Source organism: Diadema antillarum, unplaced genomic scaffold (assembly GCF_040938485.1).
Source record: "Diadema antillarum isolate AM-2024a unplaced genomic scaffold, OU_Dant_1.0 seq00000485_RagTag, whole genome shotgun sequence".
NCBI lineage: Eukaryota > Metazoa > Echinodermata > Echinoidea > Diadematoida > Diadematidae > Diadema > Diadema antillarum.
The window spans coordinates 883-72971 of NW_027271448.1; the positions used below are offsets into that span (position 1 = coordinate 883).

Below are 72089 nucleotides of genomic sequence, written 5' to 3' on the forward strand. Positions count from 1 at the left end.
CATGATCTAAAAATAGAGTTCAGGCTACACTCCCTCAAAGACGCTTGATAAACAACAACACCTTCAAAGACAGCGCGTCTCAGGCAAAGATGCACATCACCTGAGACGCGCTGTCTTTGAGTGGTCTCAGGTGATGTGCGTAATACACTTCAGGACTGCGTGCTGTCCATTTGTTTTGTACAGGATTAGCGCACACTTTCCTGTCTTATCAGTTAAGCGTCTTAGCTATTCATTATCACACATTCAGCAATGTTCACGTGTTTGATTAGACATACATCACAGCACATTCAAAGTACACACAATAACAGGGAGAGTATTATATGAATGTGGAAAGAGATCTGTTTTCAACAATAGTTAAAATTAGTGAAATGTGGTATGCACTCGTTCTGACCCTTCTCCCTTCTACCCCTCCTCTAGGTATGCTCCTGAGTGGCTACGTCACAACAAATACCAGAAGGAGAGCGATGTCTGGAGCTTTGGAGTCGTCCTCTGGGAGATGTTCTCATATGGCCAGGACCCAGTGTAAGTTGGCTGGTTGACCTTGATTGGCGAAGCTGTTTGAATCTGTTATAATCTAAAACCAGAAAGTTTTGCGACTTGAAACTTTTGTGAATATGGCGAGGAGTTAAGATTCGTAATATTAAAATAAACACAAATCTTATTGTCTGCACAGTGAAACGAATGCCAGCACAATGCTGTGCACTGTGTAAATACTTTTCTTCTACCAAGCATACTAGTGGTTCACATTCAGTCTAGATTGTTGAGTGTGTTCAACAAATGAGGAGTATGTACACTGTATCATGTATGCTTGTACATAGTACAACCATATTGTAAATACTTTTTTAATTCGATGTGTAGAGACATATGCAGAGGTATTTGGACGTCTTGTTCCTTTTAGTTTGATCTGTTTTGAGAGGATAGCTACACCAATTATTTAATAGAAATAATCTTCACAGTGTCTTTATTTAAGCATTGTTTTATTGAAGTGTTTGAATTGTTTATTCATAACCATGTTTTTCTCTTGTTCTGGATTCGCCACAGGTGCATTGGCTACGATGGCAGGGCCATTGAGCCCAACAATCTGCTGGACTTCTTTGAGGCGGGGAACCGTCTGACTCCGCCCGGCTCGTGCCCGCGCGAGATCGCCGACATGATGGCGGAGTGCTGGCGCATGGTCCCCTCCGACAGACCAAAGTTCGCCGACCTCATCCCCAAAATGGGCCGGCTCATTCAGAAGGAGGAGTCCTAGCAGGATGCCTTGACCTCTTCAGATGTTTATGGCTCCCCCGCCCTGCCCCCCATCTCCACCACTCCTCCCCATTGTCCCTTGGTTCCACCCTTTCCTACCACCTGTTCACCACAGCACCCCCCCCCCCCCCCCCATCCCACACTCCCTTCTAAAGAGCCACGCCCTTTTTTGGCCATTTGCCCAGCCGGTATTCCTATCTCTTGTCTGTGAATAGTTAATCTGTGTCACGCAGTGTTGAAAACAATGTGTAATGTCAATTGCTCGGCTGCATACGCCGTGTGCAAAGCTCGAAAAGGGAGATGATAATATTCTGCCAGTAATTTACTGAGTGATGCCAGCTTTCGTGACTCAGAGTCTGATGTTATTCGTGTCTTAGATGTGAATGCTGCAAAAAAAAAAGAAAAGAGAAAAAAAATGTGACCCCACCGGGTTTTGACTCATGTTCCCCTGCCACAATCTACACGCAAAGAGAAAGAGGTACCCGTGTTGTTTGAGGCATTGGGGACATTTCGGCTGGCAGTTGGTGTGCCAAGCGATGACATCACTCACATCCTGAATCTAGGGGGACGTGAAATCCTTGGAAGAGGCATTCGCGATTCTAGCGTTGGACGTGCTGGAGAACCTCGGGCATGCGTAGTTCCTTTAAGTGAAGTCATTACCTCGACGTCCACGTCCAGGAGGTGAAATCGAAAAGTCCCTATTATTGTCTGTGCCTTGCTATGCACCGTAGCTGTAGGAGGAACACAGAGGATGATGGGGTCAACCTTAGAAGCCGGTCCTGAAGTCCTCACCAGCGAGGAAACAAGCAGACTTCAAATTACCACACAATGGCAGAAGTGAGCTTAAACCATCCAGATCACAAAAGTGCACCAACAGCTGGATAAAACTCGATCGCAAGACATCGTGCGGAGCATGACTGGCCAAATATTATTTCAGAAACATATTTAAGTAAAAGTATGAGCCTCCTAGCCTGTTTAAGTGTGGTTCAGATGTACACAAAGAAAAAGAAGATAATGATAACAAAGTCATTTGATTAGCCAGAATCAGGTTATTAAAACACTCTCACAAGAGAGAGCTTTGTCAGCATGCAGGATGCTTTTGTTGCTCCCAGTTGCTAATGTTGGGGAAGGCATGACATAATGCCCGTAAAGTAAGATTCCCTGTGAAAATCTGTAGAAAGTTTTTTATGTCATCATGTGATGTAGCGTTTATTAATATCGACAGTTTATGAGTGATTGTGTCAGTCAAAGAACAGTGAGAATTTACTCCGTAAAAGCAGAGAAAAATACCAGAATTAAAATCGTATTAGCGAGGACACGTGAGTACTGCCTAGATGTTATAATCCCATGTGTGCAGTTCCGTGCTTGGCTGCTGCTCTCATAATAGCAGGACGAGGTACAACTGTACTTGTGCCAGGCTTCACACAAACCTTTACAAATCCAATCCGTGATTTCACAGTATCATGTGAGGAGCAAATTATGCTAACTTTCTCTCCCTTTCTAAAGAAAAAGAAAACATAGACAAAAACAAGAACAAAAACATGCGATCATAAAAGATTAACCTAGGGGGTGTTTCATCAACGTTTGTCAGCGCTGACAACTTGAATCACCATAGTAACAGTCAGTGACGAGAGCATCTCAGCCAATCCAAACCAAGGATTTTGCTGAAATTGTCAGTGCTGACAACTGTCAGCGCTGACAAACGTTGATGAAACACCCCCCAGATGTAATGCTCCAAACCTGATCTCTAACCCTCTGTGTGACACATTGATTACCTGTCCATAGGTTTTCATGTGGAATTTGTGCACATTTGACTCATTGGCGCAGAATGGGTTGATGTTATCTCTGGAATCAGTTGTGCAACATATCAGTCAAAAGTCAATCTATCTGCTTTAACCCTGAATAATATGCAGGGGCGGATCCAGGAATTCCGTAAAGAGGGGGCGCGTTTACAAAATTAAAGGGGGGGGGCGCACGCATCCCTCCCCCCATTTTTTTTTCTTTTTATTTCTTTTGTTTCAACAAAAAAATAAAAGGGGGGGGGGGGCGTGCGCCGGTTGCGGTCCTCCCTGGATCCGCCACTGATATGTCCTCTGAATTCTCAGCTTGTGTTAGATTGGTTTGAAATTTGGGGATAAGTGTCACTAGTTGTCTCCAGCAAAACACTCTAAATCGTTGTGGGATTTACTATAAACAACACAATGAAATCGGTCAACTTAAGTTGCCAAGAGCAGTGGGTATAGGCAGTTCTACACAATAAGATGTCTGTATGTGAAAGCGATAAAGGGGATGGCTAGTAACTGATCAGTGGGAATCAGTGGGAATGCTGGGGGATGATTGTTCCAATTCTTGTGGGATTCATATAAGAGTACATTATATATCTATTCTAGTGTGAAAATTATTTGCTTCAGAACGGTCTCATATTCAAGTAATGTGCAGTTTCATGTTTCTAGGTTAGCATTCCTTTACAGTGATTGGGCATTAAACTGCACATTACTTGAATACGAGACCGTTCTGAAGCAAATAATTTTACACAACGATAGATATAATAATGTAACCTTACATGAATCCCACAAGAATTGGAACAATCATCCCCCAGCATTCCCACTGATTGCCACTGATCAGTTATACTAGCCATCCCCTTTAAACATGGCATTTTGCTGGTACGTTGCACATTACTGTATAGGCTGTTATTTTTCGCGATGGTTTTATTTTTGCAAATTTTGTGAATCACTTTTGAACCAGGAATTTTACAGCACACAGAAATGTCGCCATGCGCTCGGGTAATAGTGCACTTAAGATATGTTTTGGTGTCAATTCACGAAAATAAATGACATCTTGTGAAAATGTCTGTGACCTCCTCATTCAGGAAAATATCTATACGTGAAAATAACAGCTTATACAGTAACCATACTGGCAATCGCTTAGTTTTTGTGGGAATCACCATAATGGGTGTAAATATCAAATTTGATCCATGCATTCGCAATGTCATCAGCTTTGGTAATGAATTCTTGACTGCGTATTAAAGCATGTTGGCTTTGGTCAACGTGTAGCAGTCACAATGTGTGCGGTCCTCAGCTGATAACACCAAGCTGAGGGGGAAACTCGTCATCGACCTGCTTGATCGTGAGCACCAAAGGCATGATGCCATTGCGATTGATTTGATTGTCCGTTCCGATATCGCCAGACCATTAACCTGTATACAGTTGCAAGATTTCAAAGGGAAATTTATGTTGGATGTCTGCTCAACTTGTCTACGGGGTAGTTTGAAATTCTATAGTATTCCTTGGATTTGATAATGAAAATGCAGTTTCCGTTTTTCTTCTCAGTTCTTGGAATGTGCAAGCAGCTCCCTGCAGCGTAGGAAAGAAAGAAAGAAACTAGAAATGATTACTGTACCTGCATATAACGTAGAAGTGTTGTGCTATAGGATCATGTCCTGATACATATCCTGTGTTTTTTGTCCTGATTGGCGTATGTTCTGACACACCTCAAAACTAGACTGTCACCTGCAAACCTGACATCCCTCTGTAGACTTCTGCGACTTGAGTTCATGGACATATTCTTTAATGTTTTAAGTCATTGAATGATTTAATGGCTTAATTAAGAATGCATGTATGTCCATGCACTATTAAGTAACAGAAAAGCAAACATATATAATTATGTGCTTGATAATAAGGCAATGGGAAACCAGCACATTTGATAGGTGATTGTAGCTTTGTATTGTGAGTAGATATTTCACAGTAAGGGATGAGGACTATGGTGGAATGTTTTGACAATGAAGGTCAATACTTCTGAAAAGTATTGCAAATTATTTCACTTTCCTCACACAATTATGTGATTCCCTCACTATTGTATTTAAAGTGTACATTGACAAAGTCGCAAGCATTCTAAGGTAAAACATAGTTCCCATGTGTCTGCAAATACTGCTGATTTTTACAGTAAGATTGAAACGTATGCATATCAAGAAATGTGTAAAATAATGTTGTCATAACATGATTTGGGTTGGATAATAGCAAAATGCAAAATATTACCCCCCAAAATACACCTTAAGTATTGCAATTATGGGAGCATACCAAATTGTGGTTGCTATGTGGTAATTTGTAATTGATTACATTGATGACATAGTATTGGGCCATAGCAGTATCCATTGGGCGAAAATGAATCACATGCAGCTTGTTTTGCTGTATGCAGTTTAACACTACTGCTAGCAAACAAACTACACATTCTACACTTGTCGACTAATGAACTATGAGAATGCTTCAAAGGGATAAAGGTGTTATACACTACAATCAACATTATTTTTCACTTTGGATCTCAAAATACTCCAGAACAACTCATTCGGCCTATCCCACAAATCACATCAGCCAGACAGGTTTTTTGGTAGATCCATTCCATATGATTCAAGCAAATTCCCAATGGTGGAAGCATTATTTTGAGCCCTTCTGAGAACTATGTTTTGCCTTTAAGCCTTGACCACTGTCAACTTTGGTGCTTTGACTGACGTTTTGATGTTTATTTGAAAATGAAAATTTGAAATCTTCGAACTACCTCCTGTCAGCAGTTCAAGGCCTATAAAGATTGTTTTGATAATTTGGAAACGTTTTGCTTTGTTTCTATGATGCCTGTTACGACAGCGTTTTGAATTGATATGTTGTGTTTAAACCTGATCCCAGACATACTTGACTGCACCTTCACTCTAAAGGTCATATCTTCATGCTGTATTTATCTGGTTTCCGACTTGCCTATCATTTCTGCATACAGTTTTCGTAATAGAGTACCGGTAGTGCAAGTCATGGACATGTATCTCTAAAAAGCTTGGAGTCTGGGAAAAAGTTGACGATACCAAACTCTGAAATGAATGTTTGGAGAATTTATCAGGCATAAGGAGTGATTTAATATGTGGGTGTCCTGCTTGATCACCCGGACATGTAGCTCACGTCTAGCATGCATTCATGGATGCCTGTATTTTGTGTCTTGTGTTGTTTAGTGTCTTTGTGTTACTGTAAATACCAAATAAATGTTGTAAAAGAAATACATTGTATGTGTCTGATAGATTATAGATATTGGTTCACTAATTGTGTGATTGTTACTGTGCATGAATCTTGATATTGGAAGAAAAGAAGACTGATATTAAGCAAAGAGAGAGAGAGAGAGAGAGAGAGAGAGAGTGAGTGAGAGATATATCTTGAGTAAAAAAAAAAAAAAAAAAAGAAAATGTGTTCTTGAAGTCAGAACAGGTTTTGTATCAGGGAGAAAATCTACATCATTGTATACATGTATGTCAGCTGATTGTGAATGTTTTTGAAAAAATGCAGTCGAGTCTATGGAGGCTCTACGGGAGAGATAAGGTGTTGCCTATAAACCTGTTCTGGGCCAGAGACTTTGGACAGTGTGCACAGTGCTATGGGGTTTTCTGTGCCAATCAGCAGGCAAAGCGCACAAAGGGTTAATACCGTGAAGTAAATTGGCCAGGTCAGAGAAAATGTTGAAGACTTCAGAAGCCAACTGTGTCATCAGCGTTTGGTAGCTTGTATTTTCTCCCTGCGTGTTGCTGGTTTATTTGTCGTAGTGAAAAAGGTGTCTGCACGTTGTATGTGTTGTTGGATTAATTATCGTGTAGCCGTTTTTCGACAGACACTAGTACGCAAGGCTCTTGGTTACTCAATTTCGGCGATCGATCAACCGCGGAACTATAAATCTTCAGTCATTTGACCCAGTCCCATCTGTTGATTAAAGGCACAAAGCTAGTGCATTTGACCGTTATGACGATGCACATTCAGATTTTATCAGTATTATGATCCCAGTGTGGGTTGACAGATATTTTTTCATGTTTTATGTTGCATCCATTTATTCGTTTTGGTTGTGTCCAATGTGTCAATGCTACATGAAAATGTCATTGGTAATGACGGAGTAGAGATGTTTCCGCTGCTGAATGTGTTTAAAAAAAAGTTGCTGAGTACATACATAGTTTTGATGCTGCATTATGCTCACTAGGCTTTATGATCATGTGTGATAACAAGTTCACGTGAATTACATTTTTCTTGTGCAGTAGGAGACTGGCTTAACCCTGATTGCGCTAGCAATTTTGAAAAGTGTGTTCGATACTGGGGTTTGTGTGCCAATCCTCGCACAGAGCACACAATGGGTTATTTGAGCCTGCCCTCGATGGCACTTCATTGTTAGAAGGAACAACTGATTTTGCAAGTTTGGAAGTGCTGTAATGTGTTTCAGGTTACACAAATTAAAAATTATGTAAAGTTTGTCTTTGTTGTGTACACTACCATTCATTCCCCCCCCCCCCTTTATTTCAGCCACTGACTCTAGCAAGCAAGCAATAGCAAACGAGCAAGAAAAATCACCTTCAATGTCAATGTATGGTATGCGAAGTATAAACTCCGCGTGGTTCATCCGCAGCTGATGAATTTAGGATGACCCCAATCTGATAAAAGCAAAATGAACAGGTCCACGTTCGTTTATTCGACAAGACAAAGTAGCAGGGATTGTTGAAAACAATATTGACTCCTGATGACCAGCTCCTCGTGTATAGACTAGCTCCTCAATTATGTTTGGCTAACCACTGGGAAAGTTTACCCATATCTTGTAAGGTTTATACGTCATCCAAGAAAATGTGATTTTGTGTTGAAATTATTTTTCTCCCCCCCCCCCCAAAAAAAGAAGCTTGATATAGCATCTTCAATTTGCGCAAGTTGCTCATTCGATACTCTACGGCCCGTGGGGATATTGCCTTCTGAATCAGAGAGGACTCGGCAGGGGAGAAAAATGTACAGCGGGAAAATACCGTACCCATTTCCTGTCTGGACAGGTGTAATATTTTTTTGTCAGAATTTTGGAGACAAAAGTATCATTCTCATTGCATTCAAAATAACATGCTATTTTGGGTCACAACCAAGATCACGACCCAAATTTTGACATTTTTTACTGTTAGAACAGAAATTTGTTTATTTGGGAGATTTGCATTGGGATCCAAATCACAATATTTTGTTTGTTGTTGTTTTTGCCAAAAGGAGCAAAGTTGTGCAGTGAGAATGGTGACCACAAGAACTTTTGATATTTTATATCCCACAGTGCAAAGCATTTGTCGCTCTTGGATATTTTTACTTTACACCACGGTATACCAGGTATGGAATTGGCTGTGTGACATAGACTAGTAACCATACCATTCATAACATGCAAAGATCAACTATTTGCAAATAATCGCAACCCCAAAGTTTTTATGTTTTGTTAAAAGTGAGAACACTGAATCAAAAAACAAAAGCGACCCTGATCGTGACCCAAATTTCAAATTTGCAATGAGAATGACACTGAACTGTCCGAAAACATATTACATTGTACAAATTCATTCATGTGTGCTAGAAAGAAGTGGAAGATATCTAGTATTTTCATTGTTGCTATCTTTATTGTGATCTCTCTTTTTTTAAGATGAAAAAGAATGTGTAGTAGATTTGGTAATATTGGCTGGTGTTTCTGAGGAGTTGGGGCTGAACATGCCTTGTAGAGTTAAGATGAGGCATGTAGATGATGCCGATGATTTGATGGCCCCCAAGGTTGACTGACCAACATTGTATGTGATCCTTTTTGGGGGGAGGGTTGGGGGTGGCTTGAACGGGGGGCATGGACTGGCTAGGTGATGCTGCCTGGTGAATATGTGTTCCTCGTTTGTGGGCAATTTGCATTGTGTTGTTTTGAAAAGAATTGACCATCCCTCTTCACATGTTGAATCTAATCCTCTCACACTTGTCTTCTTTTTCTCTCACTCCTTATCATATACATGATGCGTCTTTTGAGATATTTTGATACTCTTGCTACAAGCCTATTATGTCTTATTTATTACATCTTTGCTCTTGATGCATGCTAAAAGCATTTTGTCCCGTATCCTATTATGACCCTAACGACCCAATCAGTTCATGAACATTGTTCAAATGTTTTTTGTTTTTGCTCAGCCAAAGCTTTTTAGATTTGTGTTTCATCTGTACATGCAAAAAGGATTATGTGTGATACACATCTACTGATATTGAATATATATCATATCATACATCCTACGGAAGGATTATTGATTTTTGTATTCTTTTGTATATGTGTTCCATTTCATTTGTTTTGTTTTGATTTGTTGTTGTTTTTTGTTTGTTTGTTTGTTTGTTTGAGGTTTTCATACCCTTTTTGTTGTAGCCACAAGGACTTGTGGCGTTAGCATCATGTTGGGTTCATTTACTGATGATTTGCTTCCTGTTATGTTGTTGCCACCATTTGTTTGTGCCTGTGCAGCCACTCGGCTTTGAAGAACCAAAAACTTCAAAGGCCAAGTTCTTATTATGTTCTTCAAAAAACAGTAATTATTCTATTTTAGTTGTGTTTTTACATTGTGCATATATGATGTATGAAGCAGAACAAGAAACAAAGAAAATGATGCAGAGGCTATTATGTTGATCATCATAATATGCGCAAAGAACATGACCTTATCGCTGTGTGGCAAATGTGTATCTTTCATTCATGAATTTGTAATGATGTGATGTTTTTTTGATGAAAGAGATATTTAGCAAATTTATACAGTGGATTCTAAGTGAGTTGAAGTAAATATGTATGTTATATCATGAATAAGAAAATTATATGTTTGTATGTTAACAACTGTAAGGCACATGATACAATTCCGCTTCTATGATCAAAAATAAAATATATATATAACATATTATCACGTTGCAGTAGTTCTTTGCCATGGTGACATCAGAGTGCTTATTGTGATGTGTTGGGATTATCCTTTATGTGTGTTTATGTATATTTGTATTTTTGTGTTTCATTGTGTGTGTCTATACATAATATATATATATATATATATATATATATATATATATATATATATATATATATATATATGTATATATATATATATGTATATATATATATATATATACACACAATACATATATATTATTTATATGAATTGGTGTGTTGATATGGGTGTGTTGTGTATGTGTGTATGCTCATACATTGTACTTCTCTTTAAAATTGATTTTTTATGAGTATGTTCTAGTGCAAGTATGTGACGTGTGTGTGTGTGTGTGTGTGTGTGTGTGTGTTGGGAGGGGGGTAGGAAGAGAGTGGAATTATGTGTTACTAGAGTAGTTGATTAAAAAGAAAATGAGAACAGGCTTACCAGGTATTATTAAAAGAATCTGACAAACCTAAAAAAGTATTGTTTAAATTTCTCCCAATGCCCTGTATGTTCCATTGCTCTAAAAGTGGAAATTTTTGCGGTGTTGAAATTTTTGCACTTTTCACGCAACCACAAACAAGTGCGAAAAATAAAAAGCATGCTAATATTTTTGCTTGCCGTATGTTCCAGTAGTTTTTTATCTTGATTCTGCGGAATTAAACATATGCGAAATTTTTCTTACCCGGCTGAGCACAAAAAATTAGTTGCGTGAAAATATCCACTTTTACACTAAGTGAGTGTCCCTTTCTTTTTGTCTTTGAATAAATTGGCATATTTTATTGGCAATTGGCAATTTTATTTGATGGAAATAATGAAAGGTGAATCAGGGTTTTTTTTTTTTTCCTTTCTTTTTTTTAAAATCACAATGAAATCCGACTATAAACTGAGGGAGGGATAAGGGGTATGTGTGTGTGTCTGTGAAAAGAGGCTGTATGGGGGGGGGGGGGAGGCTTTAGCTTGTGAATGTTGCATGAAGTGTCAAACTTGTATTCACTTTGAGGGTGAAAAAGGTACAGCATAAGATCCACTATGCAGTTGTGATTCAAAAAGAAGAAGGAAAAAAAGGAGTGTGTTGCAGTCTGCAAATGGATATTGGATAAGTGAATAGTTTTACACCTTGTGGGACTATCATGAATGTTGTTGATGACAGTGGATACATTATTTTTATCAATGAAGTCAGGGGTAAGAAAGGTAGATAAATGAATGTTTGAATTAATTGGTAGATAAACACTTAAATTTAAAAAATAAAGACTTACGAATGAAGCATACTTATTCTTGGGCGTGTTATGATTGACTGTACATGAATGTGAGCCGTTCATTATTCATGCACAGATCTAGGGATTAATCCATATGGGAAAAGCCCAAAGAACAAGAACCTTGTCATAATATAACACTTCTCTAGGTAAAAAAGGAAAGTTTATTCCAATGAATCTTCTTTTTCTTTCTCTGTCTAACTGTAACATTTGCAACATATCTAAAAGAAGAGTTTTATTTGCAGAGTGAGTTACAGTAAATCCATGCATTCTTGATAATATTCTTGCTCGGATATAAATTTGTTATTTAAGCTGCTATAAAGAATCTATAAAAAAAAAGAAATAAGAAAAAAATATGGTAGGGGCTATAATATGAATTTACTTTGAATTTACCTTGAAGTGCCACACCTCCATCTTCACGTAGATAGATTGCAAGTGTGGCAGGGTTTAGGGAGCTTTTTAGCCCATTAATAACCCAATTTAGACAATTTCAGCAGGCATGGGCGTGTTATGATAATAACTTTCAAAGAATATTCCTTGAAGGCCTATATGTTATAAGTCCATTTTGCGATCAATCTCTTCAAATCCAACTTTGCGTTTGTATGTGTCTGTATTAAAAACGAAACCAACAACATCAAGAAGAACAGCAAGAACAGCAATGTCAACAACAACAACAACAGGCAGCAGGTGGTAAGAAGTGGTGTGTGTGCAGTCACTGTGTGCGCGCGAGTGCTCGCATGCTCGTATGCAGTGAAAATGGGCCGTCCCCGCTCGCGCAAGCTGTTGGCTTGGGGTAGCTATGGTAACGCAGCTATTGTTGCCCTTTCCACTGTACGGCTTCAAGAGCCATGTGTGTGTGTGTCCGTGTATGTACGTAGTTTCTGTGTGTTTACTTGTATTGGTAATGCGTGCGCCCGCTATAGTAATCTACCGTATATACCGTACACATAATCTCTCACAGCACAGGGCAGGCAGTACAGTGTCTAATCAGGAAGAGAGAAAATCGAGTAAACGTCGTGTTGTACTAATAAACCGGTAAATTTTCGATCGAGTGAGTTCTTTACTGCTGGTGCTAGTTACTTCTGAAAAATGTCCTCCCACTTCAGTGCAAATCAGGTGAGTAAACCAAGTAAGCGCCTTCATCGTCGTTCTACGTTTGAGCGGTTGTGACAGCACAGCCTCCCCCCTCCCTAACGGGGTGGGAACCGCAGGCATGGGCGTGTTATTATATGGTGGTAGCTCAACGTACGTCGTCGTAACGAATGGTGTTGTAGACCTAATGTCTGGATCTGGATCTGGATGTTTACGATGCAGGGCCCTACTGGGCATAACGCATCGGATGAGAGAGGGCGCAGAGGTGATTAGAAAGTTCTATCAATGGCCTTTTTGAATGAGGCGATTGATGGCGAGTTAATAGTGGCGTCACTCAGGTGGTTCCACTCGATGACAGTAGACGGGAAGAATGAGTTTCTGAATTGTTCTGTTTGTGCTCTTATTTGATTAAAGCACTTACTGTTATTTGTCACTTGTCTGTCCAAGATATTTACAGTATCGCAGTTTGTGAATTGCTTAACACGGATACGTCGTCTAAGTTTTTTAGGTTGAGCAAAGGTTTGAATTGGGAGAGCTGGCACCAGCCCCCCGACCACTTTGAAGAAGAGGGTGAGCTTGAGATTCCTTCTTCTTTCCTTCAGGCTTGGGAGACAAAGTTCAGCCAGCTTGTTTGTGATAAAGCCGTCATCTCTGGACACGTAATCCCCTGTTATGAATCGGACAGCTCTTCGTTGGACACTTTCAAGTCTGTTTATGTCCTTTTGTAGATATGGGTCCCAGGCAGTGGCACCGTACTCAAGGAGTGATCTAACGAGTGAAGTATAGGCAGTTCGCTTAACGTTGGCAGGGCAGAAGTAGAGGTTTCTCCGAAGGAGGGATAGAACCCAATTTGCCTTTTGCGTGGTCTTTGCGACATGCTTCTCCCACTTCAGGTCGTCAGAGATAGTGACTCCTAGGTAACGGATGTCGTGAACGTGCTGCAGGATATGGCTGTTGAGTTGATAGAAGTAGGATGATTTACTGCAGACACTCATAGTATAGCACTTCTCTGCGTTGAAGCACATACCCCATTTATGTGCCCAAGAGACCAGGGCTGTCAGGTCGTTTTGAAGGATGAGGTGGTCTTCCTGGTTCCTGATCTGACGGTAAAGGAGACAGTCGTCTGCGAACAGCCTTATTTGCGACCTCACTGTGTCTGGTAGGTCGTTGATGTAGCAAAGGAACAATAAGGGCCCGAGTACTGTTCCCTGGGGTACACCTGAATCAACATGTGCATCGTGGGAGCTCTCTCCGTCTATGACGACTCTCATACAGCGTTTTGTTAAGAAATTTCTAAGCCATGAGTGGGTGGGGCCAGTTATTCCAATGGATGTAAGTTTATGTAGGAGATTTTCGTGGGGGACCTTATCGAAAGCCTTCGAAAGGTCCAGCACTATGATGTCTGATTGCTTCCTTTGGTCGTTTGCATGCAACAGGTCATGGAGGGCAGTGATCAACTGGGTTTCGGTGGAGTATCCAGATCTAAAACCGTGATTCAGGTGAGTTAGGATGTTGTTTTCTTCTAAATAATCAAGGAGGTGTTTACATATGATATGTTCCAGGAGTTTACATGTGACTGATGTTTTAGAGATGGGACGGTAGTTTGCCGACTGGTGGACATCCCCGGTCTTGAAAACTGGTGTCACGTTGGCCTGCAACCAGTCAGTAGGTAGTACCCCAGTGTCCAGGGAGAGCTGGAATATCTCACTCAAAGCTGGCGCAAGTTCGGTGGCACACTGCTTCAGGATAATGTTAGGGATGTTATCCGGTCCACAAGCTTTATGGATGTTGATGTTCTGTAATAGCTTGAGAACTCCATCAGCTGTGATCTGCAGAGGAGGGAGGGAGCAATTGTAGCTTTTTTCAATGCTGGGCATACGATTGGTCTGGTCCCTTGTGAACACAGATGTAAACTGCTGCAGGAGGGTGGTTGCTTTGGTCCTGCTGTCCTTCACAAGGTTTCCTTCCAGCATGAGGGGAGGAACTCCATTCCTGTCTTTCCTCTTGGCCTTGATGTAGCTCCAGAAGGGTTTGGAGTTCTTGTTGATTTCCAGTTCATCGACGATGGTGGAGGTGAGATGGTCCCTCTCAGCTCGACGGAACTCTTGTCTACACTGGCGTTGAAAGGCCTTGTAGTCGGCCCATGAGTTAGTCTTCTTGGCTCTCCTGTACAGTCGTGCCTTCCTCTTCACCATTCTTTTCAGCTTGTGGTTAAACCAGGGAAGTGACTGTCTGCTGCTGCTCGACTTGGAGGGGATCCTTTGTTCTATGATGTCTAACAGGGAGTCTCGCAGCATAGTCCATAGGTCTTGGACGTTTGTCCCTTGCCTCTTTCTTTCAATGACCATCTCAGATATGTTGGCTACATCCTTTTTCACCTCTTCCCAGTCAGCTTGAGAGTACTTGTAGATCTTTCTCCGTGGTATCTTTGCAATGGCTGGTTTCATGTCGAAGTCCGTGACCACCATGGCATGATCACTTATACCTGGGATGCTGTACGACGATTTCACTTGTGTTGGGTTGTTAGTGAGCACGATATCTAGGATGTTATCATATCTCGTAGCTTGGTTGTGAATCTGGACCAGTCCGTGTTCCAATGAAAGGTCGATTAAAGCTTGTTGGACTTCTCTGTCTTGAGCATTGTGACGCAGGGTGAGAGTTTGCCAGTCTATATCAGGACAGTTGAAATCACCTGCAATCACAATGGTTTTGTTTTCCTTCCCTTGAAATTTCTTGAGGGACTCGTCAAGTCGCTTGACATCTAGGAGACTGCGGTGAGGCATATAGAAGACTCCAAAATATGCCTCAGCTGATCTCGGCAGTTGGATCTTTGTCCAATTGATCTCACATTCCGTGACTGCGTTTGGGAGTTCACTGCACATAACTTCCTGTTGTACTCCTATGAAAACACCGCCTCCACAGCCATCTCTATCATTTCTGTAGATTTGGTATGAAGATGGGAACACCTCGCTATTCTTGATGGCATCTTTTCCTGGGTCCAGGCCAGGTTTGATTCCTTGGAGCCAGGATTCTGTGCCACAGATTATATCGGGTTTAACATACTGGAGCGCCGCCTTAAACTCTGCCGTCTTTCCTCTCAGGCTGCAGCAGTTCACAGTCAGGAGTCTAAGGTTACCAGTGTTTCTCAGGAAGGTTCTGCTGTTTTCTCCTTCCAGGCTAGAGCCAGAGGTAGTACTTGGTCTTTCGCTGTCAGGTAATGACTCTGAAGGGGTACTCCGACGGGCCGTGGTCTCCCGGCTTGGGGCAGTCACACCACTAGTCGGACTTGGTGTAGATGTTCGCTGGCTTCTCTTTCTAAAGTTACGTTGTTTACGTGGGCTACTGGCAAAGGTGGGGCTAAAGGGCTCATTGGAGCTTAATGTATCCAGCGAATCCTTGAGGTTGGTGAGTGGGAAATAGATGTTTGACTCTTCCAATTCATAGCTATGGAAGGTGAAGCTGTCGATGTTAGCGCTATTACACTTGTGGCAGTGCCATACAACTTCTGACTTCTCTAGGTGAGACATGTCTTGCGAAGCAATGCTCTCACACGACTTGTGGTGCCAGATTGAGCAATTTGAGCAGCACACTGCAATTTGTGACCATGTTACCGGTCGTTCACAGACTCCACACGGAAAAACATTTTTCACTCTAGGACCAGGATTTGATTGGATGTCTCCGCTCAGTATCAGTAGTAGGACTACAGATCTCAGTTTACTTTGGTGTGAGTGGGTTATTTTCCATGCTGTTGACACTCTAGCACAATGGTGGAACTGCATGATGCTGAATGTAGATCTATTCCCACGGGCATGGCATTGTAGTACATGACCATTCACGACTGACATGCAGGTGTTAGACAGAGCAGTGTTTTTCTCAAACCCACAACTACAACATGTTACATAAAAACAAACAATAAGGACTAGGGTATGAAGGAGGATGTCTGAACGCACAATGGTGTCTCTACGTGAACCCATTCTGCTTATAACCCGGTCTGGGTTCTACTCACGTTGTACCGCTACCGACGACTAACGCAGGCCGCCATGTTGGATCTTCCAGTGACAGTGTGGTCGGGGGGTGGCAAACAGCTCAACCCAAGGAAGACTTAAAATTCCATTTTATTGCTCAACTTACGTTCCATAAAAAAAAAGTAATCATTACAGTGATAAATTTCTCTTCAGATATTAACAAACAGTTGAATATAATCCGAGATTTCATGGAAAACTGGGGTGTAAATCAGGAGCTCTCAAAAACACGTCTGTTCCCCGGCGAGCGCGCCCTCTCTCTTGAGCCCCTACTATTACATTTTCCTATTGAATTCCATGGAATGCCCTGGCCTTTGCCAATTTGGCTAATATGGGACGATTGTGTACATATACCTCTTGCATTATCACTGCAATTTAGACGTCTATAGCGTACTGTGTACAAACAACAGTTGTACGTAATATTATAAGGATATTATTGCAGATATCGTCTAACTAATGCACTTGTCAATGTAATGACTCACCCCACTACCCCCGGACATGGGTGCGTCATTTCCTCGTTTGGTCCGTCAAATTTGTGACCCAGGTGTGCGTCATTTTACCAGCTATGTCCGTCAAATTTTTGACCGAGAGGTGCGTCAAAATCCCATCATTGTCGTCAAATTTTTGACCGAGGGGTGCGTCATGGTACGTCACTTGGCTATGGAAAATAACACGCATTATTCTGAACCGAGGGGTGCGTCATGGTATGCACTTGGCTATGGAAAACTGCACGCATTTTTGCACGCTACCAGTACCGGATACACGTACGTACCGCGAGTGAATTTACAGTGAGCGCTTTCCCGCGGCAAGTGAAAATCAAAGTCGGGAAGCGTTTTGGAGTAGGCCTGAGAGGGAAAAATGCTTGCCCGAATCTGGCAAGCAAATGATTTAAAAGCCACCCTTTCCCCTCACATTTTCTTTCCAACAAACTCATGAAATCACGCATACTCAATCTCAAGCCAGACGGACTGTTTAGCGATATAACGATTTCAACCTCACAGTACTAAATAGTAAAATCAAAGATCGTATACGGAATTCCGTATACTAGTACGATCTTTGGTATACCGTTGCGTGGTGCGTACTGCACGTACCTGCAGTATAGTACATGTACTGTAGTAGCAGGCAAGTCGAGTGTCAGTGGTGCGCGACTCGATCGCTAACGCTGTGCAAATCGCAAGTGAACAGCGTGCTCGTTATTCCTCATCGAACGTACATCGTCCATGTGTTGCATTCAACCGGACTAGAAATGGCCGCGCACATACAGCGCATCTGCAGACAAGTCATGGCCAGGTGACTATGGATTGCATGCACTGTATACATTCGGAATATCGTAGCAGCAGAGTGATGTACGGTGAATGACGGTACGGACGGGTGCTTACAGGGCCAGGGTAAGAGAAACTTGCCGAAACTTTGACAAATTGTGTTTACGAACCGAAAGAAAATGAAATTGCGTGAATAAAGCTCATGCAAAAATCCTTTCAGTATTTACGGGGTGCGTCAAATGTACCGAGGATGTCCGTCAAGAAAGTGACCTAGGTGTTCGTCAAAAACCCCGTGTTGTCCGTCAAAAAAGTGACTGTGGTGTTCGTCAAAAACCCCGTGTGGTCCGTCAAAAAGTGACTGTGGGGGTGCGTCAAAAACCCCGTGTGGTCAGTCAAAAAATGACCATGACGCACCCATGTCCGGGGGTAGTGGGGTGCGTCATTACATTGACAAGTGCATAACGTTATATAGACAATCTGCTATCTGATTTTCGAATAGGGTTTTAACTATCTGTTAGATCCCTAACATTAGATCTATTGAATATTGTGCATATGAAAATGATTATGAATTAGAGCTTGTTATGCTTCAGTGTATGCTGTAAAAAAAAAAAAAAAAAAAAAAAAAAAAAATCAAATTAAAACACCTGACACAGGTCATGTCAGATTTTTGTGCAATCAGTGTGAATGATTTTTGAATTTCTTAAAAGAAAGTTTATATTCACTACCCTTTGGGCCTTGTACAGTACATCGAGACCAATGCCTAACTTTTTTCATTTCTGTGGATGAAAGATGTCCTGTCTATATAACTACTGCAAAACGAGGAATGTTTGCATGCATTTTAATTTCACGTTTTTTTGCAAGAGCTAAGATTCCCGAAATTAAAAAGCATGTGAAAGTTCTTGTCTATATAGGGATCTACGCATTGTATGTTAAAGGCAGCTCGCAAAAATGTCATGCCTTGAAAAAGGCCATTGGCTCCAATTCTTGAAAATTTCATGCCGCGAAAATATTGTGTTTTCCAGTCTACTACATGTATTACTAGACTATTTGTCAGCAATATATAGAAGCCTCTAGTCTAATTAACATTAGAGTTTTCAATTTTTGTTTCATTTTTTTTTTCACATTGCATGCAGTACGACCAGGCATTCAACAGCAAACGTGGACAAAACTGGCAGATACCTAAAACCTACAAAGAGGTAAGATGAGATAATTTTATCATATTGCCTATGTAATAAATAACATGGCACAATTTTGTGATTGGTTCAATTTGCATCATTTGACAGTCATTTTACGTGAATAGAGTACACAGGCATGCATATAGATCCTCCAGATAACCATGAATTCTTGGAGAGTCAATATCACAACTTTGCACTCCATATTCCAGCAAATTGTACTTGGAATATTTTGGAATACACTCATGCACATGTGACATTAACAGCAGGGGCGGATCCAGGAATTCCATTAAGAGGGGGCGCGTTTACAAAATTAAAGGGGGGGGGGGGACGCACGCACCCCTCCCCCATTTTTTTCTTTTTATTTCTTTTGTTTCAACAAAAAATAAAGGGGGGCGTGCGCTGGTTGCGGTCCTCCCTGGATCCGCCACTGAACATACATATTGTATTTACAGTGTAGATGATAACTATTCGATGTTTAATTAATTGTATCTAAAGGTGGTAACTGTCATTCTGAACATCTGCATTTTATCAAAATTATAGTCATCACTTGCTGTTTATAATTTTCAGTGTAAGGGCTGTAAAAATATGCACAAATTCCTCTAAAGATAGAGTAAAGTTTTCAATATCATTGGCAGCTATTGACTGTGTTGTCACCTATGCAAATCCTCAAAATTGTGAATTTTTCTCCATGGATTTTACAACGGTTTTTAACACTTATATTGTGTATTGTAAAACAAAACAAATGAGGACTTTAATAGATATTGTCAGAAAATCATCATCAATTCTACATGTGAAGAGTTTGTTTGCAAAAACCGATGAGTCCATATTTGTCAATTGGAGATATTTGCGATTAAAGGTCAAGAAAATAAAGAGAATAGTAAGAAAAATTTTGCTTCTTTTGACCATAACTTCAAAAATATACCTTTATATGTAGTGACCAATATATCATTTAAAAGGTATTATTTTGTACTTTATGACAGAGACCGTACTTCAAAATCTTCAAAATGGACTTATTGGTTTTTGCAAACAAACTCTTCATGTGTACATCCAATATATCCTGTATGACTGAATTATACCATTTGAACACTAGTACTTTTAATACATACATGTACATAATCACAGATCGGAATAAAAGATAGCGTCTGAAATTTGATATTCAAGCCAGTGCTGTGACTTCATAAAGCATGAAGATATGATATGCTGTCATGGCCTCTTGCTTAAAAAAAAAAAAAAAAAAATCAAAGAAAAACAGGAAGATGTTGAGGGTGGGTAGAATTTGTATTATCTCTAGCAACCTCTGTAAGTTTTATAGCCACTATGTTTAACAGTCGCCCATTGTACACATTTTTTTTCTCTTTGCCCGTCAGAGGCCATCGTGCTACGAGGGGTTCACGCAAATCATTGCAAATGACAGGGGCCATCTCAAGCCAGGCGTGCCCCGCTCCAAGGACTCCCCCTGGGGTGGGTTCGTGGGCACCTGGGACATGCCGCTGAAGATCCCCGGCAACACCACCACGTACATGGCCAGGTCGGGCCAAGCCGTCGGCAACATCGAGACGTCAAAGGCTGAGTACACGGAGTACATGAGGCAAGCAGTGTCACCAGAGAAAAGCATGGATCTGGAGCCAAAGGTTGGTTCAGTGCATCGTAGCACAGTGGAAAGCCATTATTAAAAAAATGATAATAAGCACTCAATTGTAACGCCAGTCTGAAGTACCAAACCTCAGGCTTGGTAGCACGATGTGAAACATTTTATGAAGACACAGAATTGTATTGTTAATCATAAGTCCCTCACTGGACTCCCCTGGATCTTAATTGCGACTGAAAATGTTTCACTTCCTAACAAAACAAAACAAAACAAAAAAAATCCTGCAGTGCTTGCCGTGATTGTTTTCATCCTTGAATTGAGAGGCAACTTTACCAATTACATGCAATGTTAATGGAATATGACAAGTATTATGCAGCGATTTATTTTGTTGATTTATCTAATTCATGAAAATCTACTCAAATAAGAAGGCTTGGTCAGCATTTATAAGCTATTTTTAATAGTGAAAGTCCTGAGTTATGTAGACGAAGCAAGAGATTCTTGCAGTCAACTTCATGCAGTGTTTTGGTTTTTTTTATAAGCAAGGATATGAAGTTTGATTGATCAAATTGAGCTTTACAATTCATGTATTTATCATTCCGCTTCCATTGCTTTTCAATTGTGCTTCCAGCCTCAAATGACCACGGTCAATCCAAAGACACCCTCACCCACCCCTGCTGCAGAAGACTCCAGGCCCGCCAACCCTAGTCCAAAGGGAGAAGAAAATCTATGCTCTCCACAGGGAGAATAACTCTAACACTCTTACGAGGAGGAAGGAAAACTCAATATTTATTGACTGCCATCAGCATCGTCATAATCAACGGCTGGATTATAGATAGTACATTTCTTCTGTCATTGTAGATCATAGGACTACAGATGAAAGTTGCACTTTGAGTTGTCAATTATGCTGCCCTGTAGAAATCTGCAGAACATGATTTTTGTGAAGATGACTAGTTATCAGGAGTCAGAAGCACCCTGTCAGACTCCACAGCCAGAGGACCAGTCACTCCATATGTTTTGGATAGAGTAAGATGTTATTTTTCCTTGCAGTACATCATATAAAGAGATGATTGTGCACTTAGCTATCTTACAGGACACACTCAGATGTAATTACATATTACGTAGCAGCAAGAAAGTGCAAAAAAAAATTAAAAATGGAAAACATACTATTGTTGTCATAGACCCTTCATACACACAAGAATCCCAAAGATGTAATTTGCTAAATATGCTGATGATGCTGATGGTGTGGGAAACTGCTTAGTTAATTGGACTTTTACGATTCTTCTGTTCATTACTGTCATCTGTATAGGGTATATGCTAACAGGTACCTGTGGATTTGTTAGTTCCTTTTGGTCAAAATGCAGTATGTATTCATTATCATGTTTTAAAGATAAATATACAATGTACCTTGTTTAGACCTTATAGGTGAACTCACAGTGGTTACTGTTTATGGGCCAAGGTTCTGTGATTACAAAAAACAGGACCCCAGCTCTTGCAGCAAAGTTGAGATCAACCATAAATCAGAAAATTAAACCTAAGTCTCTGAATAATCAATGCTGATTGGCTAATGCCTGGATTTTGTTTGATTTGTGACCTATGCTTGATTGCATGCTTTAATGCAACAGGGTCCAGAGCATGAAATATGAACTAAACTCTGAAATGCTGGTTTACATGAAAAAGAAACCTTGAGCCCGTATGTAGCATTTTCTAAGTCTGTGTAACTGGCCCTGTCTTCTCCTTATTTAATATCTTATTGGATATACTTGTGTAATGTTTGCATTGAAGTCATAAGAATTGATTTGGAAGAGACAGACACAATGGGAAAGGAAATGAAATGTGCAGAAGTACTTTAAAGGACAAGTTCACCTTCATAGACATGTGAGTTGAGTGAATGCAGCAATAATAGTAGAACACATCAGTGAGAGTTTCAGGAAAATCGGACAGTCCGTTCAAAAGTTATGAATTTTTGAAGTTTATGCTCACTCAAGGCTGGATGAAAAGACTACTATAGCTTGTGATGTCACATGAGTACAATGATATAAAGAAAGAATAAAGAGAATTCAACATATTTTCACTTTTCTCGCATAACAAAAGAACACTCGACTTCTCTCATTCAGAAGGTGGGGGGAATGATATTACCCTTAACATATGTCAGTAACAAGTCGAAGAAATGATCACTTTATTCAAAAAGTTAGGTTTTGTGAAATTCTCTTTTTATTTTCTTTATATCGTTGTACGCATATGACATCATACACTGTAGTAGTCTTCTCATCCAGCAGTGACTGTGCAGACACTTTAAAAATTCATAACTTTTGAACGGATTGTCCGATTTTCCCTAAACTTTCACTAATGTGTTCTACTAATATTGTTGCATTCACACAATCCACATGTATATGAAGGTGGACTTGTCCTTTGAAATGAAAATCCTTCAATGTATGTAAATATTTTGTATCTCAGATGCAGCCTTGTAAATAAATGGAAATAAAAACAAGCAAAGTCACTAGAAGATAATTCATAACTGTCTATGTCCATCATTTCATATGCAGATATTGTTCTTAAACTGATAAATATTACATACAGTACATTTATAGATATGTGATGCGTCATCACGAAAGCCATATATTGTCAGGAAAATATGAAGAGTTTGTTTGCAAAAACCGATAGGTAAGTCCATTTTTGAAGATTTTTAATTATGGTCCCTGTCATAGTGTACAAAATAATACCTTTTAAATGATATATTGGTCACTACATATAAGTGTGCATTTTTGAAGTTATGGTCAAAAGAAGCAAAAATTTTCTCTTTATTTTTCTTGACCTTTTATCGCAAATATCTCCAGTTGGCAAATATGGACTGATCGGTTTCTGCGAATACACTCTTCATGTCATGAGTCTGATTCTTCCAAGTCTACTGCACTTGGATGCTCTTGGAAATGCAAATTAATGTGTGAACACTACAGACAGAACTTGGAGGGAAGAGACTTCTGACATGCTCTACAAAATTCTTTATTTCTCTTTGATCACTGAAGCAAATCGAATGGGGTTTTCTGTAAGATGTGGGCAATGAGTTATAGTTTCAAACCCTGAAATGGCATTTGGATTGATTCACCATTTTTAAAGCTACCGTTGCGGAAGGCACCATTGTGATTTTTTGGGACATACGGTACAGCTTTTCATGTAATCTGTCCAGATTCAAGATAATACACTGTAATTCATTAGAGGTTCCAATCTAAATAAATGATGATATTTTCTGCAACAAAATTTCCCGATTAGATTTAATCTATACACTATAAAAATATACATATAGGTTCAGACACCTTTACCATTGTCACACTAGGAGCACGTTTATGGGTGAAACTTTTCAGCATTCAGACTATCCGGTAATCATCACTTTTAGAGGTGCGACTTTGTACCTTTCTGGTCTGACTGTTGCAAATTGCACCCGTAAAGGTGCTTCCAGTGGGACACTGGTGAAGGTACAAAGTTGAACGTATTGTTAGAGTATTATGTTAAACAAAGTCTTGTATTATCTTTCCAGATATGTTTTGTGTGTGTGTGTGTGTGTGTGTGTGTGTCATTTACTTTTTGATTTGTGTAGAAAAAGTTGGGAGATAAGGAAAGAAGAAAATGGAGTTAAATTTGAATAAGGAAAATGAAGTCAAAGTGCAACCTCATCTGAAAAGGAAAACAGGCCGTAAATCATGAAACTAAACAATTATAGGGGGCCCCGGGGGGGGGGGGGGGGGGGGGATTTCCTCATTGACAGACTCGTACTATCGGAATATATGATACAAACAAGTAAACATCAGCATTTGGTTCAGCTTCAACCTAATGGTAGAGCCTACGTGGTTGGATTATTTGTTTTGGTACACTGTGTTTTGTTATATCTTGTATTGCTGTAACATTAATATCATTGGTTGTAAAATATATAGGGAACAATCCTATCATTATGTTCTATTTAATTTTAGGTGTTTTATAAAAGGGAAGGCAATAGACACTGTGGATTAAAGGGATGGTACAGTATTGGTGGAGATGAGAGTTGGGCTTTTAACTTTTTGCGAGATACCGAGAAAACACTTCGAAATCTGATATAGTACAGAGCATAAAGAGGAATGAATTATTCAAAGTTTATTTCATGAAAATCGGGTTTGGAATGACTGAAACATCCAAAAACAAAGTAAACAAAGCGATTGTAATAAAGTGTGGGTCCCACACTTTATTTGAATGATATCGCTTTTTTTTTATATCTCAGCCATTTCAAAACCAATTTTCATAAAATAAACGTTGAATTCCTCATAGAATTACATGTTCTGTTAAGAGGTTTCTCATTATCTCACCAAAACATATTAGAAACCTGAAAATAGGTCTCAACCAAAACTGTACGATCCCTTCAAGGGCGCTCCAGCCTTTGTTCAAATCAATTAACTTCAGTCAAGGTCTTGTTAATTCAAACATGCGACATTTAATTTTTATGTCACAGTTTCAAAAAGAATCGGGAAAATACAAAAGTTGACATATGACATTTTAAATTACTCCAGTAGTATTACATTTTTTTTCTTAACAGAATTTAGCAGAAAGTAAACGTTAGTGAGTACTGCAAGCGACGCCGACCTTGAGAAAATTTCTTAGGCCATGACATTATCATCTTATCTTGTTAGAATGATAAAGTCACTGTAACTAATATTACTGGTCAGGGAAATAACATGCAGATCTGGCTGATTTTAATGAATTTTCAATAATATAATATTTTGCAGTCCCACGCATTTTTCACAAGCTCAAACCTACATAAGTTTCACAGAAAGAGGGCGGTATGCATCAAATTTTGTACAGCATGGTTGCAGTTAGTTTGAGGAAGAATCGGTGATAAGCGGAACGGACAGAGAAAGCGGGGAAAACCGTGGCCAAGGACCTTGTCAAGGTGAATAGGAAACACGTGAGAAAATGGAACCTTTTGAAATGAATTATATTCCCTTCATCGAAGGTAACTATTACCAAGTCGCTGCTGCAAGCTGAGATGCTTTCACTTACTAATAATACCTGCTGCTGCGCAGTGTTTGTCTGCTTGTGGTCCGGTCCCATTCATTTATTATTGCGTTAGTGAAGTAGCGAACACGGGCTAGTAGAACAACAACAGTGTGTAGAAACCCCTGTGTGAAGTCAGTGCAGTGGTACGTGGGCGCTAATTAACATTGAATAATGACGTAGGTTTGCTTTCGTATCCATGTAGATATCTCAAATTCCACAAAACCAGATTGCACCAAAATAACACGATATGCTAAGTTACTTATAAAAATATTAAAGTAGCCGTTTTCCAATTAGTTATAATGTTTTACACCCTGTTTAATCATGTGTGATTGAACCAACATTCAACAAGCAACACAAATCGGTTGGTGGAATTAACGCATCAATCTTGATCCTGTCAATGTATAAATTTAAGTACAATATTGACCGTTTGTTAACGTCAACTTTTGTTTCAAGTCGTCACTCAAAATAAACTCACTCTTTTGCCAAAGACTTTTCATGCTTTTAAAAGCACTTTACGAGAGATCGTGATGTACGCTGCGTGCACAATCTTACGTTAGAAGTAGAACTGAAGTTAACGGAGTAAGAGTACCAGTATTCAGTCACCTACCAGAATTTGGTCACTTATCACTAATCACCAGCCAGTAAGTTTTACTGTCACAACATACGCAAATCACATCAATTCACATACTTGCGCACTCATTCACAACAGGAAAATCCCTTGGCCTTACTTAGTCCCCTCCAAAAATCCATCCCAAATCCCAAATTTCACCGTCAAAAGTGCAGAATCGGCACGACTCTCCAAAAGTGCGCGCAGATTAAGCCCAGTTTTGAGAGTACGGGTCACCGAAAAAGCGCTAAAAATCGAGAAATATATGCCGTTCTCTTGCGGGATTTTTTGCTTATCGCAAGCTCGGAGTGTGATGGTACAGTTGTATCCTCAAAAACGCAAAAGAAAAACGACATTTCCGTACGTGCCGATGCAGTGACTCAATGCACAAGGGTTGAATGCAAGTGCAAGTGCTGATTCCCCAGTATTCGGTTACCAACGGGCGCCGCAACGCCGCCGATGCAATTTTGCACCAACAAGGTAGTGCGCCGCGCATTTTTCAGCTGGCTTGAACATACATTGACTTTGAACGCGTGACCAAATTCTGGTAGCGGTGACCACATTCTGGGGAATTTTCAAGGTGATATACAATTTTGGGATTTTGTGCAATTCTGTGAGATATTTAACAAAATGAAAATTGAGATTTAAGAAATTTGATATATTTCACATACATTGCTGTAGATATGATGTATGTATGTATTATTTTAGTTTAAAAAGTATTGCAGAAAAGCTTAAATGACCGAATACTGGGTGTTTTACCCTACTTTCTGTAGCTGTACAATGTAAAATAATATGCGATAGGGACTCTAATGTTACTCAATGCGGGAGCTAAGAATTAAAGTGCAATGTCCAAGTTTGGAGATCATTCCACTCAGATATTGATCATAGGATCATTGAGCAAAGGCAAACTTCTTTCTTTTTGTTCCTTTTTCAAATGCTTTTATTCCTTAAATAATTTTGAGGATCAAGTCACAGACTGACAGTGTATTTCTTTGAAAATAATTGAATTTTTCTGCAGAGACTAGCTTGATACATAAACCGTCGTCTTAAAATCTGGTGAGCTGACTGCATGCATTCATCTCGTGGTGGGGAATCCCCTGGCCCGGGGGGCCGTAGTTCAGGCGGGGCCAATGGAGGTGCATCAGGAGGGAACAGACGGCGTAAGAAGAAACCCAAAAGTGGAAAACAGGCAAGATCTTTGTAATGTTCTTCTATGTGGATTTGTAATTCTTGATTTTTCTTTGTGATGATTGGACAGTGTGGCAACTGCCAAAGGTAATATTAAGTTTTGGTAGAATCAGCTTGAAAATCTCTAGATTTTGTTTGTTTGTGTGTGTTTGTGCATATATTGAGGATTTTTATATCTCATTTACACTGAAGTCTCAAGTGTATTTATCTTCATTTACTCATGTATTTAGAAGATGCTATTGATACCTGTAATGATATAATTGATCTCAAGCAAGCAACAACCAACCAATACTTGAGCATGCTGTTTATGTGACTCTGTCTTCATTCAAGTGGTTTGCTTGATTTAAGTAATTTCTTTCATAATGATTATGATATTAACGATAATAAGAATGAGAATGAGAATATCACTTGCACCTGAACCTTGCTTAATACCGTAATACATTGAAAAAGAAGACGGTACAGTCAGTATTGATTCATTTGTGATGCTGCAGATTGAAAACATTACTTGTCACGACTGAAATAGATTAATGTGCCTTTTTCATGTTCATTCATTCATGTATCAGTTGGATGTTGCTGTTATATTAATGACACACAGGATGTGTCAGACCACGTTAGTTTGGAACTTACATCCTGGCCAAGGACCAGGGCGGTCGTACGAACCAATAGGTGTATGTCTTTCTAGAGGCGTTCACCAGACTTCTTACGGGCATTTATTGGTTTTACAGGAGGGGATGCCCCGTGAGCGTGGTGGCGCAGAATCACCTGGTATCAAACCACCTCCCATGATTCTCTCCAATAAGGTAAGTGTATCACCTGTTAGTCATAACATATTTACAAATTATTCATAAAGTTTAAACCATCACATATTTTACGAGTTTACAAGCTAAGAATAATGCTCTGAGTTATCCAAAGTACTGTGTGAATGGATCATATTAGATAACATGTCGTGATGATTACACATCCTTTTTACCCCTTATGTCTACCATTCTCAAAAGCTGTGTTCAAAGGTGCAAGCAAATTACCCAATATTTATGACACAATATTTATCTCCATACATATTTCATGCAGGCTGAATTCTCTTTATATTTTGGATATGATGCATCACGCTTTACCCCGGGGTACCGTAGTACCTCGGGGTACTATGTTGTGTAGCGCCACCTCACGTCCACTCGAGGACAGTCGCAGAGAAATGCATGCACTGTGTGTGCGTGTACATGTACATAGTCATTCCCATGCCACTGCATGTTATACTACACATGCATGGCACGCTGTGCTAGCAATAGCATGTGCTTCAGTGCAGTGCAGTGGCTAGTGCACGCTAGCTCCAGCACCAAAATGATTTCCTTTTTTGGGTAACCCAGGGTACAACCTTTTTAAAAAGATAAATAATTCATCAAAATGGCTGATTTTTCTTTAGTACCCCGGGATACCATTTATGTCATCATATGTCCATGCATGACATCATAAAATAGTTCTCATCTAACTGTGGTGGCACCAAAATTTTATAAACTCACAACTTTTGAGCAGATTGTCCAATTTTCCTCGAACTTCACCGATGTGTTCTGCATTCACTCAGTGCACATCTGAATTTTGGTTTCATCCCCTGTTTTAGCAATCCTGTGGTCACTCTTTTGCCCACAAGTACAGCTGTACCAAGGTACATGTAGCGAGACCCTGTTGAAGCATGAGAGACTCTGCCCAAAATTTAGTTATTAGTCTGCATACCCCATAACCTGCCATGCCCCTCAATTCAATACCACGATATGAGCATGTCGTAGTATCCACTAAATATACAAACTTGCACAGACTGAGACAGTAAATAAACATTTACCTAGCAGGGGCAAGACACTGAGCGGACATCATCAGAGCGCCCTCACAGACAGGCGCGCCCCGTGTCCCCCGGCCCGCAGATCAAGATCAAGGTGCGCGACCGGGAAGACAGTGCCAACAGCCAGTCTCCGGCTTCCACCAGCGGTTCCACGAGCAACGCTGCCGGTAACTCGTCCCCTACCCACGGTTCACCCAAGGCTACAACCCAGTCAAAGCAGGGTAGCGATGGAGAACAGAGGGGTAGGAGTACCGGCTCACCCGGTAGGCTGTATTCACCGGGCCAGAGGGTCTCCAGTGGTCCGATACCAGGGATATCCATTGAAGGTACATGTAGTCTTGAAATGGGCGTATAATCTAGTCAGTGAAGATGACGTTATGCATACAATGTAAAGTATTTGCAGATGCGAATGGACTTCTTGCCAACTGTCATTTCATTTTCATTTTCATTTTATTTCCACATGGTAATAAAAGAGAACTTGCTCAGCCATCGGCTGTTATTCTGCAAGTCCATGCATGTATACAATATAACAGAATGAAAACGTAGATTCAGTAAATTTGGCATATAACAATGACTAAAAGCAAGAAAAAACAAAGAACGAAAGAACAAAATCACAGAGAGAGAACAAAAAATATTTCTGTTTACATCAAGTTACCTGTGCTTTCACTTGGGTAGGATAAAGACTGAAGATTATGTATTCATATGAGGAGTTTGATCACAAAACATCTCAAGTGCTATTTTTTAGAATTTTAAAGTTAGTCCATCATCAGATCATGAGATAGAGCAAAAGAAAAAAATATATATATCTTTTTTTTTTCCAGTAATACCTCACTTATACATAACAAGGGATGTTCTTGAAGTTCTGAGTAAACATATCCCATATTTTCTTATCATATTCTCTCTCTTTTTTTTAGCAGCTTTAATGGCAAATGTATGAAATTAGCATGATTTGAGTTATCAGGTTGTGCAATAAAACTCTCCATGTAGTTGTGAATGATTGCCTTTGGAAGTCATATGGCTACAATATAAAGCTGTGACAACTGCAGTGAGATAGCAATGTATTGTATCATTTTTGTTCACACAGTTCCGATCCATAAGAGGCTGGCCGCTCCACCAACCATGTCGCAGGCAGTGCGGCTAGTTGACAACTCTTTCCTGTGGGTGGATGGAGGCACAGAGGTATGATACTTAATTAGGAAATCCACTCAAAAAAAAAAAAAAAAAACTCTTTAAGAAAGAGGCAAAAAAAAACCCTACCGAATGTTGCAAAAACAACAAAAATCGGATAAAAGTAAAGAAAGATATGACATTTTTTAAATTTCACATTCCTGTAAAAAATATTTCTTGACAAGTCCTAATGAATTTTCATATGAACTAGTTGATAATATCATGACCTGTTGTTGTTGTTGTTGCTGCTGCTGTTGTTGCTATTAAATGATTGCTTGATCTCTGGTGCATTTTGGGATTGTGTAAAAATGCAAAATCAGAGGATATAACAATTCAATTCAATTCAAAGGTTTTATTTTCACTTCTTTCAACAGAATGTACAAAAGATATAGATTCGACATACGTTTGAAGGAATGATACATAGATAGCAAAGGATAACATTTGTCAATAATCATTACAAATTTAGGCATTTTTCATACAGACATATTTATACATTCTGCCAAAAAAAAGTGGAGGTACCCACTCAAAAGACTATGCTTGTACAACGTGGGCACCTCGCAGGAAGAAAAAAAAAAGGTGAAAACTTAACTACAAGTGTGCAGGATGAAAAAAGAAGTGGAAAAGGGGAATGGGAAGAAGCATAAATACAAGTAAAGAGACGAGACAACTAAGAACAAAAAGCCTAGATCAGTCGGTACATTCAAGATCAAACCAACAGAGACTATTAGCCATATTAGAAGTGTAGAGCGTTAAAAGCGACGAGAAAGTGATATATACAATTGTATGGAATTGCTGATAGCAGAACACATTATCTGTTCTGTGAAGGCACGTAAGTTTGCAATAGGAAAAACAGGGGATGCGATGCGGAATTCCGCGAAAGACGCGACCTAACAAGCCTATGAAAAATCAATAGCATCCTGGTGCTTACAAAACCTACTTACTGAAAAAGATAAACAAACAAAATTAATTTCTTTCTGTTACATTATAAGACTTAAGAAGGAATGATTTCAATCTTTTTTTGAATGAAAACAAAGAAGGGGCATTTTGTATGTCTGGACTAAGGGAGTTCCAGAATCTTGGGCCTGTATATATAAATGTCTGCTGAGCTAAAACCGTTCTAAGCAGGGGCAAATGAAATTCATTAGACTGTCTTGTTGGGTAACTATGGTATGTCAGGTTACGAGGAAACATAGAATCAAATATAAGCGGAAGACAGTTATTAATATAACTATACATAAATTGTCCTAAATGAAATAAAAACAAATCCTTAATTTTCAGAATCTTATTTTCAGAAAACAAAGATGCTGTATGAGAGCAAGGAGCGGCATTACAAATGATTCAAAGTGCCTTCTTTTGTAACAATAAAACCCTATCTAATAATGTTTAATGCGTGTTTCCCCATGCCAAGATTCCGTAATTTAAATAAGGTAGTATCAAAGACGAATACAGTATGAATAATGAATGTTGGGGAAGAAACAATTTGAACCTGTTAATGACGCCTATATTGCGTGAAATAATTTTACAAACATAATCTACTGTAAACGTGGAAATTTTCGCGGTACATTAATTTTCGCGGATTTCGCGCTACGTTCGGCTAGCGCGAATTCAAAAACGCGCGAATATATCTTCGCAATTTTCTATGCACATTTTGAACGGCCTGGTGCACTTTGTCGATGATACTGCTACATAGTACAGACATGTTTACGCATATAGCAGTATCATCGCACGCACCGCACGCACCGAGCCCACGGCCGATTGGTGTGCTACATCCCCGCGACTACAGTACTAGTCCTACAGAACATGTATCGAGTAAAATACATGTACTACGTAGTTGAGCGCTTGTACTCGCACTCGCGCCACTCGCTACGTCGCTTATCGTACGCTGGCATCGCTGGATGAAGACAGCAACTGTGTATTAACCCGCTGCCGAGCGCGAATTTAAGAACCCGCGAATATGTTTTCGAGCCGCTCAGCGCGAAAAATTAATCGCGCGAAAATATTGACGTTTACAGTATATGAAATTTCCAAGAAAGTTTATCATCTACTGTGATTCCAAGAAATTTTGTATATGAAACACTTTCTAAAACAGTGTCATCAAAATAAATATCCATATTCAAATTATCTAAAGTGTTACTAAAAAACATATACTTGGTTTTATTGATATTCAGGGACAGCTTATTAGCTCGTATCCAATCTCGTAAATTTTGTAACTCCGCATTTACTGTGTGCACAAGAATATTTGGATCTTCATGTGAATAAAACACATTTGAGTCATCGGCGAAAAGTATGAATGATAACACTTGGGAGGAAGCACATAAATCATTAATATAAACAATAAACAACAACGGCCCCAATATACTACCTTGTGGCACGCCACACATTAATTCTCTCATATCAGAGTTATAATTGTTTATTGAAACATATTGTTTACGATCAGTTAGATAACTCCTGAACCACTCCAAGGCCTTCCCACGTATACCATAGTGGGACAACTTATAAAGCAATATATTATGATTAATAGTGTCGAAGGCCTTGGAGAAGTCCAGGAAGATACCGATCAAATGAGAGTGATTATCTAAAGCATGTGCTACTTTATCAATAAAATTCAAAAATGCATGAGAGGTGCTATGCTTTTCTCGAAAACCAAACTGGGAGTTTGTCAGAACACAATGCGTCTTCAAAAAATTCATTGTTCTTTTATATATAATTTTCTCTAAGATTTTTGATATACAAGATAATAAAGAAATAGGTCTATAATTACTAATATCCAGGTTGTCACCATTCTTAAATATAGGAATAACTTTTGCTATTTTCATTTGTTCCGGAAACTGACCGTTTGACATTGACAAATTGAAAATATACACCAAAGGATCCACAATAGAATATATTGCTCCTTTTTAAAATCATATTGCTTATATCATCATAACCTGCACTTTTTTTATTTTTCAAACCAGAAACAAACGGTATAGGAAACTGCATGTAGCCTGCGTTGAAAGTATGAATTTTTATTCATATGTAGGACTAGAATTCATCCTCAAGTAGAGCCTCAATGCTGTTGTTTTAGTTTAGGATGCGGACTCACAGACACTATTCAAACTGTCATCTTTGACCTTGTTGTGCATGTGACCTTTGACCTCATCAGTACCTGCTGGACCAGACAGATTTCCTGGTGGTAGGCGTGCTGGGAATGCAGGGAAGCGGAAAGTCCACTGTCATGTCACTCCTGGCTGGTAGTGAACACACCGATCCATGCAAGTGAGTGTACTGAGAGTCAGTTGCCACAGCACGAATGCGACACTGCAGTGATTTCAACTAGTGGGGTAGAATTCATTTGTCAGCATTTATCAAAGTTAGGAGCCAATTGCCACTTCACATTTGCATACTGTAGAACATGATATATTCGCGGCATGAATTTTTCGCGAATTGGAGCCGATGGCCTTTTTTGCGGCATGAAATATTCGCGAACTGCCACTGGCATTCAGTGCGTATAGTGTACAAAAGAACTTTTGCGTGCATTTTAATTTCGCGAATCTTCACGCTCGCGAAATTCGCGAAATTAAAATGCACGCGAACATTTCTCGTTTTACAGTATTTGATTTGATTCATTGTAAAATAGTACTAGTAGTAGTAAGGTCTTATTCATCCAGGGTAGCCTCTTCAATGTTGCTACTGCTCTACCAGAGGGCCCTGCCATTATTCTTACCCAAAGAGATTTTTCTCCTCCCCACCACTAGAGGGCGGACTCTACAATGGTGTCAGTGATTTCATGGGGGCTGCCATTGACCCACTTAGTTATGGCGAACTTTGCGTACTGAAGTAACATTTTTACAGCGCGTATTACGCGAACTTTTGAACTTTTACACGAGTACACACTTCTTGATTTGACTGCTCCTCGGTTGCTCGTTTGCTGGCGTGTTAGCATGAGGGGTGAGCCTACCACCTCGTTGTCATCCAATGCTCCCCGTGCAATCACAAAACAATAGTACAGGGCGTCTGAAGAGTCCGCACTCTAGCAGTCACTGGGGAAAATCTCTTTGTTCTTACCCTAGCGTTGCCAGATACCCATTTATATACACCTGGGTCGAAAGGGATATGATGGGTAAAACATCTTGTCCGAGGATGTATGCACTGGACTGGTTTTGAACTCAGGGTCCTCCGATTGGGAGTCGGGAGTCTTATCCATTATGCCACAGTGCCCCCACATGAATATTTGAAAATAACACCCTTCGAGTATTGTCTCATTTTCTTCAATAGCAGATTGCTGTAGAATCAAATGTACACGAAGATGTTAAGAAGGTTTTTGCTTTGTTTTATTTTATTGATTTAAACCTGTATAATGGGTATCATTCAGGCATTAGATACACTGTATACTGTCATCAAATTTCTCAAGGAAATATAATTATGAGTCAACAGTATGACCACATGTCTTCCACACGGTTGAAACACTGACCATCCTTCTCTCTCAGTTCCTTCATCTTCGAGACGCAGTCTCAGGCCACGGCAGAGCAGGCTGGCCACCAGACGTCGGGCGTGGACATGTTCATCACGGAGGAGCGCATCATCCTCCTGGACACCCAGCCCGTCCTCAGCTCCTCCATCCTGGACCGGCTGCTGGGGCCAGAGAAGCAGGTGGTGCCCCAGGAGTTCTCCTCCCCAGAGCACTATGCCGAGATGCAGGTCAGCCAGATTCCCTGTTTCTCCCTGGGCCAACAGAGGGGATGATTTTTCTGGTATCTCACAGCAAGTTGCTATGCAATTTGAATACGACTGCTATACGAAATGTCATTTGTGTTGCACATTCATTTCATAGAATTCTACACTTTTTTGGTCCAAAACATTTGCCCACTGACCAAACTCGCTGTCCAATTTTTAGAAGGGAGTTTATTCCCTGCAGCACCTCAATGGTGATACTCCGCTGTTTTAAAGTGAACACTAATTGGTACAGGCAATGGAGTAGGACAGTGTGAGATTACACACATACAAGCCTTCTTATGATTTATTCCTATGCATTTAAGTTGATGTATGATGTCATTCATGTGGAACATGGGTGAGTTTGATTGCTCTCCTAAAGCGCACTGTACCTAAAAACGTACTGCACCGTATTGTACCACACCCACACCAGAGGAGCGCCCGAATGTTCCTAAAGTGTTCCATACCGAGCCAAAAGTGGATCACTTCCCGATGTGCTCCAAAGCGTACTGTGCCATGCCAAAAGTTGTTCATAACAGGCACTACATCATAATACAGTGAGCTGATTCTCTTTGTTTGGGACACCTGTACATACATTGTAAGGAGTGGAAATGTGCCAGGTGCATGACCCTTTTCCTACAAAACATGTGACACCTTCTGACTCGAGTTCAAAAATAACTCATGATGTACACTTTCTCCACAGAGCGCTCAAATGCTCCAAATCTGGCATGATGTGGTACGGTATGGTATGGTTTGGTCATCTAGTCTATGCAAGTTCATTCTTTGTTTGAACAGGATTGATGAATTTTATAAAAGTGTTACATAAAGCTTATGCATTATGTCGCTGTGAAAACAAGTGAAGTGCCCTTAACCGACTGGAAAAAAAAGAAGAGAGGTCATGCGTACCAATGTGCCCATGAGCTAACTCCGAACTGGCTTATTGTGTATTCATTTTTGCTTGACAAATCATCCCCTCTCTTTTTGTTGCCATTGATTACCCCTCCCCTGCCAAATGGGACAGTCCCTGCACGTGGCAGCCTTTCTCCTCACTGTGTGCCATGTGGTGCTGCTGGTAGAGGACTGGTTCAGTGACGTTGGTCTCATGGAGTTCCTCAAGAGAGCCGAGATGCTCAAGCCCTCCACCCCACCCCCATCAAGCAGCCAATCAGAGAGCAGTAGTGCCGAGAACCACGAAGACTTTGTGCCAAATATAGGTATACATGTATTGTAGAAGCAATGGGTATCTGCAATTTGTTACTGGATTAGGAGAAGTTGAAGCATTGCCTGATTCATGATGATCAATTGTTGGGGTACATATTCATTTGAGTGGACAAATATATTGTGAATGCAGACCTTTTTTACGTCCATAAAGATATTTTCACACATAGCCTTAGACCTCAGCTACTTACATATGGTTGTTGTACAGCAAGTTTTGTATACACAGGTATTTCTCAATGCTGTTATTGTTTGCTTTTCACATGGTATTTAATTCTTGCCTGTTAGCTTTGTGCTAGAGGCATAGGAGAACCAGATAATATTTTGTCAGTTATGAACATTCCAACTTTCATCAAATGACCTTGAGCAATAGAGAATAAAGTTGCGAGTAACCACCATGACATTGATCATTTTGATAACTCCAGATATTCTTTTAATACTCATGCGGAATTTGTCTATCTCATACTCATTCCTCCATTCTTTTTTAGTGTTTGTTCAGAACAAGGCCGGCAGAGAGAGCTTTCAGCCCATCGCAGTCAATGCCATGGAGCAGTCCATTTGCTCCCTCATGGCGACATCAAAGCTGAAATACACAGGTACTGTGGCAACGTTTGCTCGGTTTCCACATTTTGCCCTTTAATTTGCAGACTGAGTGATATTACGTGGCATGTCATCAAATCTCTGATGGACTATGGCTGTAGCTATGCAGAAAACTTCTTTAAAAGATAGCATATCAACCTATTTTATCAATGAGTCTTTATGTAGTATGTGTAAATGCTTCAAGTGAGCATAATGGGGTAGAAAGAAGAAAATATGAAAATTTAAATGAAGAAAAGAAAAGTAATCACAATAAAAAGAGAGATCAGGGCCCCGTTTCATATACAGTTGATATGATAGCAACTCTTTGCTGGGATGGCAATTGTCATGGTAACGACAAGAATCCTGCTTCCTGATTGGTTGTTGCTATTGGAAGTTGCCATTCCGGCAGGAGTTGCTATCCAAACACCTGTTATGAAATGGAGCCTTGGTGGCCACCTGTTTATAGCAGCCAACTAACCCATCTGTAGTGGCCACCTGTCTATAACAGTCACTCTTCACCTCTCTTTGGTGGCTGCTATAACAGGTTTGACTGTACTTTGAATGGAAATTCTATTAACACATGGAATGCATTTATGTGTAAACATTATGTTGTATCAAAAACAAAAGAAAATGTTGCTTGATATTTCATTCATAAAAATCTAGTCTTCTGGCACTTGAAGTTTGACATGCTGAATGTGACGTACTTAAGATATATGTAAAGATGATGACAGTGAAAACTAGAAAAGCACTCTGAGAGCGCAGACCTCCGTCAAGTAGCTACTTTCCACTGATGATCTTGCTCTTCCCAAAGAGATTGTTCTCCTCTCCACCACTGGGGAAAAGCTCTTTGGGCTTCCATCAGTGATTTCCACACCCATAGGTATACATGCATGCTGAAAAATCGCCCGATTTCCCAATATAGAAGCCTTTGTTACGTTATAAACCCTCACCTGCGCGGCGCGCCTCGCCCAGCTGCAGAAACTGGAGCACGCACTTTTGTGCGCATTTGAAAACCTCAAAAATGCGCAACTTGAACTCCCAAGTTTATTGACCCTACCTGTCAAAATATAAAAAATCCTTCGTAAATTCCCCCAAAATTCTCGGATCACTACCAAAGTTTGATCGTTTGTTACTTGTGTCATTTTTTACCTCTGCTATAAGTTTCATCCAAATCCGTTCAATACTTTTTGAGTTATTTTGCACAAGGACAAACAAACAAACAAACAAACCAATGGTAACGAAAACATAACCTCCTCCCTTGGCAGAGGTAATAATGATGATGAGTGAGTAGATGCGTGTATTGTATTGTCTTCTGCTGGCAGGCTGTTCCTCACTTGCCAGGAGCGGTGTCATGCCAAGTCTCAACTCAAAGACACTCCCTCTGGATGTCAACCTCTTCCTCCTACCAGCCTTTGACTCTGAGGACAAGGAGAACACTCAACCCAGCAAAGGTACATATGATGCATCACGCGTTGCCCCGGGGTACCACGTTGTGTAGCGCCACCTCACGTCCACTCGAGGACAGCCGCAGAGAAATGCATACACTGTGTGTGCGTGTACAGTCATTCCCATGCCACTGCATGCGGTACTATGCATGCATGGTATACTAAGTACTGTGCTAGCAATATAGCTTGTACTTCAGTGCAGTGCAGTGCAGTGCAGTGCAGTGCAGTGCAGTGGCTAGCGCGCGCCAGCTCCAGCACCAAAATGATTTCCCATTTTTTGGCACCCAGGGTACAACCTGTAAAAAAAAAATAATAATTCAACAAAATGGCTGATTTTTATTTGATACGCCGGGATACCATTTATGCCATCATATGTAATTGAGTGACAAGCCTCTGATAAAAACGAAGGAAAAAGGAGTAAGTTTTTAAGGTGGTATGATTATGATTATAGATGATTGTTCCTTTATTTATTTTTTTATTTTTTTAAAGATGTTCTTAACTGTCCTGTATACTCTGGAAATACAGTGCACTCCCTGTTATAATGAACATGGTTTTAACAAAATTCTGTTTACAACAAAGTAAACATTCAGGTCCTAAATCATAATCTTAATTTATATATGTGACCCGCCACAACAAAAGGATCCTAAAGTCGCTCCTAAACCACTCGACATGCCCTAATAAAATCATTGATATCTCCGCACTGAGTACTTTTATGAGTCATGTTACATATGACATTAAAGTGGAAGATTAAGGGAATAATGTCATGTCACTTTCAGAAAATTGTCCTCCTCAACTTTAGAATCCTTTTGTTGTAGCGGGTCACATGTAAACGTTACTGTTCAGCTGTAACAAAATTTCAATATAAATATCGAAAGAAAAGCACTGGTCCCGAGGACTTCATCATAACGTACCAACTTCTCAGTAGAACAATAGAAGAAGTGTGTGATTATGAACAGTTGTGACGAAATGGATAGTGGGCTTATTTTGCACTTCAAAGAAAACTCCCCCCCCCCCCCCCAAAAAAAAAAGAACAAAAAAAGAACAAAAAGATGAATACACAAACAAACAACAGAACACAACAAACTACATGACCAGCAAATTTCATAAGCCTCTTGATTTGAAGTATACAGGGAGGAATCTTCTGTATGCAATGATGTTTTCTCATTCAAATTCTCTGAACAAGTCCAGTTTCACTTCTGATACATTTAAACACCTGAATGTTAACAGTGTGGAAAGGAAAATGATGAAACTTACCCACGCTGAAAAACATGTTCATTTTACCACAGACACCAAGTCGACACTGCTGCGCCTTGTCCCTGACCTGGTGTACAGGGGCCATCCCAAGACAGAACTCCTTGTGGCAGCCTTCCGCAATCAAATCTATGCTGCCAGCAGGCCGCTGATCACCCACACCTCACTCACAGAGAAGAACTGGTGAGTCTTTTGGATGGATGTCAAATTGGATTTTACCATCATGCTCAATATAGCCCCAGCTCAGTTACAATTAATTCGTGGCAACAGGAGGTCTATGAGACTCAGAAATCTTGTTCAGTACATATGTCAGATATTTATTTTTGTTTTATCATTATATACATGTATATGAAGAGTATGATCCGTACAGGCCTAGAAGGAAAGAGTTTAGTAGAAAAGGAGAATTACAATATACATGTGTAGCTTTAAATAGGTATTTTGTCTAGTTTGTTTGTTATACCTAGTTTCTATTGTACAACTGTATCTGTGTTTTCACCTTGATTTTAAGGTTGCATAGTGAAAAGGGGTAGGGTGGGGCATCAGAAATTTGTGTCGCTAAAAGTCCTTCCATTTCCATATAGGCCTACTACAGATCACAACTGGTTCTTATCTGTTGTGTACAACATGTATGAACATCAATGCTAAATTCAGTATCATGATTCTATGATAATTGTTGCAATCCTGTATGGAACAAAAACCTGTTTTTAGTAATGAAGTTTTGGGCAGGTCTGAAGGGATCAGTCCCCCTAACCTTTTATGTGCCCTTGTACTTTGTCGACCTTACAAAGGTTCATCAGCCCTATTCAGTAATCCATGCAAACTTGACCTAGTTGTAAAGTCAACAAGGAAAAGTAGAAATTACGCGGTGCGTAATATATGTCCCCGCCGGAAGTAGCATTTTGTAACAAAATGTACAATACAGGTCAAAAAATCAAGGTCAAAGGGCAAAGAAGTCAAAGGTCACAATTCTGTGTAGAAGTGTTGAAGCCCTCACCTAGTGCCATCACATAAAGCAAACGGAATCGAAATCGGGTTAGAAATGGCGAAGGAGTAGCATTTTGTAGCAAAATGTACAATTCAGGTCAAAAAATCAAGGTCAAAGGTCAAAGAAGCCAAAGGTCAAAATTCTGTGTAGAAGTTTTGAAGCCCTCACCTAGTGCCATCACATAAAGCAAACGGAATCGAAATCAGGTTAGAAATGGCGAAGGAGTAGCATTTTGTAGCCAAATGTACAATACAGGTCAAAAATCAAGGTCAAAGGTCAAAGAAGTCAAAGGTCAAAATTCTGTGTAGAAGTTTTGAAGCCCTCACCTAGTGCCATCACATAAAGCAAACGGAATCAAAATCGGGTTAGAAATGGCGAAGGAGTAGCATTTTGTAGCAAAATTTACAATATAGGTCAAAGGTCAAGGTCAAAGGTCACGACTGAAATTCTGTGTAGAAGTTTCAAAGCTCCCATGTAGTGCTATCATATAAAGCAAACAGAATCAAAATTGGCTCATAAATGACAGAGAAGTAGCAAATTGAAGATTTTGATCACACACGGACGCACACACGGACGGACACACGGACACACGGACGGACGGACACACGGACACACACACGTACGGAGCCCGTTTCATAGTCCCCTGCTCGAACTCGTTCGGCGGGGACAATTAACCCGTTCCTTACGGGAACCTGGTATACCAGGTTCCCGAGGGAGCAACTGATATATGGGAACCTGGTTTACCAGGTTCCCTAAATGAAGACAAGAGTGCCTGCTTTAGTGGCCTAAATTCATGTTTCTTTGTGTTAAAATGCTCAGAAAAGTGGATTTGACAAAAAGATCAGAGTTTATTTTATCAGCATTTGTTCTCCTTCTGTTTGAAAAATGCATATTTCACAGTATTATGTACCTTTTCCTGATTTAGTTTTTTTGCTTGTTCTGCTGTAAACTTGTACGAACATGTACATAGCGATCAAGGCTGAGACAGTTAGATATGTGGGTTCGCTGACCCCAGTCACCTTATTCAGGTACCTGGTTTTTGAGTAGAACAAAAGATTCTGTGAACTCATCAGCGCACGCTCTATTCATACCGTGCACCAGATGGATATTTCCATTGTTCACTGGCACATGTAGTTGACCCTGGAAAGGGGGATACAATGTACCGCTTGACTGCCTTCACACAGGTGGATTACCAACCTGTCTGCCTCTTTGTCGACGGGCAAAAAGAATCTCGTTTGGGGGCATTAAAGGCTCTCAGATTATTGGGGAAGGAACGGGTTAATAGCAAGCCCACTCAGTGGGTATAACAAAGTGCCTCAGTCCAACAGGAGGGCCATGGTGACGCAATGGGGATTAGGTGGATTAGATGATCTCTATTCATTGACAAGTTGGCTTCCACATGTCTGCGCAAATTGACAGCGAAAGAGCTCCAGTGTGAATGTTACTTGACTGAACAAACCGATTTTAGAGAGACATTTTGAAATAATCTACAAAGCAGTCTCGACAAATCTAGAGTCCTGGGCCCCGTTTCATAAAACTTGTTGTCAATAACAAGTAATGATAGTTGTTATAAGCTACTGAAATCCTTGCATATGATTGGCTGAGAGCAAATTTGTTGTAGAAATGTGGCAGAAGTTTGTTATTAATAACATGTTTTATGAATTGGGACCCAGATCTCCACAAAATTTCTTCCGATTTTTTTTGTCAGGTTCCAGTATGCAGGTCGCACATGGGAAAGCCTGAAGAAATCCAGCCTTCTCTTAGAGTACCAGCGGCTCTTGACTTGAAGGCCACCAAGAGATAACTGAAGAAAAATCACATCATGCTGTATCTCACTGGCTGATTACAACAGAAGCACTTGCCCCCAACCTTCATTGGTTGACGGAAAGCTGGCCAACAGGAGAGTGGGAAGTTGGGGAGTGGCATTCAAATTGAGATGTATGCCATGGTATCAGCATATGGCTGGCTGAGCCGCCAAAAGTATCTCGAGTTTCTTAGAAATCTTACGGCTAACTGCTTTAAGGGAGGTAGAAAGGCTGTGAAAATTGCACCGGTTCATTTGGAGATGATATATTGTGGGGTTAGAAAATAACAAGCCAGAGAGAGCAAGACTATTCATTCTGCCTCTAAAAATTCAGAGACAAGAATATGTCTTTGTTTTGTAGAAAAAGATATGACTTGAAATTGAATATTGGGGAAGTCAGCCAGGAAAGTGTGTGTAGACATCCACTCAGACGAAATGGTGCAACAGTCCCACAAAAAGGCCATTGTGATAAGATAGGGATTAGGGGGATTATGTAATCCCTATTTAATGACAGCTTCACGAGATCTGTGCTGAGAAGCAAACAAAGTCAAGAACAAGTGCACATTATATTATGTGGCACACTATATAGTACAGTGCAGAGGGTGGTTGAGAGATACTGTATGTAGCATACATTTTGTGCTGCAACTGATTGACAAATTACCCTACATTGACGTAAATAAGCACTGAATTGATCAGTGTTTCAGTAGTAGCCATGACAAAAGAAATCATGGGCATACGTACTTGAGCAGGATTCGCACCTACGAGCTCTTGATCTCTGCACAGGCGTCTTACCCACTAGACCACCGAGCTTCCACCCAACAGCCAGTGCTGCTTCTAATTACCTCCACCAAGGAAGGAGGTTATGTTTTCGTTACCGTTGGTTTGTTCGTTAGTTCGTTGGTTCGTTTGTCCGTGTGCAAAATAACTCAAAAAGTGGTGAACGGATTGGGATGAAACTTGCAGGAAAGGTTGAGAATGAGACAAGTACCAATCGATTAACTTTTGGTAGTGATCCGAGAATTTTTGGGGAATTTATGAAGGATTTTTGACATTTTGGCAGGTAGGGTTAATGAACTTGGGAGTTCAGGCTACGCGTATTTGAGGTTTGCCTGCGCGCGCTAAAGTGCGGGCTCTAGTTTTTGCTGGGGTGAGGCGTGCCGTGCAGCTGAGTGTTTATGACGTAACAAAGGCTTCTATATTGGGAAATCTGGCAACTTTCAGCACACAAGTACGTATGGGTGGAAATCACTGATATCTCTACGGAAGAACAAGATCAGTGGTGAAAATGATTTGCATGCTTGGCGGAGGTCTGCGCTCAGTGCTTTTCTAGTTCTTATAGCATGCATTGGGTACTGCATGATTATTCAAATTCATGAAATTTATCCATCAAGTTGTTTTATTGCAACTAATTGACAAGAATTTCCTGGATTTGAATAATTACGCAGTAACTGCTGCATGCTTTAAGGATTAGCACCAGCACTGGCAGTCGAGCGGAAGCTCGGTGGTCTTGTGGATAAGACGCCTGTCCAGAGATCAGGAGGTCGTACGTTTGAATCTTGTTTGAGTACATGTATGTATGCCCATGATTTCTTTTGTTCTGGCCACAACTAAAACGCAGATCAATTCAGTGTTTCCTTACGTCGATGTAGGGCAATTTGTCAATTTTTTGCAATAAAAACAACTCAGAAGAATTTCATGAATTTGAATCGTTTTGTGCTGGTTTTAGTTTAACAGATTTTGTGCTTCAACCGATATTTGTGAAGTTATACAACAGTTTAGAATATTGCATCCTGTTGGAACAAAAGAGTAGTGTTAACCATCTTTAAGGTGGGAATTCGTTAGATATGATCCTTGAATAGGGAAAGAGTGTATCTCCTATTCTGTCATGAAATTGTACAAATTCCAATTTGTGATCTAATTATGCTAAAGAAAAATACAAGGCATACTGTGAATGCAGAAAATTTTGTGGTACTGTACATTAATTCTCGTGTATTTCATGCTACTTGTGGCTAGCGCGAATTCTAAAACTGCAAAAATATCTTCACAATTTCCTCTGCACATTTTGAATGGGTTGACAATTGTGCAGCGCGAATTCAAGAACTTGCGAATGTGTTTTTGAGCTGTTCAGCGCAAAAATATAACATTTACGGTATATAGTAGTCCATGTAAAGGAAAGGTTAAAGTTGAAACACTTCTGATGTTATTAAATATTTAAAGATCCTCGTCTGTTGATGTTTGGGGGGTCTTGAAAGGAAATTGCTCTATTAAATGAAGCTTGAAATGATGTGGCCACGTGCCTCAACGATTGATTCCTTGCTACAGAGTGTAATTTTGTGTGAAAGGCGTTGATTTGAAGTCTCCATGCCAAGGTTATAGGAGAAATTATTATACAAGGGTGTATCATGAAGATGACAAAAAGACAATCCCAGCAATAAACACACCACATCCAACACAGACACGTCACAATTGCATGCAAAATATGAATGCCCTTTTGTATTTTACACATGCACATTATTACACTACACTCATAACGCACTACCGGTAGTCTGGCTTCCAGACCGTCTGCTCGTACTAATTTCCTCCCCAGAATATTAATGCCCTCTAAAGATATAAAAGAAGCAACACCTTCAGCTCAATGGTCCTGCAGATGCTTTTGCCTTAGGCAAAGCCAGCGACTTTGTTGCCATGCGGAGGGCCATTTTGTAAAAGGGAGTAAAGTTGCCTAAGGCAGGGCTCGACACTAACGGTGGCCCGGTGGCCCAGGGCCACCAAAAACGCAAGTCGGGCCACCAAAAAGGGTCGGATGTTTGCCTTTGGGCCACCAAAAATAAAAGTTAGTGTGGAGCCCTGCCTAAGGGTCTGGAAACCAGAGTAATAAACACACATCACACTGCTTGTTTTTTTCTTTTTTTGTGAAGCATTGATTTCATAAACATAAAGGCGCAAATATTCAAATATGAATTCACAACAACAACACCAGTACCTTCTAGACAGCATTAAAATACAGTGTACATACAATGTACATCTGTACCTTCTGCTGTACATACTGTACAAGCATTTCTGCTTTTCATATACCGGTACTCTGTGTATTCTATTAGATATAATAACAGACATGCATCATCCTCAATTGATTTTAAATTTTCTTGGAGAAAAAAAAAATAGTCATTATTTTTTTCTGCTGGATGTGTATCAAGAATACCATGTTCATTGGAAACTTTCACTAATAACCACTGCAAAATTTATTTACTCTAACACACAAAGTCAAATATTACAGAAAAATTCTGCAACCTGTCTTTGTAGAGCCCACACCAGATGACATCGCTATGTGAGATCTCTTTTTTTGTGTGGTTCCCTGACGACGCATCAGTCAGTACCAATGACACAGCCATAACATTCTCATCTTTGTCTCATTAAACAGGGCTCGACACTAATGGTGGCCCGGGGCCACCAAAAACGCATGTCGGGCCACCAAAATTTCAGAAATGAAGAATTTGGTGGCCTTATCGGGCCACCAAAAAAGGTCGGATGTTTGCCTTTGGGCCACCAAAAATAAAAGTTAGTGTGGAGCCCTGCATTAAAGTTTATTTATTGCTTCAAACGATATACATGTAAGTCCAATTCTTAAGACGACCGCATTGGCTGCCAGTAAAGCAATGGATTGACTTCAAGAATTTAATCGCGGTAAATGCAGATGTGTTTGCAAGAACAAGGCTTTACTTACTTAAAGCAGATAACGAAATATCGTCCAGCAAGAGACTTTCGCTCTTAGTTTAAACTTCTTTAGTACATTCCCACAATAGTAACAAATTTTTATGGTGCCAGGTTGTTTTAAGTAGCAGCTGCAGATATCAGAGTTATAGAACAAACTACCCACACATCTTGAGCAGGTTGATACAATATCTATAATTTTCAGTGTCTTTGAAAACACATTTTTTAGACTAGGCTTTAGCTGTAAGTCGCAGTTTTGTCTCTTTTCATCTCGTTTTGTCTCCTCTTCTCTCTCTCTTTCTTTTTCATTTTCATCTACTGTACTTCTTCATTCTCCTTCCTTCTGTGTGCATAGAGACATTTTTTTTTTAAAAATATATGTATGTGCTCTAAAAATATGGTTTATTTTCATTATTATTATTACTGCTTCATGCAACATACAAGTGTACATCTTGCCAAAATCAAAAAGTTTCATTAGTGAAGTTTCATGCCCCCTTCTTCATTCAAATTCTGATTCTAACACCCTATTTCAATACAGGCACTCCCTCCCCTCATCTCATGTATAAAGTACATCGTACCTGTATAACGAAAAGTATACGCACAGATCCAGAACACATGCCATGCATCTTACGCCCTTTCAGAACATAGAGAAAGAGATAACAACACCCCTTTTTAAAAGAAATTTCTGATCAAGAAAGTAAATATACAGTCTACATCTCCCTTTTTACAACTCTTGGGCAGGATTTCGCTGTGCCACATGTATTCCATTACAGTGTACTCCTGTTATAACAAACACAGTTATACCAAAGTAACAATTCAGTCTTCAACATTATCTGCTCTATGTATTTTATTGTTTATTTGTTCGGTTACAACAAAACTTTGATGTAACAAAAGAAAACTGCAGGTCCAGAGGACTTCAAGTCCACTGTACACGTAGGCCTGCTGGGGATTTAGGGAACATCCTTGCAGGTCCCTCAGATGGGAGTGGGAAAGCTGGGGTTTTATGCCAAACGTCAGGAATACCACATTAAGAGATAAACAAACTGCAAGTAGACTATCTCAGCGTGCAAAATTGGAGCTTTCCACTGAACACAATACAGTGGACTTGCGTTACAACAAAGTCCCGAAACCGCAGTTTTCTTTCATTATATCAAAACTTCGTTATAACCAAACAACTGAACAATAAAAAACATAGAGTGGATAATGTTGCGGTTTGAATTCTTACATTTTGTTGCAACCAAAATTCTGTTATAACCGTGTTTGTTTAAACAGGAGTGCACTGTACCCTTGGCATAGCTTATTCTCAGAGGGAAATTGAACACAAGCTGCCAAATGCAGGGCTACATGTATAATGTTCGACAGACAAAGAACAAAAATATAATAACATCTATTTGTCTTTTTTTCTTTTGTGTATGCATACCTGCACGCATATTTAGTGACACACATTTTCTGTGGTTTTTTTAATCAACATTGCCACTTCCAGTCTCATCCTGAATGATACATTCTTTTTTCTTTTGCATAAACTTCAAACAGACAATAGTTTATACCTACCTTCATGTTCTGATCTTTACCCCATTGAGGACTGTTTGATTTTGCTACAACACACATTTCCCATAGACGCTTGCCCGAGTATACTTGGACTCGTCCTCAACGGGTTAAATTATCGACTTCATTCAGTTGCTCTTTAGAACAGTCATGTGATAATTTAGTGCTGTTATGGTGGTATCGAAGGTCTAGAGGCTGCAAAGTGTCACCTTTTCTTAGAATAATCGACCTTGTCAAAGTCAAAGGGTCAGTCTTATCCTGGTCAAATTCAAATCCATCCTCCCACGAATCATCATCATCCTCTTCATCACTGCTTTCGTCATCATCACTCAGCAATTCTCCGTCTCTCTCGTGCTTGACCTCTTCCTGCAAAACTTTCGCAAAAGCTTGCAGCTCCTGGCCACTGACCCCCGCCACCTTGCTGGCGAACCTCCCGTCGGAGCTGTCCATCACGACAGTTAGGGCTGGGTTCTTCTTGGAAAAGCGCCCCCTGTTGTCCGGTGGGACGTAAATGCCCAGTCGCTCGAGGATGAGGTGACGGCAGCGTAGATGGTCCAGGGAGTACTTGAAGATCCTCGCCCTAGCCATTTCAGAGTTATCGGTGATCCCCATTCGGAAGTACACATACTGGAATTTCACTTCTGCATGGAAGTATACATAAAACTTAACATAAATTACAACTGAATTACATAATTATGATGTATGATCCCCATATGCTTGTATTGTGTTTGCCCTTTGCAATAAGTCAATAAACAAAGGGAAAAAATAAAACTAAGTGGGATTTCAGTCAAATATCAATTACACATGACCTCTATATAAATGATAAATGTATGCAATTTGATATTTATGCGGGTAAATGTAACGTCCACTGCACAAAGAAAGCAAGCTCAATAGTATACGATCGCTGGAATTAATCACTTGAAAACAGTTTTAAACTTTAACTAAACTGCTCATGCTTGTTTACCTAAGGTATCTGGGTTCTCAGCAAGGATGGAGGGACATTCAGAGAGGATGGTTACTACATCGACCTTGGTGAAGCCGCACTTGTCCATGAGTGTCCTGACCACTGTCTTTAGCTCGGTGCTGCCAAGGGTCAGGATTTGGGACCAGTCTGCAACCACCTTCTGCAACCTACCCTCCACAAAGCCGAGCTTCCGCAGCAGTGCAACACGAAGCTGCATGTGGTCAATGGATGCCTTCCAGAGATGAGTGTTCCCCCTGAGGGCCTTCAGCAGTCTTAGCCAGCTCAATCCAAGTTCCTCAAGGAAGTCAATGACCCTCAGGATCTGCTCGGACTTGACCACCAGGATGCCATGATTGGTTTCCAGGAATGCCGAGATGTTCCTGCATTCACAACCATACTCTAAGAGCCTACTGACCAGGGGTCTTAGGTTCTTGATTGAAACAGCATGGGTCTTCGAGCCTTGATGATTTTCTTGGAGCTTCTTCTGTAACTGTTCCAGGAACAACTCATGGTCGTCCTCAGAGTCTATGAAAGTTATAGGATCCGCTTCCTTTGATGGAAGTTCATCATGCATAGTACTGCACAGGGCAACAGGAATTAGATCGACCATGAAAGTTCTTCCTACCTTAATTTGTGTCCATGATCTTGGCAGAGATACAGCTGCAGTGAACAAAGGCTTACTTTGAACAGACCTTGAGTGGTTCCATCTGCTGTACGTTGACCCAAACATGCAATCTCGCATTCGAGAAACCAGCACACTCCCAGGCAAGTAGTCATGTGACCCACTAGTTCTGCAGGATACTGGGTTACGATGTATTTGTATTGAAGGACAGCACAAGTTTGTCGACAGTCTTGCACAAGACTGTACATGCTGTGTGGTGTGAATGGAAGCTGAAGTCACAGATATGTGGGAAGTGGACATCCAGGTCTGCTGTGGCTTTATCTCCAACCTCCACGCACATCTCTGAACTCCTGTGCGCAATGCCATTGTGATCCCTGTGCAATGACAATTCTGCAAAAGAAGGAAAGAAAACAGTTATTCATACGGCATGTTTATATTTTCAAGAATGTACTGAAGTGTATTCAAATGTGTGTTTTTTTTTATTCCAAGGTCACTGTAATTAGTGTGAAACAAGGAGTACTAAACACAGACACACACACACACACACACACACACAAACACAACACACAAAAGGACAGTTATGACATTTTATGATATAAGAAGTTCATTCATCATGGTGTCCTGTCCTGTGGGAATCTTCATTAATCAGACTTTTCAGAATTTTGTGTTTTGTTTTGTTGGGTTCTTTGTCAAGTACGGAGTACAGTTGTACAAGTTACATTTATAAGTCAAATGTTATTAGGTGACGTTGCTTGAATTTTTAAGTTACTACCCTCTGCAATACTGCTACTGGTGACTGTCTGCTGTACTACAGTGTAAACCTACATTGCACCATTAGACCTCTAAGTCAGAGGTCTTAGTACCAATGTACCATACCACACACTAAAAAAAAAAAAAAAAAAAAAAAAAAAAAAATGAGTCTCCAAATCCCCGTGTCACGCCTTGCACAGATGTCTTTCTCAAAACAATGAATACAGTGGAAACTCGATACATGTATAACGAGATGGTCGGGACCGAATCATTTTCCTCGTTATAGCCGATATCTCGTTATATCAGTAGGCCTGCATAAAAGAAGGCATAACATAAAGACATCAATTTGCACATGTGGGACTACCCATCATATTTCAATCAATACTGATAACTTGATATTGTGTGTGAGAGAATTACTCGCCTTTATGGGTAAGAAGATGTTTTTCGCCAAGGAAATCCAATGTCAAGAATGTGTTTCTTATTAATTGTAGATGTTTGAATTGGTAAATTTATATAGCTTTCGATTGTATCAAGATCGTCTGTGGATTGGCATGTGGTTATCGTATGGGTGTGTGTTGTGTGGAAAGCTTGAATATGGTCTGCACAATGCTGTGTGTGTGTGTGACACATTCTGTATGTACAGTATGACTGCGTGTGTATGAAGATGGGGAATTCCCTACGTAGGCGGCCAATCACATCATCAGATTGCCTCACACCTGCTAAACGTCATGATGATGTCATGTATGGCTGTGCCACCACATTTTCTGCATGTATCAGTGTGCGCGCACACACACACTTACACGTACAACATGCGGTGCTAGCTGGAGTGCACTGACGAAAATGATTACGTGTGTACAAGACAGTTTTTGGCGCATCAAGCTTTACAATCTCGGAAGATGATAGCACAGGCGAAAAGCTTTACCGGAGGCATTTTGCTTTACCTCGCTATAGCAGGTTTGATTTACTATGTTTTTCTTTGTTTGGAAGTCACAAAATTTACCTCGTTATCGCAGTTATTTCGTTATAGCCGATCTCGCTATAAGAGTAGCATTTTACATAGACTTGTGTGGAAGGAAATTTGGGACAGGGAAAATTTCCTCGTTATAACCGATATCTCGTTATAGCAGTGTTCGTTTCACATACCGAGTTTCATATCCCTGTAATAACTGATTTCCATCAATACAAAACCAGAAAATACAAAAGGTCACAGTTTGACAGTTTTGTTTGTTTGGTTCGTTTGTTTGTTTATTTGTTTTTTTAATCAGACTAACATAATACTAACGTTAGTACTAATATAGTAATATTAACAAGAACACATAGGTCTCGGCTTACATCTTTTTTTTTTTACTAATGTATTTAATGGCTTAATGCAAGCAAAATGTTAATGCCCAAAATGTTTATCCTGATATGATATTCAGTATGTACATAGCTCTAATGCCTATACTCTATATCAGTCCGGGAAACCCGCTCATGAGGCCTGCTCCCGAGTACGAGCACTCCTCCGCCTCATGAGGCCTGCATAGAGCCTCATGACGCCCCCGGGGAGAGAGACTCATGAAGCTCCCTGTTCACTTTTATTCATCTCACATCTGACATATAAATTGTCGCAACTTTGCACAGTGATGTTTTGTTACACACACATATCCACTATCCATGATGAAAAGAAGAAAAAATTCTGTCTGTTTTTTTTTTTTTTAACAACAAGCAAGTTGTAATCAAGTGATGCACAGCGACCCATCGAAACATGGGCGCCAGCGGGTTCGCTCAGTGCAAGGCTGCCGCACCTAGCGGCCTGATCCGACTAAATATATTCGGTGCTTTTTTCTGCGGCTCTCACCTCTCTGCGCAAGAATCAGCCTCGTGAAGCTGAAGTCTGACATCTCTTTACAAAAATTCGTAACGAGAAATATAATCAGTACTACTAACCTGATCTTGTGCATATATTCCAAATTACTATTCCATACTGATAGAGTAGGTGGGTACTCCAGTTTGTTAGCAAACTAATCACTTTGTAGGTATGACGGGTTCACTTTCTTCGTCAATTCCGCCGTCCGCTATACGCACTAACCTTTGGGCGCTTTTTCATCCCGCGACGCGACGTCACCACATCACATCACGCATCCAGCACATTGACATAGACAGACAGCGCACAAGCTGTGAGAAAATCTCACAGCTTGCATGCTGTCTGTATGTGCTGGATGTGTGCTGTGATGTGACGTCGCGTCGCGGGATGATTCCAGAAAAAGCGCCCAAAGTAACGGCTTTTAGAACTTATGCGATATTATGCCATAGTTCAAGACTCTACTTGAAAATACTGATTAGGTAGGACCTACATTAACCATTACCAATGACAGTGCCATGGCCATGCAACATCATCATCATCCCCATGTCATACACTGCACTGTCCTGTAACCGTTAGCTGCAACTGTAGGCCTACCTGTATGTTTACTGTAGACAGTCTACTAGTACCTGTAGATTCGATTCTATCGCAAGTAGGGGATTTTATCTGAACTAACACACTATCTAACGAGTGGGACCGACGGTGTCGCCAATGTCCAGTTTGTTTGCTAACCATGCCAAACAACAAGCTCGATAACGTTGATCGATGTTGCCCAGAAAATTAGTACTTACTTTCATAGTGGAGAAGGTACCAAAACAAAGTTTTGAACTATAAAATCAGGCAACAGCTAGCTCCAAGTAAGTAAATCTGCGCTCTCGGAGCACAGCTAACTTGCTAGCAGCTCGAAGCTCTGACGCAAAGTATGGTCACACTCGGTACCGATTCATTGCGACTGACTGCGTGGACGATTCGTTGCGACTACAGTATATAACTGCGTGAAGTTTGAAGTTTGATTTATTACTCAACGACCCTCATGGGGTATGGGAGTACAATGTCGATTGAAAATACACAAAATAGAAAATTTCAAACAAGAATGAACGTATACACAAATATAATACAAATATATACAAGATATCAACATACTTTTCAAATAAAATTTGCATAGAAGTTCTATATACAAATGTAAATCTATTACATGAATTACGCACAATGCAGGCACTGCCTGATGCAAATAATCACGCAAAGGGTATATAAAATAAACTAAATCCAACGAAATAATAAAGTGCAGTAACTAACTAAAAAAGGACATTATTACCTTACAAAACCTCGAAATGTTTGACAATGTCTTTTTCTTAGTGGAATTAAACAAGGTAAAGGATACTTCCTATAAGTTTTTCGAGAAATCTTTTACGTTCTGTCATAAAGAAGGGACATACAAACAAATAATGAAATTCATCACCAGTATCATTTTAATATCGTTTCGATATCTTAATATCATTTTAACTCTTAATGTGCCAGACCCAAAACCCCTAACGTGCCAGACGTTTTTACCCAACGCCAGAAAGTTTGCGAACTGGATTGACAATGTAATTTAAAACTGCCATATCTTTGAAACTTTTGACTGTTTTGAATTGCGTTCTCCACATCAAATATCAAGAAATAATTGGTCTTTCGTGTCATGTAGTCAGTTTGCTGTAATATCTATCTGAACCTGAAATATTGCAGAAATAATTGATATCATTAAAAAATTAATATAAATGTTTGTGTAGTATGTAAAGAAAGAGTCAGTCGTCATTTTTCTTCAATAGAACCCTCCCTTGACTCTGTGAGAAAGTTTTAGAGCTACATTTCCTCTTTCAAATGATAAAAAATTTGTCTTCTAGAGAACGTTATAATTCCAAAGATATTGGCAGTTCAATTTGTCTTTTCAATTTCTTTTTCTGCCTCGGTAACTCATTCCCAAATCTGAGTCCTTTAGTCCCAGATATTGTATTTGAAACTAAAGTAAATCCCGGGTCCTGGAATAGTGTCTTTTGTCCACTTGAGAAGGAAGCACCTACTAATCCTTCTTTTGTCTATGCAGACTGCGGGCGGGCGCACTCTATTGAAATCGGCAGACCTTTGTTTACAGGTCTACTTTCCGTCCGCGGTACATGTGCATAGACAAGAACAAAAGCGTGTTTTTCCTTTGTATATGCTAGCATGGGGACGATTAGTGAAGTTCACCAAGACAAAAGGATGAAAGACTTGACCGCTGAACGAAAGCTTGAACCTCTTTGAGGGACAAAATGAAAGCCTCTCCCGCAGGAGAGCACCCAAGCAGAACAATGCGAGTGGAAATGCATAGACAACACACGCATATATTCAGTAGCATACACACGCGTGGTTTATCAATGAGAATTTTGATCTATACACAGCTCGCAGAGGGTGCGCTCTCTGCAGATTTTCCCGACGCGAAAAAAATACATCTAGCTGAAAAAAACACGTATTTACTCAAAAATTTCCTATGTAAGTATACTCATATTTTTAGTGGAAACGATGGCTATGCTAATCAGCTACCAGTACATATCAGTGGCAGTTTCTTGGTGTAACATATTATGGTACCACAACAACTTAAATGACCAATGTTTTTCTTGCTCTTCTTAGTCGCCGATCGGCGACCATGGCACGTCAGGACTAAGGTCGCCGTTCGGCGACCATGGCACGTTAAGAGTTAATATCATTTTAATATCGTGGACTTTTGATATCGCATGGACGTACATGCGTGCAGCGCCTCCCCGATAAATCGGATCGGATCGGATCGGAGTTCAGTGATGGGATCATTACCAAACTGCGAGTCCGATCCGAATCCTGTCCTGCAAATGCATGTAATCAGATCGTAAATAATTATCAGAGAATTATGATTTGTAAATTTGTAAATAAAATATAAAACATATCAAAATATTTTTGTACTTTTTAATTCATTATATGGTGAGATTACACTAAACAGTAATTGTTTAAAAAGTCTTTGAAATAAAAAAAAAACCAAAAGAAACAGGACGAGCCTGATCAAATCTCTCTCTCTCTCTTCGCACATTTTCCTCCGCGAACATGGTATGACTGTAAACCTCTCACAAATTTCTTGAAATTTGTACTGCTCTGAGGTGTGATGGACAAAATGACAAAGATCTGATAAATAAGACAATTTGCCTACACTCCCATTATCCTTGTGAAATGCAATCAATATTTATTATTATGTTATCGTGTGATTTACATGTAAACCTACGGCACGTTCGCAGTGGTCACAGGCCAGCCGGCTATGCGCTATGCTGTGCTACGTGAGTTCCTTTGATTGTAGGCTGTTAGTGTTTAGTGTATATGCTATGGCGTCCATTAGTAGGACTGCATTCATGATGTGCACGTGTTGTGCATACGTGTGCGTGAAGGATTTGTGGAGATGCACTCTGGCTTCATTACATTACCACTATTCCAGTCTCCTTTATCATACCAGAAAGTTATTCTTGGGCGCTTTGGGCACTATCAAAATACTCGTACTCGTACGCTGGTCTCCTTACTGCCTTCCTGTCCCGGCCATTCCACATTTATAACTCGTATAAAAAAGATCAAAGACTTTTCTTACTAACGTTACTTATTTAGTTAAGAGTGAAGCCCCCAGTTTTCAGCCGGCCTCCAGAATCTGGACACTTATCCCTTATCGCACGCAAGCCAGGAAATTATATGTCTCAACACACACACATCACATTATTTCACATACTTGCACAATCATTCACAACAGGAATGTGTTGGTCACCTCCAAAAATCCATCTAAAATCTTACTTTTTATTCTCGGTTAGAGTAGACGTCTAAACCACCAGTTTTTAGACACTTGACATAACCATTCAGCTTTTCTGTATGACTAAAATAATACATACAAAATCATATTTACAACAATGTAAAATATATTAAACTATTTTTATCCCAATGTTGATTTTTTTTTAACTACATCATAGAATTCACAAAATCCCGAAATATATCACCTTGATAATCCACTTGCATCCGTCTGGCCCCTCCAGAATCTGGATGTGCGCTATGCGCGTTTAATGTCAGTGCACGTACAAGGCGGCTGAAAAATGTGCCTTGTCATACCTTGTTGGCACAAGGTTGCATCGGGGACGTCGCGGCACCCGTTGGTGTCCGAATTCTGGCGAGTGAGCACTTGCATTCAACCCCTGTTCATTTAGCCACTGCATCGGCACATGCGGAGATTTTGTTTAAATCTTTTGTGATTTTGCGGATACCATCACACTCTTGTGAGTCTTGAGCTTGCGATAAGCAAAATATATTGTAACAGAACGGCGTATTTTTCAATTTTCAGCACTTTTTCGGCGACCCTGATTCTTAACACTGGACTTCATTCGCGCACACTTTGGAAAAGTTGAGTCTGTCGTAATATTATGTGATTTCTAGCCTGCAGTATGTTGTTTAAACATTCTCTTACCTTGGTCCATATTTGGCAGAATGATAGTGTTACAGTTTAGTGTAAATTCTGATTCATCTCATAAAGCTTGTCAATGAAGTGATGGCCTTGGTAGCCAACAGTAGCATTTTCTTTTTTCTCTCTTTCCATGTCCAATCTGCAGCCTCCCAAGAAGGACTCCAAGCAGTCGTCCAAGTCCTCCAAGCCAGCTGCTAAGTCTAGCAGTGGAGGCAAGGCCAAGAAGAAGGTATGAGCATCATCTAGCGTGAAATCTGTGCAATATTGTAGTACCCGGTACTAGAGAAGGTCGCTTTGTCTGTGAGAGCCTTTTGTTTTGTGTTCTGTTTTTGTTTTTGTTTTGTTTTTGTTTTTGTTTGTTTTTTGCTTTCTGCTAGTAAACTCAGAGGGAGATAGTGTTTAGTGTAATATCATAAAAATGTTTCAAACACCCAAACTCTCCACATTTATAAAAAGAAGAAGATTGTAATGATATACTGTATCTTCTTTTGATGGATGAAGTGAATTTGTGTTAATAATGGTCATGTCATCTTTCGTGTAACGCTCGCCTTACTGAGTATTTTGTGTGTACTGGTAGGTCCTGACCCAAGTTACCGTACTTTCTTACAAGTTTTAGCAAACAGCATTATTTCTGCATACTCCATTTGTTATAAGACCAACCATTGTAAATTGCCTTGAGATGTAGCACAAAGCAACTCATCTCTCTCTTTTTACTTACCATCTGTTTTGCTTATCGATTGTCAAATTCTTGTGAATGCGGTGTATTTTGCTTCATTTGATTGATTGCTTTACTGTGTTGTCATTGGATAAAGTTATCTGGTATAGATTGTGAAAACCATTACCTGTTACTTCTTTGTTCTTGCCGCAGTATGGTCCTATATTACTGTATATCTTTTATGTTGCTAGTGAGGGGACAAAATAAGTAAAAGATAGCGAGGGGATGAAGTGCTCATCCATTACACTCTGTTTATTGCATACCATAATTGCTCAAAAAAGGAAAGATACTTGAAAGTGTTTAGAATATTTAGAATCACCAATACTGATGCCCCAATGCAATCATGACTTTGTGCAGATGTATGATAGTCTTCCAGTTTAGCTCCGTGTAGAAAACATTACTAATTTAAATCTCCTGTATGTCAGTTATACTTACAAACATTGTATTGTATTATTCTTATTTTCCATGTGCTTTGATTACCCGAGTAGAAGTGGTCAAAGGGCAAAGTTCGTGACAAGCTCAACAACCTGGTGATGTTTGACAAGGCCACCTATGACAAGCTGTACAAGGAAGTCCCTACCTACAAGCTGATCACACCATCCGTGGTCTCTGAGCGTCTCAAGATCCGCGGCTCCCTCGCTAGGTATGCCCTGGAGGAGCTCCTGAGGAAAGGTAAGACATCATATTTCGTCGTTGGAGTGACAAAACCTTGTATACATCTCAAGTTTTGGTGAAAATGACTATTTTGGGGTTTGTTGTTAGATACTGGTAATCAGTTTAGTGATGCTGTCACCCTACCCTTGTCCAAATCTTTGCTGTCTTACCCCCAAAGTGAAGCCACCATGGCATGTCAAAGGAAAGATGATCCCAATTATAGGGCTTTTTGGCTGTCATGTTTTGTCTTTTCACTCTCCTGAACATGTGGCATTTTGAGATTCAAGTGTTTTTCTTTCCAACAGCGATATACAGTACTCCCTATAATTTTTCTGCGCATGTATGGTTTATCAGAAAGTTTTGGTTAGAAGGGATCAAGTATTTTCAAGGGGTGTATCACTGTAGCAACTGTGTGACTTGAGCGTACAAACTTTGTATCAAATTGTGAGAAGGAATTGAGTCAGAAATTCTCGCCACTCGCGTGTAAAGTTTGTATGTGTAGAAGTCAAAACTGCGATGTCAAATTAACAGTATTGTGTTCATTATCCTTTTAAAATGATGTTCCTTGTAGGCACTGATAATGGACTAGAAGGTAGCTTTTCGAATCAAAGAAGCACACACATAAAAAAATCCTGTCAAATATTTGATGTAGTATCACTGAAGGGAACTACATTTGTACCAGAGTTTAGTGTTGCAGAGAATAATTTTCCTCTATACAATTTGCTATGCATTCTTGATACACATTTTGACTGCTTGTGCTATACAAAATTCCCTGTGTGTAGCAGGTTTTTTTTTTACATAGGACTGTACAGAACTTTGTTAAAAGTATATTTCCATCTATCAAAATTGCTAATAAAATTTGAAATATAAAATCATTCTGTGAGGAGTTTGTTGGTTTTGTTGCTTGTGCTTTGTATTGTTTTGAATGCACCAGGCATTGTCTGCCAATAACCTGGATATGGTTTGGATTTGCACTGTGCCAAGAGGAATAAGAAGTGTGGTACGGAACCACCACACTTGGTGTTGGTAGAACTACCACTGTGAAATCTTTTTTTGGCAGTGGGAAATATTTTCAATGTTCCTACCTCAGTTGGAGATGTTGGTCGTCATGTTTTATACCTGTTTAAATGACTTGTTCATTTTCTCTGTATCACTGTCTCAAATTTTTCTCTTTGTCTTCCTTCATCTAATGTGGCTATGTTTCACATGCTTTCTCTGAACACTTTTTGCATTCTGTCTTCTGCATCTTGTGCCTTTGTAACTGTCTCTTTCTATCTTTCTCTGTCCCATGTAATCTGTCTTTCACCTTTCTTTTGTCCATTTTTCTCCTCTCATCCAGGGCTGCCCAGTAACCTCTATTTCCATTTTTTATTGGTCCACTCCAGAAAAAGTTACCGGTCCGAGAGCAATTTTTACTGGTCAGGGACTGTCGGACCAGTGCCAGTGTGAAGCATTGTCTTATCTCTGTGTCTCTGTTTCTCTCACTTGCGTCTCACAGGTCTGATTAAGCTGGTGGTGAAGCACCACTCCCAGATCATCTACACTCGTAACCCCAAGGGTCAGGAGGCGTAGGTCGTCTAGCGAGGGCAGCAGAGGGGGGCCATGAAGACCTTGGGCTACCCCCCGCAGGGGTGTACAGAATGAAGCTTGATTGGTACCTGGTGATGTATAATAAATGACTCAGTGTATACAGAGGAATTACTGTTGTGCTGTCTTCAGTTCTTTTCAGAGTTCTCAATGTGTGTCAGAATTTGCCCTGGCTGCAGCTGTATTTGTGAATCACTTATTTCTAACTTCCACATTGTAGGAAAGTCTAAGAAGGGCTCTATCTCTGTATTAAAAATATGTCCCACCAGTGGACTTATGTATATATTGGGTTGTTGGCTTTGTTTTCAGCTGGTGGGTGGGGGGGGGGGGGGGGGGGAGACATACAGGCATTCAGAATATTTTTGTGAAGAAATCTAGGAGGAACCTTAGAATGAACTAGAAAAAGAGAATACTTCTGGTTCACCTTTTTTTTTTTGAGGGGGGGGGGGGATGGTCATAGATTTTGGGAAACACAACATCAAACTTGAGATTTTGTGTATGTAGAATCAGATGAGAGGTAGATAGACCTCTATATTTTTGATGAAATTTGATGTGGAGAGATTTTGCTGCTCGCAGGCTTACACCAAGCTGAGAATTTAAAGAAAAAACATTTTCTGTTCCTGAATGCAGGGATGCAGCTGTCTGACTGTGGTGTCGCAGTGTGTTTGTTTTACTGGTATACACTGTTTCTGTATTTGAGTGTGCATGCAAGTGTGTACATGTATGTGATTAATTGTGAAGTTGTTTTTGAGTTGAATTGGTGTGGTATGGTAATGTGACATAATGACTTGACTGGTAACACATTATGTTGTGATGATGTTGTGGTAGTTTCAAACTTTGTATGAGGTGATGCAGTGATTTTGTGAAATTAAAGAGTACTTGGGATTTTCTGCAGTGAGTCAAATTAGTGATAACAATTTCGTGGTGTTGTATCTGGTACTGTACTGAAGATATTGACTGTAAAGTGAAGACTCAACCTCTAAATTATCATGGGAGGTGCAAAGACTACCTCCCTGATTCAATATGCCTGCGGTTACCTACAAACACACATACAATACTACACGTACATACACACACATGTTCACACAAGCACTGTTCAAATGTACATCAGAAGTACATCATGAATACACATGTGAGACATTATTGACTGTTTATGTTGTAGACTTAGATGTGATACTGAATACAATCTTTGTACATAATGCATATCAGTATGCGTTTAATCATGGAGGGTTACATTAACTTTGCAGTAGCGTCATGACCATTCTTTTCTAGGTAATTTTGAGGGGGGGTGGTGGTGCCCTAGGAGGCTTTCCTCGACATTCCGTGCAATACAATATCTCTCCGTCACTAAAAGCTATCGCAATGTTTCATGACCTTATTCTTTCAAGTCTCCTGCATCTTTTGATACAAAATTTGTTTTGATATTGTGCATAAATTCAAATCTGAACAAAAATTGCTCAGACACATGAATTCATGCACAATTTCAATGCAAACTTAGCTTTCAGCCAAATTTTATAAAAATGTGATTATTTTTTATTTATTGATTAAAATGAATTACATGTATTAGCGCATTTTCATGTTCAGAACAGAATTACTGACAAATTTCATTAAGAAAACAAAGGAAAAAACACCGAAAAACAAAGTAAAACATAATAGAAAACAAAATACGAAATTTGTTTTGACGGCACGTCTTTCCCTTACAATTTGCTAAGAACAGTAGAAAGAAAGAACATCAGAATATGCCCTTTTGGAGCTTAATTTAGTGATTGGTAGTAAACCTAGACTTTTATCCTGAACTGTCCAATTCAGACCATTTCTGAAATATTAGTAGATCCATGCATTAAATGAGTTTTCCAGTGCTACTAACTTTCACTGAATAAACCTATTGACAGCCATAATTTCCATGTTATATGCCAGTCCCCCACATTTAAGTTGGGAGGAGGGATTGTTAGCAATTGTCAAATTGTATAAAAAAAAAAATTACAACGGTACCCTCCGCTATGATAATTTTAAAAATAGTGTATCCATCCAAATACAATTTCAGGGTATGAAACTACAACTCATCGCCCACATCTTACAGAAAATCCAATTTGATTTGCTTCAGTAGTCGAAGGGTGCGTTTATCAACTCTTTTTCTCGGCAGAAACAGGTTTTCCAAACAGCTTTCAAGGAATTTTTACGAGTTGATAAACGCAAAGCTGTTTTGAAAGCCCTTTAGGAAAGCCTTTTCGAAAGCCGCAAATTTGTGGCTTTCCAAACAGGTTTCCTAAACAGGTTTTCATAAATCTGTTTGTAAAAGCCTTTTGAAGTTGATAAACGCAAAGCTGTTTCGAAACGGCTTTGTACATTGTAGTATTGTACTGCAGTTACGAACAATGCACGCCTTATATGACCTCCTCGGGTCGCAATGCAGCTGTGCAGTGACAGGCCAGTTATATCGTGTTCGCGAAGAGTTGATAAACGCAACTACATGTATTTTGGAAGCCGTTTCTAAAGGGCTTTGGAAAGGGCTTTGGAAAGCCGTTTCAAACAGGGGAAAGTCGATAAACGCAGCCGAAGATTATTGAGGAATTTTGTAGAGCATGTCAAGAATCTCTTCCCTCCAAGTTCTGTCTATTGTGTTCACACATTAAAATGCATTTCCAAGAGCATCCAAGTGCTAAACTTCGACGAATCACACTCATGACATGCTTTACAACAATCCACATTTCTGTGTGACCCCTTAACCAAATTGAATTGGGTTTTCTGCTAAGTAGAGCTAAGATGTTTATTTTAAGACTCTGAAGTAGCATTTAGACAGGTTAATGATATTGGGTGTTATCAATATGAAAATCTGATTGTATATATATATATAATATATATATATATATATTTTTTTTTTTTTTTTTGGGGGGGGGGGGACATACTGTTTTGTTGAAAAAAGCTTGAAACTTGACAATGTGAAAAACCAATTTAGTCAAGACCCTCGGTAACTTCAGAATATTGATGACCGGATTTGAATCTTGTTTAAATCACGTTCGTGGGGAAGCTTGCCTACTAGCAACCACAGGGGGCTCAACATGTCCAGAAATGACAGTAGCGCATGTACTGGAGTATAATTCGGCACTGACGAAAGAAACTCGCAGTTGAAACAGTAGAGGGCGTCCTATGCTAAAGCCGCTAACGCCGGCTTGTGATACTAGTATAGGTAATCTTGCATGGGTACGTGTTCAAGCATGGACCTACTACACATGGACTTTGAACGGAGGTCTTCTTTAATCCCATTATTACCACCGCCACCTGATTATTAAATGTGCATCTTAATGAGTGCATTCAGGTGTCTGGACAATGACGATTGTGTGATCATGTATCGTCACTACCAAAATAATCGTTTCCCTCATTTTAGTCTTGTTTCGCTGATGTGCCGTTTTCAGACGGAAATGTCTTTGAATAAATACAGATGATGAGGAGCAGGGCGCAAAACCTGGGAACATTACAAATTTTGTGTCGAAAGATGGGTAATTGCTGATTCGCACATTTTCGCACACGCATAAGACCTTGCTAATGGCAAGATATACCTGTTCTCTACCATTACCATCCCTTTTTGCTCTGGAATAAGCTGCGGAAAGTGAAATATTGAGATCACAAATGACAATCATTCTACCAAAATGTTTGCTTTCTTTTAAAAACTGCGTGCTTATCCCAAGCGAAATTGTTTGAGGCATGATTTCTTATAACATACACCACAACTGCACATTCACTTTACTTGATTTTTGTGAGTTATTTTCTTCTGTGCATATAGTTTTAAATTTCTCGAATCTCCGTCTTGTTCTCCCGTTTTGCTGGCGGTGACGATGATGGGATCAAAGCAGTGAATCATGTTAAAATGTCTTTGTGGCGCTTTTGAGATGTACAGGTGCATGAATTGATTAACAATAGAATGAATGTCCTTGTATATTAGGATCATAGTTGAAGTAACAGGTTATTACAATGGCAGTAATAAAGATGATTCTAACTTCAATGATTTCACCAATGTTTTTAATGACAACGATAATCATCACACAAAGAGTGTTAATCATGAATATAATAATAATAATAATGATAGATAACACGTATGTAGCAGTTAATGCGGGTATTTTTAAATGCATTAATACGAGACAAAGAAATAGAGATACTGAATATCATAATAATTAGATACTGTTTTCTGAATATATTATTATTGAATATATATTATAATATTTGTGTACCAATATCATAAGTACTAATCTATTCACTTCATGTTTGGTATGCGAAAAAATTAGCAACTGTATATTAACATGATTTTTTTTTCTGTATACCATCGGATAGGAACGCGTATTTTCTTCATCCACATCTGATATTACGTAACTTGTATTTGTGATTTCCTCAATTCACCATTATCTTAGTATAAATAATAGGCTTCTGTTTTTAGGTCAAGATAAGACCATGGTATTATTTTTAATCCTAATATCCTGAATGAGATAGACTCATACACAGCTGAAACATAAGATGGCATGCTCTATTTAAAAAAAAAAAAAAAAAACAGTACACATTGTCGGGTGACTGGGATCACACATCTCAACACGGAAGTGAATCATTACAAAGGCTGTATAACCAACCCATGATCATTATTAGAACATGTCAGATATTGAGGAAAATGATCACGCACATCGCTGCTGATTATTGCATAGCACTTGTTGCGGATCAATTCTATCCTTCGGAGTGGATAAACTCGGGTTTGAATGATTTCCCCAAACTTTCAACGAAGATAACCTTTCCCATCATGCAATGGGCAATACGATATACTGAGATACGTCATGGGACAAGTTTGTAACAAATCTTATTTTTCAATCACGTATTAGGTGAGCAATCACACAATCTGGACATATTGAAATCCACGTCTTAGAAAAATTTGTTGCAATTCATTATTTTGACACTTAAAAAAAAATCGAAAATATTGTTTTATAGTAAATTGGATGTAATTTGCTCACTTGCCTTCTCGATAGGAATAAATGACGAGTTTGATTGCAAAGCGAATCAAATCCGTTCTTGTTAACTTGAGATGTTTGCGATTAATGTTTCGAAAAACGATGTAAATAATATGGAAAATATGTGCGTTTTTTATCACAAAAAAAAAAATATTCCTCGTTATGCAAAAAGTAAAGTAGGGCCTAAACATGAAAAGGTTTCACTTTGCTGTATATGATGATAGAATTATTTTAAGACGGTAGAATATGGTGCTTCACTTCTTTTGCAACAAATTCTTGTATGAAATAAACAAAATGTAAATATGCAATCCAAGCTTACTTGAGAGTTCTATGACCCCCGTGATCCCCAATGACCGAATAAGTCACTGCGTTTGGGAACCTGCGTGGGTTATCAGATGGAAAGCATTCGGGAAAGTCACAAGGAAACGGGTTAACCAACATATCTGTGAACAAATTTTGGATGGCATAAATTATCTGATACCCATCTTCACTACAAGCCTGTATCGGACTACAGTCTACCTATAGACGTGCCTCCATGGGCAAATAAAAACCACTCAAATTTATTCGCGTGACTTAATTTCTGTGCAGTTTCAAATGTTTATAGTTTACCTATCATCGTCTTTACCAACATTCAGCGTCCCGGAGATACTAAGCGACAACGAAAGTTTCCGAACTCTGTTTTTGCTTCCTCTTTCATTGTCGCCAGCGTCCTCCGCGTCTCCACCACCACCTCGACCATCGTCACAATCAGTATCGTCCTGTGAGTTATGTGAGGCGGTATTCTCGCTTCCGATATTGGAGCTGGTACTTGGTTTTTCATCCTTGACGGGCCGCCTGGCGTGGTAGTCGTACCCTTCGAAGGTGACCCCTAGTCGCTGCTTCTTTAGGTGTTCCAGCATCAATATCTTACGCTTTCTCTCCAGGAAGTCGTCCAGGTCCTCGTACTTCCGTCTGGTTATCATGACACTCATGCCCTCGTCCGCAATTAATTCACCCTCCTTCGATCTGTCGATTAGCTGGTTGGCCCTGATGCTCAATGGGTGGTCAGGGATGTATATCTCACCGTCTTCGGTTCGCTTATACACCGGCTTCAGTTTCCCGCCGGGCAGACGCGGCGGTATGTGTCGCTGCAATTCGCGCTCGAGGGCACTGGAGTAGGAGAACAGTTTCTTGACCGGATGCATCTTTGCTAGTTCTTGCTCGTAGGCTGTCGGCGCCTTGTATTTGACAGGATTGATGATCTTTGGTGGTTTCCTAACTCGCTTCTTTTTCGGTTTCGGTTTCATCTGCGTTTTTTCTGCTCGACGCGATTCTTCACAGCTGTCGGGGCTTTCTTCGGCTTTTTCTTCTTGATAGGAGGAAGTAGTTGTGGTGGCACCGACTCGGGCGTATTCACCGGTGGTCCTTCCGAAGGACTGTGTTCGAATGGACTGTTGAAGGGGTACGGCTCTATGGACAAATTGGACGTTATTTCCTCCGTGTCGCTGACGCTTCCAAAGAGCCTTGGCAGCTGTATTGCTTCGTGAAGTTTCCCCGAGTAGGACACCAGTGTGGGATGTTCGGACAACCCGCTTTCGCGCCGATTCCGAGCGGTGAGGTTCACCTTGGAAGTCCCAAGCGCGGGAAGCCTGAACACTTTCCCGTGTAGCATCCCTCGTTTGAGTTGCAATAGCTTCGGGGACAGCTGCTCGTCTGCCTCTGGCAGCATAGTGAGATCTATCCCTCCTTGCTTGCTGCTCTCTCCCCCATTATCACCTGCTGCCACCCGCTTGTTGATAGGCCCATGTAGCAGCGCCAATCTGGTGAGGATTTCCTTTCGGACGGGGAACGTTCGACTGAAGGGCGCCTGCTCCGGAAGAGGCACCTGCTGAAGGTAGTTGTTCTCGCTGATCGGGTGCACGGAGGGATGCGGCTCATTTTTGGCGGTCGACGCCAGGTATTGGTAGAGTTGAGACGTCGTCTGCGGTTGCATCATCCGCGATCGAATATCGGGCAGAAATGTCCTCATTTGGCGAGTATCCATGGTTACATCTTTAAGCACCCGCATCAACCTTCATGACATTCAACTTTCGCTCTCTTTGAGTCAGTTCGTGACGGTACAGATATGCTGTTTTACATCCACATTGTGCGAAGATTCACTAACAAATTATTGTCTCATTCTGCTTTTCCGTGCAAGAAATTGCCTGCCAGTTGTAATTGTGTTTCCTTTGCAGAACGCAGATAGCCACTGCTGAAAATCACACCATGGGATCAACGAAATAGGACTAATCCCTACAATGAAATGCAAAGTCGTGATAAGTTTGTAAACTTGTCCATTTCTAGGTCATATTGCTGCTACTGTTAAGTTCCAATTATCATTATACGGGAATAGTTCCTGCAAATGCTTTCAGAAATCACAACGATGAAAATCTTCTTGAATACAGTTCTTGAAGTTCCTCCATTTACCTTAAAACAGGATGATTTTCACTTCTTTCACCATCACTTTCCAGGAACGTTACTAACCTTAATCACTGCTTCAACGTAGCGCGATAAGAATCGATGTGATTTTGGACACCATCAGTGTCCCGATGGGAAAGGCACAATTAATTTCTATTCACTATCTTTCAGTTCAATGTCTGTAGTTACATAACATTATGACTCTAGTCTGTCCATGAAAAGCGGATGTAGTTTCGTCGGAACATTCCGAGGCGCAGAATTTTGCCATGGTTCATCGTTATCAGGCTGCAGTGGTGCCATAATTATCACAGCTTGCCAGACTGTTGTCGAGTGACCGAAACGTGGAAGCAACTTTAAGGCTTGGTAACGAATCAGCGGTGAACACTAAAGTATTGCGATATCATTTTCACCGTAAATGAAACATCCACGCATGTAAAATAAAGTCTGCAAATACCAGTGTCTTTGGAAGCGATTGTGTTTCTTCAGATTGATTTACAGTCCAGTTAGACACAATTCTTTACGGTGCATTACAAGTTTCGTTGCATTTATGTGCAATCGCTCTGTCATAAGAAATGCAGGATTGTAATCAGCATGACAGTTCATAGAAAGGTATAGCATCTCTGTCTATAAACGTCGATACTCAGCAGTAATGTTGAAAGGGAACGGCTAGGGATGTCCAGGTTCATCACGAGGGACCAGCAAAATCCCTTAACGCGGCGATGAGTTGACTTCCGCCTGTCCACTTTCTCCTTGACATCCTGTCCCAGTCCCAATGTGCATGTTCGTCAAAGTCTGACTAGTGTTTGAAACTTATCAACGAGAGAGGAAGTTTGCAGCCACGTTCCTTGGAAAAGACAAGGTGGAGCTCTGGATGGGAATCACGGATAAATTTGTTACAGCCCATAAGAATCCGCAGCCGTCCCGAGCCTTTCCCGAGCCTTTCCCATGCCCTCTGTGTATAGGCTCTCATATATCAAGAAAGAAATGTGCTAGTAAGTGTTATTCAATATAATGATAGTCGATAGAGTGTTCACTGTATAGGTGTGCTTTGTGAGGGGTGGGGGGGGGGGGGCGATGATGCAGGAGTGACCTTGCAGGTGACAAAGTTACAATAGGTGACGCCATTGTTCTCAAGACAGTCTGACTCTCTTGTGGCTTTGAGACATGGTAAAACAGATCGATGATGAGCGCCAACCATCTGAAATTTGCTTGCTGAAGTCAATAATGATAACATTTGCATCGTTGTCTTCATCGACACGTTACAAAATATTGTACTGTACAATCTCTCTCATATTCAGTAAAAAATACTACTATAGTACACCCTCTATCAACGCAAAATGTTGAATATTATTAAAGTATTTTTGTATGTTAATATGTAAATAGTTGATACACAAAACGAAAGCATAAGCAAGTATAAGAAATAGATGTGAAGTTAACGTCGTAGATAGTAATTTTGAGTTATTTATTACTCTAAAATGGTGATTGATTTGTAATTAAACATGGCTACCCAGTGTAAGCTTATTTTATTGCTCGTCTTGTGACATGAAAGCACGTATGTTATTTCACAAATACGGATTCGTTCACGAGTAAAGTGTAAATGAATCTGAAATCATACTTAAGGCGTGTCTGGATTTTCAAACACATGAACGTAGAATTTTCTGATACAAATAAGACATGGTTATCCGATAAAATTATCACTGGGAAAATTAATATTATGTCTATGCCAATTGTATGCAGTGGTAAAAGAGAGTGGCAGATTTGATTTCTTCAAAGAGTGATAAAGATATGAGAAGGACATGTGTATGGTTAATTTATTGACTGAAATTTAACTACAAAGACTTAAAGAAAAGCCCTCTAATTTCCAAAGTATCTTTCTATATGCCTATCTACCTGTTTGTTTGTATTCCTGTAAGTCTATCAACTTGTGCGTGATATAAAACCTGAAGAAGGAATGTTTTTTATTCTTTCAGAATGTCTCAGATGTGCACATGAAAGACAGGATGAGTATCTCCGTGCATAATTGGTTTATAATCTCTCAATGATCACTAGAAGTTTCTCAACTACACCAATTAGTATTTGGCGTAATGTGTATACAATATCAATTTCGTTCAACAATGTTCGAGATTCTGTAATCATTGTGAGTAAAATCGGTAAGGGTTTAACATCTGACACGCGCGCGTGCATTGGCTGCAGATATAGCGTATAAGGTCATATATATGCATTCTTGGTTATTATTACTCATTTCCAAAAGAATGGCAATAATTACCATGCATCTCTCGTGATATTATGGACTGGCTTTAACTTATAAGCCACCTGCTGTCGGGTCTTGTTCCGGGGGCACAGGTTTAATAATTCATGCACCGTCACCGATCGTATCCTCTTGCTTCACGCCTGCTTTCATCCCTTTGTCCGTCAGCGAGGTCGATGAGCGACTCGCAAATATTCGAAACTGGGAAACAGTGGTCTCATTCAGACCGTAACAAAACATAGCGTAAATAGTCATGGCCCTATGTGTCCATATCGTATCGATCATCGGACGCGCGGTTTTGTTCGTCCAAGATCATTGTAAGGTTAGCTTTCATTCTCGCAGATGCGCGATCGATGGGACGAGTATTGTCTCATTCGGTTGGCATGGTTATTCCCAATTTGGAGTGCGCCCTCACAGGCTCAGACTGACAGCAGCGCCCATCCTTTTCGGATTGTACGGACATCTTGCCAGTGCCATTCCAGCAAGCTGATGCATGCAGACAATAAATGAGGCTTGCCACTAATACCACGTGATATATTATGGGCGACACTACAATAAATTGTGACACCAGTGAATGTTCAATAAAGTTGTCGGACGTAACAAACGCGACTGGTAAGCGGATTCATCTAACGAATATGAACATAAAACAATATATAATATGCAACAATATATAAAACGATATATTATATATGTAACAATATATGTATATAATATAGCGAAAACTTTGAGCAAAGAAAATGGGTTTTCATCGGGATTACTAGACCGGTGCTCTACCGACTGAGCTATTGAAAGCCCTAGATCGGTGTTCGTCCCAAACCCTTAACTCTCTTTGCTCGTGTGGTCAGAAGCTATAGTGTGTATCCCGATGAAAACCCATTTTCTTTGCTCAAAGTTTTCGCTATTTATTATTACAATTGTTTCTGGTCAGTTTTTCCTTCCTTGTTTCAATATATATGCACGTATATATATATATATATATATATATATATATATATATATATATATGTTGATAAGGTAGTCCACGTGTTGGCAAGATAAAAAGATAAGTAACAAAGCTGCAACAAAGTTCATGCTGTATTCACCAACGGTTTATTTCTTCACACAAATTTTCGAGCGTCTCGCCGCCCTTTCTCAAGTGTTGATACTGAGAGAACTGTGCGTTCTCTCAGTATCAACACTTGAGAAAGGGCGGCGAGACGCTCGAAAATTTGTGTGAAGAAATAAACCGTTGGTGAATACAGCATGAACTTTGTTACAGCTTTGTTACTTATATATATTCAAACTCTAAACTTAGAAAAATAAGCTAGGGCATCTGAGTGTGAATTTTCCTTGTTCTCTTAAAGCAACGTGATTAGAATAATCTTTCGTGAATACGTGTGCAATGTACATGTATCGTGTACAAAGAATTTGTCAGTACCACCTTAAAATTAAATCGACAAAACAAATGTGTTTCTTAATGTCTGAATGAATTTGTGGCAAAGGTGCTACTCATCATTTTATTTCTTTCTTTTTGCCCATACACATTCTTACGCACAAAACCTGAATGATATTTCAGTTTGCAGTCTAAGTCATAGTAAAACGGTAAAGACTTTTTGTAAAAAACAGAGTATAAAAGTCGCGTTTATAGAGCATTTAAAAGCAAATTTCTAGGGGATTAAACATAGTAAAAAAAACAGTGCGATGGACTATGAATATTACATACGGGGGTACATTAATGTGACAGTGTGAGATCCTCGGCGAGGGAGCGAAGCCGCCAAACGGGGGAGGGTGGGGAACCTCCCTCCCACGGTAGGGACTTTTTGTAAAAACAGAGTATAAAAGTCGCGTTTATACAGCATTTTAAATTATATTTTTAGGGAATTAAACAAAATAAAAAAATTACCGCGAAGGATCATAACTTATGAAAACTATTCATTTTACTATAAGTACGGACAGAGCGAGCGAGCCACTTTCATTTTGCCGTTCGTCTGAAATGTATTCATTTAAAGCTTAAACGTGATCGCATTGTTCGACGACAAAAATATTCTTGTACTGCTAGAAAGCAGAGAAGAAGAGGAAAAATGTAAGGTTTACTAAAGGTATGTTTCAGCGGGCACGCTCGAGGACGAGAGGCTACCATGTATACACTAAATTTACACATAAGTTAATATTAGTGTTTAGGTATGATAATATAAATATTGTTAGTATATTATGATTTTCATTTTACGGGGGGGGGGGGGGTCAAGTGTCCTCCTGCCCCCCCCCCCCCCCCCCCCCCGCGCTTCCGGCGCCCTTGTCTGTGTCTTTATCTCTTAGTAGGATCCGCAGAAGTGATGGTCGATTTTCTCCTTCATAGTTATTTTGTTTATTAACCATAACCATATTAACCATATAAAGCCCAAGCTAGTTTGACCCCTACCAGGCCCAAGGGGGGGGGGGGGCACATTGTTCCCCCATACAACTTCTGTATTATATGATGTATGACCGTCACATTTGGCACATAGGTAAAGCAACTCGTACTTTATATGACCCGACATCTGAAATTTCTCAACGTCATCCACTGACGGCGCTATTTACCAAAATATAAAGAAATACATAGGAAATACACTAAAATCATGTTTTTTCCTTTTTATTTCTTTATCCCCAGTTAATTTTTTTTTCATTTTATGTCAGTCATTTTCATATTCACCACAAAGGAAAAGCACGTCGTGAACCTGCACTATTAGTTATGGTTGAAATTCTCAAGGTCAACATGTTGGGGCTCTATTCATTACTATGAAAAGAAATGTATGAAACCTATGATATATTGCTTGGAATGGGTACACATATTGTTATCATATTTTGTATTTCCAAAATGTTGAATTTTGACTTTGCAGATTGATAATATGATAAACAAATGATATTACAGGCAAAGCTTGTATGAAGATAACACAAAATAAAAGGTTAGTCTTTGAAAAATGCTTGTATTTTCGATTATTTCTATTATATCTATTGTTTTGATGCCTATGTCGTATAAAAAATAAAGGAAATAATAAGAATACCATTTCAGGGTAATTCACAACCATAATTACTTCACATTTTGGCCCTTCAGCGAATTACAGCCAAGAAAACCCCACTTTCATGCATTATTATATGGTTAACTGAAATTGGAACAGAAAATCATGCAAAATCTGACGAACGTGCTTGTCAGTTTACGGTTGCCATGGCAACCAGCAATATCGGACATTGCTAAATTATACATCAAAATGTTCGCAATAGGATTTAAGGAAAAGTCACCAAATTTGGTTGAAATCGGGTAAAGGGTGTAGGAGTGGCAAATGAAAATATGGTCGAGGGCACAACGTGCCCCCCCCCCCCCCCCCTTGGTCTTGATACGATTAATCTGACTTAGGTCTATTTGATCTTTCAAATAAAAGTTTTCCACTAAAGCGTGT

At 39.9% G+C, this 72089-nt stretch overlaps 4 protein-coding genes across 4 annotated transcripts; 3 read left to right on the forward strand and 1 right to left on the reverse strand.

Annotated features, from left to right (window-relative positions):
• Positions 1 to 12236: 12236 nt before the first annotated feature.
• On the forward strand, positions 12237 to 21544 carry LOC139733623 (protein Flattop homolog). Its single transcript, XM_071644434.1, has 4 exons — positions 12237 to 12348; positions 18742 to 18804; positions 20151 to 20414; positions 21000 to 21544. Exons 1-4 carry the CDS (start codon positions 12322 to 12324, stop codon positions 21117 to 21119), a joined length of 474 nt encoding a protein of 157 aa, XP_071500535.1. The 5' UTR covers positions 12237 to 12321; the 3' UTR covers positions 21120 to 21544.
• A 5492-nt stretch (positions 21545 to 27036) lies between these two features.
• Positions 27037 to 42131, forward strand: LOC139733624 (nonsense-mediated mRNA decay factor SMG9-like). Its single transcript, XM_071644435.1, has 11 exons — positions 27037 to 27186; positions 27914 to 27985; positions 29021 to 29339; positions 30098 to 30192; positions 33323 to 33435; positions 34647 to 34857; positions 35891 to 36083; positions 36573 to 36680; positions 37986 to 38114; positions 39395 to 39542; positions 42053 to 42131. Exons 1-11 carry the CDS (start codon positions 27067 to 27069, stop codon positions 42129 to 42131), a joined length of 1587 nt encoding a protein of 528 aa, XP_071500536.1. The 5' UTR covers positions 27037 to 27066.
• Positions 42132 to 46830: 4699 nt separating this feature from the next.
• Positions 46831 to 49165, reverse strand: LOC139733647 (transcription termination factor 4, mitochondrial-like). Its single transcript, XM_071644461.1, has 3 exons — positions 48366 to 49165; positions 47631 to 48042; positions 46831 to 46849 (listed from the first exon to the last, which is right to left on the reverse strand). Exons 1-3 carry the CDS (start codon positions 49105 to 49107, stop codon positions 46831 to 46833), a joined length of 1173 nt encoding a protein of 390 aa, XP_071500562.1. The 5' UTR covers positions 49108 to 49165.
• Positions 49166 to 54643: 5478 nt separating this feature from the next.
• On the forward strand, positions 54644 to 59118 carry LOC139733625 (small ribosomal subunit protein eS25-like). The gene is made up of 4 exons (XM_071644436.1): positions 54644 to 54670; positions 56197 to 56280; positions 57255 to 57438; positions 58919 to 59118. The coding sequence occupies exons 1-4, from the start codon at positions 54668 to 54670 to the stop codon at positions 58990 to 58992; spliced, it is 345 nt and encodes a 114-aa protein (XP_071500537.1). The 5' UTR covers positions 54644 to 54667; the 3' UTR covers positions 58993 to 59118.
• The last annotated feature ends 12971 nt before the right edge of the window (positions 59119 to 72089 follow it).

What these genes read in the sequence shown, in the direction of transcription:
- LOC139733623 (XM_071644434.1), top strand. Translation starts at nt 12,322, where the DNA reads ATGTCCTCCCACTTCAGTGCAAATCAG. An exon ending in CCCACTTCAGTGCAAATCAG is followed by an intron (nt 12,349 to 18,741) that starts GTGAGTAAACCA and finishes CATTGCATGCAG; the next exon opens with TACGACCAGGCATTCAACAG. An exon ending in GCATGGATCTGGAGCCAAAG is followed by an intron (nt 20,415 to 20,999) that starts GTTGGTTCAGTG and finishes TTGTGCTTCCAG; the next exon opens with CCTCAAATGACCACGGTCAA.
- LOC139733647 (XM_071644461.1), bottom strand. Translation starts at nt 49,107, where the DNA reads ATGCGAGATTGCATGTTTGGGTCAACGTACAGCAGATGGAACCACTCA. An exon ending in TGAGAACCCAGATACCTTAG is followed by an intron (nt 48,043 to 48,365) that starts GTAAACAAGCAT and finishes ACTTCCATGCAG; the next exon opens with AAGTGAAATTCCAGTATGTG.
- LOC139733624 (XM_071644435.1), top strand. Translation starts at nt 27,067, where the DNA reads ATGCATTCATCTCGTGGTGGGGAATCCCCTGGCCCGGGGGGCCGTAGT. An exon ending in AGCACTATGCCGAGATGCAG is followed by an intron (nt 34,858 to 35,890) that starts GTCAGCCAGATT and finishes CAAATGGGACAG; the next exon opens with TCCCTGCACGTGGCAGCCTT. An exon ending in AGACTTTGTGCCAAATATAG is followed by an intron (nt 36,084 to 36,572) that starts GTATACATGTAT and finishes ATTCTTTTTTAG; the next exon opens with TGTTTGTTCAGAACAAGGCC.
- LOC139733625 (XM_071644436.1), top strand. An exon ending in GAGGCAAGGCCAAGAAGAAG is followed by an intron (nt 56,281 to 57,254) that starts GTATGAGCATCA and finishes TTACCCGAGTAG; the next exon opens with AAGTGGTCAAAGGGCAAAGT. An exon ending in GGAGGAGCTCCTGAGGAAAG is followed by an intron (nt 57,439 to 58,918) that starts GTAAGACATCAT and finishes TGCGTCTCACAG; the next exon opens with GTCTGATTAAGCTGGTGGTG.